The sequence below is a fragment of the Microchirus variegatus genome (genome assembly GCF_963457635.1).
Source record: "Microchirus variegatus genome assembly, chromosome: 8".
NCBI lineage: Eukaryota > Metazoa > Chordata > Actinopteri > Pleuronectiformes > Soleidae > Microchirus > Microchirus variegatus.
In genome coordinates, this window is record NC_139809.1 from 21538433 (window position 1) to 21610521 (window position 72089).

The 72089-nt window shown below is 39.1% G+C and overlaps 3 protein-coding genes across 5 annotated transcripts in view; all 3 read left to right on the plus strand.

The window, feature by feature from the left end:
• Positions 1–2207: 2207 nt before the first annotated feature.
• ppp6r2b (protein phosphatase 6, regulatory subunit 2b) lies at positions 2208–36008 on the plus strand. Of its 3 annotated transcripts, none has more exons than XM_083894149.1 (26): positions 2208–2427; positions 5894–6026; positions 6119–6277; positions 6394–6492; positions 8890–9076; positions 12888–13025; positions 14661–14726; positions 15219–15331; positions 15422–15535; positions 15733–15853; positions 16955–17116; positions 17201–17434; positions 17535–17599; positions 17690–17805; positions 18420–18505; positions 20791–20868; positions 20957–21054; positions 21144–21201; positions 21415–21536; positions 21625–21800; positions 24039–24195; positions 24964–25043; positions 26530–26740; positions 28046–28069; positions 29502–29645; positions 31274–36008. In XM_083894149.1, the coding sequence occupies exons 3-26, from the start codon at positions 6150–6152 to the stop codon at positions 31305–31307; spliced, it is 2811 nt and encodes a 936-aa protein (XP_083750275.1). In that variant the 5' UTR covers positions 2208–2427; positions 5894–6026; positions 6119–6149; the 3' UTR covers positions 31308–36008. The 3 variants fall into 3 exon arrangements, with proteins under 3 accessions (XP_083750275.1, XP_083750273.1, XP_083750274.1); XM_083894147.1 differs by lacking the exon at positions 2208–2427 and adding an exon at positions 2535–2722; XM_083894148.1 differs by lacking the exon at positions 2208–2427 and adding an exon at positions 2535–2722 and having other exon boundaries at positions 6122–6277.
• Positions 36009–37340: 1332 nt separating this feature from the next.
• Positions 37341–42843, plus strand: LOC310931063 (MOB kinase activator 2). The gene is made up of 5 exons (XM_083894150.1): positions 37341–37470; positions 39914–40053; positions 40132–40228; positions 41247–41371; positions 42229–42843. Exons 1-5 carry the CDS (start codon positions 37391–37393, stop codon positions 42465–42467), a joined length of 681 nt encoding a protein of 226 aa, XP_083750276.1. The 5' UTR covers positions 37341–37390; the 3' UTR covers positions 42468–42843.
• A 26266-nt stretch (positions 42844–69109) lies between these two features.
• Positions 69110–72089, plus strand: part of miox (myo-inositol oxygenase) — a gene marked incomplete at its 3' end in the record, with an annotated part of 7334 nt that continues 4354 nt past the window's right edge. The window contains exons 1-4 of the mRNA XM_083894030.1: positions 69110–69215; positions 69295–69375; positions 69578–69658; positions 71051–71213. Of these exons, the coding sequence (XP_083750156.1) occupies positions 69198–69215; positions 69295–69375; positions 69578–69658; positions 71051–71213 (343 nt within the window). The 5' untranslated portion in view covers positions 69110–69197. The remainder of the gene's footprint in view (positions 69216–69294; positions 69376–69577; positions 69659–71050; positions 71214–72089) is intronic.

The following is a 72089-nucleotide window of genomic DNA, read 5'->3' on the forward strand; positions in this document are numbered from 1 at the left end:
ACGAAACTAGCAGCCGTTTCAATAAATAAGTTCTAAAAGAAGATGTATGCAGAAATCATGCCGGTTGGTGGTCAAACAACCCTAATTCCAAAAATACAAAGTTTATGGTTTCAAGACCCACAATACTGTGATTTGAAGCATGTAGTGGCTTCTTGAAACTTCAACTTGCACAATTTTGAAAAAAAAAAAAAAATGAAAATCCCTCATTTTGAAAAAAAGTATAATTTTTATTTATTTACTTGTTTTGCGCTGGGAGAAGTTTTTTTAATTACGTGATTCTAGTGATGCAGCCCTAACTCTAACCCGGTGGAAATGCACCAAAAGATGTTTTAAAATATACATATATATATATATATATATATATATATATATATATATATATATATATATATATAATTATTTTTTAAATAAAAGATTATTCTGAAAAGTAAACCGGATGTTTCTTACTACTTCCTCCCCCGCTCGTGCGTCCCTGGCATGGAATTATTATTTGATAACAGGGCGTTTCCTTTTAAATTGAATCCAAAATCATATGTAATTTGTGTCATATTCGACAGTTTGACGGGCTTTTATTCTGAAACTATACATCAGAATGTCTTTAAACTTAATGGGTCACACTACGTTGTCATGTACTTTCACCCTGAAGTGGAATTAGTCTGTGATAACAGGGCGTTTCCTTTCAATTTGAATCCAAAATCATAATTCATTTGTTTCATATTCGACACTTTGACGGGTTTTATTCTGAAACTATACATCAGAATGTCTTTAAACTTGATGGGTCACACAACCAGGTCATGTACTATCACCCTGTAGTGGAATTATTCTTTGATAACAGGGCGTTTCCTTTTAAATAGAATCCAAAATCATATGTAATTTGTGTCATATTCGACAGTTTGACGGGCTTTTATTCTGAAACTGTACATCAGAATGTCTTTAAACTTAATGGGTCACACTACGGGGTCATGTACTATCACCCTGAAGTGGAATTAGTCTGTGATAACAGGGCGTTTCCTTTCAAATTGAATCCAAAATCATGTGTAATTTGTCATATTCGACAGTTTGACAGGCTTATATTCTGAAACTATACATCAGAATGTCTTTATACTTACTGGGTCACACTACCAGGTCATGTAATATCACCCTAAAGTGGAATTATTCTTTGATAACAGGGCGTTTCCTTTTAAATTGAATCCAAAATCATAATTAATTTGTGTCATATTCGACAATTTGACAGGATTTTATTCTGAAACTATACATCAGAATGTCTTTAAACTTAATGGGTCACACTACGGGGTCATGTACTATCACCCTGAAGTGGAATTAGTCTGTGATAACAGGGCGTTTCCTTTCAAATTGAATCCAAAATCATATGTAATTTGTGTCATATTCGACAGTTTGACGGGCTTTTATTCTGAAACTGTACATCAGAATGTCTTTAAACTTAATGGGTCACACTACGGGGTCATGTACTATCACCCTGAAGTGGAATTAGTCTGTGATAACAGGGCGTTTCCTTTCAAATTGAATCCAAAATCATATGTAATTTGTCATATTCGACAGTTTGACAGGCTTATATTCTGAAACTATACATCAGAATGTCTTTATACTTACTGGGTCACACTACCAGGTCATGTAATATCACCCTAAAGTGGAATTATTCTTTGATAACAGGGCGTTTCCTTTTAAATTGAATCCAAAATCATAATTAATTTGTGTCATATTCGACAATTTGACAGGATTTTATTCTGAAACTATACATCAGAATGTCTTTAAACTTAATGGGTCACACTACGGGGTCATGTACTATCACCCTGAAGTGGAATTAGTCTGTGATAACAGGGCGTTTCCTTTTAAATTGAATCCAAAACCATATGTAATTTGTGTCATATTCCACAGTTTGACGGGCTTTTATTCTGAAACTATACATCAGAATGTCTTTAAACTTAATGGGTCACACTACGGGGTCATGTACTATCACCCTGAAGTGGAATTAGTCTGTGATAACGGGGCGTATTCCAATAAAAAAAGTAATGGCTTAAGCTTACAATTGTCAATTATATGAGCTTTTATTTTGAAAGTAAATTTCTGTTGCTAGTATTTGCTTTAGATGACAGTCTTTCGCTACGTACCCGAGGGATGTTTTTTTTTTAAACCAGGTCTGAGACGTTGTTACCTTAAACCTGCTATAATCACCTACAGCAAAAAACTGGGTTGGTCTGGCTTGACTGTCGTTCACGATGTGTTGGCTGGTTTGACCGCAGTTGCCAATGGCTGTGTGTTGCGTTTAATGACACAGCACCGGTCAGAAAGGCTACTAACCACGCTAACGACGCAGTAATGAAGAGTAGCCAGCCGTGGGCCACCGCCGGGTGATCGAGTTCCCGTTCAGGCCTCCAGATGACAGCCGGTAAAAATGATGGAGGAGAGGTAAGAGCAGCTCGTGTCTGAAGCGGGAGGGGGGAAACAAACAAACAAACAAACGAACATGTGAGTGACGCACAGCGCGTGCGAGCTGTCAGGTTGACGGACGGAAGACTGGGTCAGTGAGGACATGGTCCTACCGAGCTACACAGCCTGATACGTGACGTGACTCACATTAACATCGTTTTCTCCCTCCTGTACCGGACTAAAACACGACGGTAGCATGAGTGAGACTTTGCTAGCGGGCCAGTTTACAGTGAACCTTCGAGGCTAAGGGAAAGACGCGCAGTGGCTGAGAGAGGTTAGTAACATCCGATAAGCTAACGTTAACATGAACGCTAATAATGATAATAATCTAATGAACTCCACATTAATATGATTATTAACCGGTTGAAAGTAGCTGATGGTATCCATCACCAGCTGATGCCAGGACGACAGAGGCCTGACCATTGTGTGCTGATACATTTAAGATCCATGTTTATCTGTGTGGAAATACTGATAATATAAATAAAAAGAGTAAACTGCAAGCACCTGTTTGTTTGTAGCCTTGGCCTGTTATTCTACTGAAGTGATGGCTAAGCATTCTCATAGAAATAGCAAATGTTATCAGATGAAACGTAATATAGAGAAATAAGTGTTTTGTTTTGTTTCCCCTCACACTGTAAAATGATACATGACCCACATGTTGTAGTGTGTCACTGCTGACTTTGCAGAATCCTAGATCATATCTATTTTTAATCAGGCCCTTATCCACAATCTAGACAAACATCATGGGTATCGTACTAATGGATAGTAGGTCCAGTTTTATCAAGTTTGGAGTCTGTCGTGTGTCTGTGATCTGGTATGGTTCAGGTGGATGTCCCTCAAAGGCTTTCTCTAGTGACAGCTCCTCTCTCCCTCAGGTGCTGCCTATAGGCAGTTGTTTATGCAGACAAAGATGACACGCATCATACACTTGATTTGTTTTGTTAATCATTCGTACTCTAAAATCATTAATTGTTGCTGATGCAACTGTATCTGAGAAAGCCCTTCTCAAACAAAGCTGCTGAGAAATGCACATGTGGAGAAGCTCAGCTCTAACTGAATTTTACACATGCACTGCAGTCACTTCTGCTGACTTAAACTCTTCTTCTGGCTCTAAGGAAGACAGATGTCCCTGGTAGCAAGAACAGGGCACTGTGGCCAAAAACATTACCACAGTTAAAAGGTCTAATATCAGTCGATAATGATTTTGCTCCTGAGTGAGAGTTAAAGAAAGTAGTCAATTGTGGTTTTAAATTTCTTGATTGACAAAAAACTGTGTGTGAAGTGGCTAAAAACAAGTACCAGTTCTCCCCTCTATGTCTTTCTGTGTTATTAAATCACTAAACACTAAATAATGAACATTTTACGCTAAATGAAATATGGCTGGGCAATTTGTCAATATTATTATATCTGTGACATGAGACAAGTTATGGTCTTAGGTTTTGGATATTGTCATATTGTGATTCTCCTGGTTTTAAAGGCTGTTGCATTGATTAACATCACAATTATTATATTGAATACTTTTGTGAAATAAATATTATAAATGAAGTAATATATATAGATTTAAAATATACATGGAATTGACAAAGTTATATTGAAACAGTAACTTAACATTTCTTTAATTTTAAGATGTGTTATTGCAGAATTTGACCATACTTATAGTCGATTGAATTGTTTCTAACACAAATACATATAAATATTGTATATATAAAATATCTTGGCATTTTTCATGTTTTGCTGCCTCACAACCTGGAATTAACATGGATTGTTTGAGGATGTGCATCATTTAATTTACAGAACATACCAACAACAAGATTTTTATTTATTTTTTATTGTGAAGCAAACAACAAATAGGACAAAATAGCATAACTATTCACCCCCCGAAAGTCAATACTTTGTAGAGCCACCTTTTGTGCCAAGTCGCTTTGGAGAAGTCTCTATGAGCTTCTTTCCACTGGGATTTTTGCCCAATCCTCCTTGCAGAACTGCCCCGGAAGTTGGATGATCTGCGCTTGTGAACAGCAATCTTTAAGTCTGTCCACAGATTGGGCTTCGACTAGGCCATTCCAACACATTTACATGTTTCCCCTTACACCACTAAAGTGTTGTTTTGGCAGTGTGTTTGGGGTCATTGTCCTGCTGGAAGGTGAACGTCTGTCCTAGCCTCAAATCACACACAGAGTTGTACAGGTTTTGCTCAAGAATAGCTCTGTATTTAGCACCATCCATCTTTACATCAACTCGGACCAGTTTCCCAGTCCGGCCTGCTGAGAAACATCCCCACAGCATGATGCTGCCACCACCATGTTTCACTGCGAGGCTGGTGTTCTTTGGGTGATGTGATGTGTTGGGTTTGCACCAGACATAGCATTTCATTTGATGGCTGAAAATGTAAGTTTTAGTCCCATCAGAACAGATGCATGTTGGGAGTCTCCCACATGCCTTTTAGCAAACTCAAAACATGCCATTTTGTTTTTTTCTGGCCACTCTGCCATAAAGTCCAACTCTATGGAGCGTACAGCTTATTGTCGTCCTATGTACAGATCCTCCAGTCTCTGCTGTGGAACTCTTGTACTTCTCAACTACATTGTCCCTCACTTGCTTGGAGAGTTCCTTGGTCTTCATGGCAGTGTTCAGTTAGTGATGCCTCTTGTTTCAGTGTTGCAGCCTCTGGGGCCTTTCAAAAAAGGTGACAGATCATGTGACACTTAGACTGCACGCAGGTGGACATCATTTCACTAATTATGTGACTTCTGAAGGTAATTGGTTGCACCAGAGCTTTTTATGGCTTCATAACAAAGGGGGTGAATACATTTACGCATGCCAATTTTCAGTTTTATGTATATTATTCTCATTTCACTTCACCGACGATCAGAAGACTGATCCGTCACATAAAATTCAGGTTAAAAAAACATTGAGCTAAATGCTGTAATATAACAAAATAGGTAAACATCCAGTGGGGGTGAATACTTATATATATATATATATATATATATATATATATATATACACGTGTATAAATAAATGTATTATATCTATATAGTATTTCATTTCTAATATTATCAATGTTTGTATTAATTATATAAATAATTTATTAATTTGAATTGATTTATTAACCAGGAAAAGTCATCACAGATATCTTATCATGATATGACGATGTCCAGAATCTAAGACCATATCTTGTCTCATGTCACGCTATAGATATAATATTGATATAGAACTGGACCACATAAAGCACTGAAAAAAAAAATGTGAACAAAATAATCCTATCAATCATGTTGTGTCTCTTGTTTGTCTGCACAGAGCATAAACATTATTTCACTATGCATTTAACCCATGTTGTATTGACACTGAAGACAATGATGTTGATATTATTGAATTATCATCCAGCCCTTCTGGAAACAACAGTCACATTTGTTGTCTCTGTTTTTTTTTGTCTCATTACCAGGTTGAAGACATTCTCCTCTGGTTTTGTTTGTCTGCTGTTACTATGAGTGAAGCCGGTGTTTGTGACTCTCTTATGTGACTTCATTGCTGTTGTGTATTCAGATCTGACTGAGATTACCACACCTTTTTCAAAAGTAAGAGCATACATTGTGTCACAAAACAAATCATTCTGCAGATAGTTGACAGAATTGTGTCATAAATTTAAGAAATGCCCATCTTTGGTCAGCAGCTGAGTTTTTGCACTGGTGACGTCCGCCATGTTTTGGAAGTTTGACTTGCACACGTCGTCTCACCTGGAGGCTTTACTGGACAAGGAGGATGTCACGCTCACAGAGCTCATGGATGAGGAGGATGTGCTCCAGGAGTGCAAGGCTCAGAACAGGAGGTGTGTTTACTGAGAGAAGCTGAAGAACCTGAGCAACACAAAATTACATTTGACTTTCTATTCAGTCCTGCGTCCTGTGTGCTTACTTGTCTTTTCTCCACATTATGAATTTGCAGACTTCTCCTGTTCCTGTGCCAGGAACAGTGCATGCAGGAACTGGTCTATATGATTACTACAGAGCCCCCTGCTGGTGTAGAGGAGACCAAGCGCTTCAAGTAAGTTGAGTAGGCTATAATAACATACGTCCCCTTTACACCTGGCATTAAAATGCATTTTCTGTGATCGGATTGCAATCGGATAGCTCCTGACCACTTTTAATTACAGGTGTAAATGGGTCAATGACATGACGAGCATATTTTTGTGTCCAAGTCCATTATTTAAAAAACAAAACATAATTTAATCTTTTCATGACATCATCACTTTATTCTATAAAACCTATTAATTTTTATAAATTTTTCAGTAAATTCAAATAATTATATTCTTTTATGTTTTGGCTTCTCAAACCCCTAAGGTGATGCAGCTGTCCGAGCAAGTGAGCAGACTAAGAAAACTATTAAAAAAAATGTTTTATTTTAATAATGATAAATTCAAAATAAAATACTCAGGGTATTTTATGTTTGAAGTCTTTCAAATAATGTTTTTTCCCCTAATATCAATAGTTTTAAAGCTGCTAAAATAACTACAAACTTTTGTCCAGCAATTTACATTTCCTAAATATCAGGGTGGTGCAACCATAAACATTGGACTTTATTTTGAAGTCAAGAGACAATAGCTGTTAATTGAATGACACCCAGAGACCCTTGGGACTAAGCTAAAAGGTTTGTAGATCTCTGTCAAATACTGATAAAAAGAACTACTTTCAAATACAGTGGTATGCAAAGGTTTGGGCACCCCTGTAAATTTTCATGATTTTCCTTTATAAATCATTGGTTGTTTGAATAAGAAATTTCAGTTAAATATATCATATAGGAGACAAACACAGTGATATTTGAGAAGTGAAATAAAGTTTATATGATTTACAGAAAGTCTGCAAGAATTATTTAAACAAAAACAAAATTAGGCATGTGCATACATTTTGGCACCACAAAAGAAACAGTTTGTGCATCCTCCTTTTGCAGAAATAACAGCCTCTAAACGCTTCCCATAGCTTCCAATTAGAGTCTGGATTCTGGCAGAAGGTATTTTGGACCATTCGTCTTTACAAAACATCTCCAGTTCAGTCAGGTTTGATGGTTTCTGAGCATGGACACTCCAGAATGTTGTATTTGTTCCTCTGCATGAATGCCTTAGTAGATTTTGAGCAGTGCTTAGGGTAGTTGTCTTGTTGAAAGATCCAGCCCCGACACAACTTCAACTTTGTCACTGATTCATGGACATTGTTCTCCAGAATCTGCTGATATTGAGTGGAATCCATGCGACCCTCAACTTTAACAAGCTTTCCAGAGTTGCACTGGCCACACAGCCCCACAGCATGATGGAACCACCACCAAATTTTACTGTAGGTAGCAAGTGTTTTTCTTGGAATGCTGTGTTCTTTTTCCACCATGCATAACGCCCCTTGTTTTGCCCAAATAACTCTATTTTAGTTTCATCAGTCCACAGCAGCTTATTCCAAATGTGCTTTAGCATACCTCAAGCGACTCTGTTTGTGTGGGTGCAGAGAAAAGGCTTTTTCTCCATTACTCTTCCATACAGCATCTCCTTGTGTAAAGTGTGCTGAATAGTTGAACAGTGACACCATCTGCAGCAAGATGATGTTGTAGGTCTTTGGAGCTGGTTTAGGGGAAGGATACAGAAAGCTATCTCAGATAGCGATATATAACGATATATCTCAGATATAACCTCTCAGTTTCAAATGTGCAGAACATTGTGAGGAATTGGAAAACCACACAGGCCAGTTCAATACTAGTTCTACAAAGTATTGACTGGTTAAGTGGCAGACCAAGAAAAATCTTAGATAATCAGAGGTGAAGGATGGTGAGAACAGTCACAGTCAACTCACAGACCAACTCCAAAGACCTACAACATCATCTTGCTGCAGATGGTGTCACTGTGCATCGTTCAACTATTCAGTGCACTTTACACAAGGAGATGCTGTAATGCAGAAAAGCCTTTTCTCTGCACCTGCCACAAACGGAGTCGCTTGAGATATGCTAAAGCACATTTGGACAAGCCAGCTTCATTTTGGAATAAGGTGCTGTGGACTGATGAAACAAATATATGATAAAAAATAGAGTTATTTGGGCAAAACAAGGGGCGTAATGCGTGGCGAAAAAAGAACACAGCCATTCCAAGAAAAACACTTGCTACCTACAGTAAAATTTGGTGGTGGTTCCATCATGCTGTGGGGCTGTGTGGCCAGTGCAGGGACTGGGAATCTTGGGTCGCATAGATTCCACTCAATATCAGCAGATTCTGGAGAACAATGTCCAGGAATCAGTGACATTCTTGCTCACTTTCTGTAAATCATATAAACTTTATTTCACTTCTCAATTAACTTTTGCATACCACTGTAATGAACCATACCAGTCATAAATAAATAGCAGAGTGACTTGATTGCCCTGTTGATAGTCACCATTTTACTACTAAGTGTGGGTCATTCACCTTTATAGGTATTCAAATATAGCATGTGAGCTGTTGACATGTGACGTGGGAGTGATCAATGATAAGCTGGGTAATGAGGAGCCTCTGCTGGAAACTCTGTATGCCTTCCTGGAGCAGCCGTCCCCACTTAACCCCCTCCTGGCATCATTCTTCAGCAAGACGATTGGGAACCTCATCACCCGGAAGACTGAGCAGGTTGCACACACACACACGCGCGCACACGCACACACACGCACACACACACACACACACACACACACACACACACACACACACACACACACACACACACACACACACTTTTCATTTGTGATATTCTAGGTGCAGTTTAGAGTGTCCCTCTTTAGCGCAAAAGTTTGAGTCTCCTTTAATTCTATGTGAAGTGTTTGCGTACAGAGAGAAATGGTGCAGAAATATACATTAGATGGAAGACCTGGGGCCAGGCTCTCACTCCTGCTCAAGGTGGTTGTAGTGCATAAGAAGCCCTTTCCTGTCACAGCAGGATTGGAAGCTTGGTGTAATCAGCCAGGTTTTCCAAAGTCTTTCTGGGTGTTTGTTTGAGGTCTTGGTATAGTTGGCAGGTTATTAGGAAGTGCAGCTTGATCTCCACCACATTGTGTGTGCAGTAGTGCTGTCAAACGATTACAATATTTAATCGCGATTAATCGCATTAATGTCATAGTTAACTTGCAATTAATCGCAATTAATCACCGGTTTTTTATCTATTCTAAATGTCCCTTGATTTCTTTTTGTACCATTATTTTTCCTAATTTTAATACTCTTATCAACATAGAAAAGTGCATCGGCTTGCTTTGTGTAAATGTTATTTACATATTTTGGCATATACTGTAGTTTAGGGCTGAACAATTAATCAAAATTTATCTAAATTGCAATACAGCTTACTGCCTTACTTATTTCAAGATGCAATATTTATAATATAATATTTGTTCAAGCCAAAATCTAATTTTAGATGAATTATTATTACACATTTCTACAGACTGAACCACCCTGGCAGACAAACTATCTTTCATATATGTATATATATATACATATATATATATATTTATACATATTTATATATATATATATGTATATATATATATATATATATATACACATACATACATACATATATATATATTAGTGCAGTAATGGGAAATGGTCTGTATTGATATTGCGCTTTTCCTGTCTGGATGACCATTCAAAGCTGCTTTACACTACAGTTTTTGCCATTCACTCACACTTTCATAAAGCATACACTACCGTTCAAAACTTTGGGGTCACCTATACAATTTTTACCATTAAAAGTCACACTTTTATTCATCATAAGAGTTGAAAAATGAATAAAAAACTGAATCGCCAATACATTGACAAGATTAGAAATATTAGAAATAATAATTTTGCCCTTCAAACTTTGCTTTTGTCAAAGAACCAGCAAAACTGTTTTCAGCTATGCTAACATTATTGCGCAAGGGTTTTCAAGGGTTTTCAAGGGTTTTCTAATCATCCAATAGCCTTCTAACACCATTAGCAAACACAATGTACCATTGGAACACTGGAAATGGGCCTCTATAAACCTATGTACATATTCCATAGTTGTTACCACATTAACAATGTATAGAGTGTATTTCTGATTCATTTAATGTTATATTCATTGAAAAAAGTGCTTTTTCCTTAAAAAATAAGGAAATTTCTAAGTGACCACAAACTTTTAAATGGTAGTTTATCTATGTGCAATGCGTTTTTCTATCACTCATCTTTCATACACCATTCATATGCTGCCGGCACAGCCATGAGGTTAACTGTCATGCCCAAGGACACATCAGCATGTAGACTCGTGGAGCCGAGAATCAAACCAACAACCTTCAAGTTGAAAGACGACTACTGTATGTCCTCTTTATTTCTGTGCAATAAGCCAGAATTAAAACTGCACTTTACATGTACTCTCCATAGGGAAATGTGTGTATTGTATATTTTCATACATATCTTAATAATAGTGTTTTAAATATGTGTATGTTATATATTAGAGACGAGCCGAGATTGGTCAAAATCTGTCAGATATCGGAAAGAGAAAAATGCAAAATCTGATACAAATACAAACATCCTGTAAAAATGTAAATAAAACAGCACAGCATTTTCCAGTGGAAATGCTCTCATTGATTAGAATGGAAGCTATTGACGTGCTGGGGCTGTAACGCGTCCAGTGGAAATCCAGGGTTAGCGTAATAATGTTTTGGTGCACTGTATCAAAAAGAAAAACATAATCACCAGAATCAGAAGTCAGTAGGGTGTCATTAAAGACCTTTAACAATGCTGATTCTGTGCTATGAATGGTTTTGAATCCAGACTGAAAAGGTTGTCATGTTCAGCTTTTGCTGAGCATAGACAATTTTCTCCAAGATTTTGGAGAGAAAAGGCAGCTTGGAAATTGACTTAAAATTACCCATCACAGAGTGATCAAGACCAGGGGCCTCAAGTACTACACAAAGAAATACTCAGATTTATAAAACCGTGTGTACGCTGAGTCCTGCGCACCTTTTCTTTATACATCCAATCAAATGAATATACAAGTGAATATATGTGGGTGGAACAGGGGCAGGGTGTATTTGTGTGTAATATCCAAATAACTCTAAAATGCTCTCTCTCTGAAGCCTTCGTCCTGAAAAACAATGGCAAATGCGCCAGGAAAAAAGATAAAGAAAAATAAGGAAAAGTGTGCAATAAACACATTAACCTATGATCATTTTTTTTTTTTTTTGGTCGTTTGTTGTTTTGGAATTGGTAATGAACACAAAGAAAATAAATGGCTATTGGCCAAGTACCTGAAAGTAAGTAGCAAGTCAGCTCTCAGAAGCGCAGCTCCCCCCTCTGGAACGGTGGATGCACTGCTACTCATTATCAAAACATTGTTTTAACAATGTTTAAAAATAGCTTCTTCACGACCCCCCCACCGTCCCTTTTATGACTTTGACCTGGAGTCAGACCCAGAGTCAGAAGACACTGTCGCTCGTGAAACACCTCCACAACGGACGTCCTTCTTCTTCTGCGGTTCAATGTACGCAACTGGATGTGCCCGGACTAGTGCCCGGAGCAGGAGGATCTGCTGTTCAGGGGACAGGATCCAATTACGTCACAATTCCAGGCTTTTTCAAACTGCTTGTAGAGCCCAAGAATACAATAAAACCCAGCGTTTTTATCAGTGGCTGTTTGTCTACGAAACTTTACGGCTTCATAAACGAGGTAATGCCGCAGATACACACCAAAAAACAGCTGGAACTTCCGGTCTGTGGGAGCTTCAATGATGATGCTTAAAAAAACTGGCTGTGCATTTATGGTTGATCCTGCATGCGTTTTTTTCTGACGTGATTTATCCGTGTGAGCTGAATTCACATATAATGCCAACAATCTATAAATGTGTCAGTGTCACACATCATCCAGTTGCACACGCATTACGCACAGAATAAGCAGACAGAGCTCACCGAGTTATTCAATGTAATGATTCATCACTGTCACTGATTGTGTGTCGAAGCTGGGGAGGGAGGAAGAGGGAGGATGAAGCTGCCAGCGTGCCGGTGTCTCCAATTGCCGACCTGCATCACCGGTCCACCACGCAGCGGTGGTGGAATAACTTTTTTGCAGTTATTCTGTTATCGTATGGATTAAAATGGGATATAGAAAACTCCCAAGTCCCACTTCCTGACAACATATTATTCCGTAACTTTATTTTGGAGCATTTAAAACATTGTAGACTGACGCGTGTTACATAAAGAAAATATTAATCTGTGGAAATTTAAAATCTGCAGATAATTTAATTTGGTCAAAGTAAGATTTAGAGAAAAGCGAGTCTCTCTTTCTCACACACAAACACTCTATAAACCTGTGTGTGCGTGTGCGTGTGTGTTTGAGCATGGGATCAGTTTCGTCTTCAATGTCCTCTCTGATGTTTAACACATGTACCACAGGGATATCATTGTCTGTGTGTGTGTGTTTCCTCTGTCTTGATTAGGTGATTAGTTTCCTGCGACAGAAAGATGGATTCCTTTCCTTGGTCCTGAAGCACATTGATACATCAGCCATGATGGATGTGCTCCTACGACTTATCAGCTGTGTGGAGCCACCACTGCTCCGGCTCGAGACTCTAACTGTATGAGACAAATGGACTCAGCTTTATACAGTTGTGCTCATAAGTTTACAGACCCTGGCAGAATTTACGAATTTCTTTGCCATTTTTCAGAGAATATGAATGATAACACAAACACTTTTCTTTCACTCATAGTTAGTGGTTGGCTGAAGCCATTTATTGTCAAACGACTGTTTACTCTTTTTAAATCATAATTACAACACAAACTATCCAAATGACCCTGCTCAAAAGTTTACATACCCTTGTGATTTGGCCTGATAACATGCACACACATTGACACAAGCGGGTTTGAATGGCTATTATTAGTTATGGCTATTATTATTATTATTATTATTATTATTAGTATTATTAATAAATTAGTGGGTGTGAATCAAAGGTCAATGAGTTTCTGGACTCCTGACAGACCCTTGCATCTTTCATTCAGTGCTGCACTGACGTTTTTTGGATTCTAAGTCATGGGGAAAGCAAAAGAATTGTCAAAGGCTCTGCAGGAAAAGTTAGTTGAACTATAAAACAGGAAAGGGATATAATAAATGATCAAAGGAATTGAGAATGCCAATCAGCAGTGTTCAAACTAATTAAGAAGTGGAAAATTAGGAGTTCTGTTGAAACCAAACCACGGTCAGGTAGACCAACTAAAAATTCAGCCACAACTGCCAGGAAAATTGTTTGGGATGCAAAGAAAAATCCATAAATAACTTCAGGTGAAATACAGGACTCTCTGATAAAATGTGGTGTGGCTGTTTCCAGATGAACAATAAGGAAGCACTTGCACAAAGATGGACTGCATGGTCGAGTTGCCAGAAGAAAGCCATTACTACACAAATGTCACAAAGTATTCCACTGACAATACACCAAACAGCTCAGAGACGAGCCTCAAACCTTCTGGCACAAAGTCATTTGGAGTGATGAGACCAAAATTGGACTTTTTGATCACAACCATAAACACGGTGGTGGATCGCTGATGTTTTTGGATGTGTGAGCCACAAAGGCACAGGACATTTGGTCAGAATTAATGGTAAGATGAATGCAGTAAGATCAAAAAACTCATCAGCACTCATCAGCCTGGAATCTGCGCATGGGATGTACTTGGACATTCCAACATAACAATGATCCAGAACACAAGGCCAAGTTGACCTGTCATTGACTACAGCAAAATAAAGTGAAGGTTCTGGAGTGACCATCTCAGTCTCCTGACCTCAGTATCATTGAGCCACTCTCGGGAGACTTCAAACAAGCAGTTCTTGCAAGACAGCAAGACAATTTACAGCAACCGGAGGCTTTTTGCCAGGAAGAATGGGGAACTTTACCATCTGAGAAGATAAAGAGCCTCATCCACAACTACCACAAAAGACTTCAAGCTGTCATTGATGTTAAAGGGGGAAATACAATATATATTAACAACTGGAGTATGTAAGCTTTTGATCAGGTTCATTTGGATAGTTTGTGTTGTAATTATGTTTTAAAAAGAGTAAACAGTTGTTTCAGCCAACCACTATGAGTGAAAGAAAAGATTTTGTGTTATCATTCATATTCTCTGAAAAATTCTGTCAGGGTATGCAAACTTATGAGCACAACTGTACTTTGACAGATACAATTATATTGTGTTATGGTTAATATATTTGTTTTCCATAACAGTGGCTGAATGATAAGAAGCTGGCCCAGAGACTCATAGAGCTCATTCACCCTGAAAGAGATGAAGAGGTATGGCATTTCAATATTTTACAAATGTAAAACAGAGGGTGGGCTGGGCTGAGAAGTTCATAGGCCAACCATGATGCAATGGTCGAATCTGAACAAATGCTTTATTTTTTCAATAAAGCCTGCGGTCTACTGTATATGCTTTTCCCATCAGTGTTGCATCACTTAAGCCATGTTTCCACTGAGTAGTAGTGACAGTTCAGTTTGGTATTGTACGGTTCATCTTTTTTGCGTTTTTTTTTTGAGTTGCTGGATGTCCTCCATTGAAACCCAAGCCTGACCCAGGGCTTTACCATTTCAAACCATACCATACTATACCAAACCGAAACATAACATGATGGAAACACAGCATTATATGAACTTGGCATAGAAGTATCAGTATGGACTGCCTTTTATCTCTTTCTTGAATTATCCATCTTGGGTAAAGAAACTGGATAACTGGATATAATATCCACATAATGAATGTCAATGTGTGTTTGCATATTTCTCTCACAGAGGCAGTCCAATGCATCTCAGACTTTGTGTGACATCATACGTCTGAGCAGAGACCAGGCCAATCAGCTCCAAGAGCTTTCACAGCCTGACCCTCTGCTGACTGTGTTGGAGTCGTAAGTCAGACATATCCCATCACACACACACATATTCACACTCTATCACAGGATGTAGCGATTACTATATATATTCCTTTGTTTCTCCAGACAGGAGTGTGTGCAGCAGTTGTTGCAGAATATGTTCTCAGGAGAGAGGACTGAGAGCTGTATTGTCAATGGGATTCAAGTACTTCTCACCTTGCTGGAGATCAGGAGGCCTGTGTGAGTGAGAAACTTGAAAGCCATTTTTTCACCGGCTTATAAATAACATTGCTACATAAGAGTCACCCACTGATGTCAGTTTTCAGTTGACCTCAGGCCTAGATAACTTTTGTGAAATTGTCTCCACTGATTAGGACTGTTTATTAAATGATCTGTCAGATCTGTATTAATATCCGTTTGGTGTGTTTTTATGACAGGGTGGACGGTGTAATGGATGCTCAGGGATTTGAGAGAAGTTACACAGTTAACAGCAGCATTCTGTTGGCCATTGAACCACATCTGGTACATTTCCACCAGCTACTTCTGGAGCCACCTAAGGTACAGAAAGACTTTTCATACATATACATATATTTAACAAGATATTTGTTTCATTTCATATAAAAATTGAGCACCAAAACCAGTGCTCAATATGGACAATCTTGCATTCAGTGGTGTCGTCAACGTGATCTGTGGCTGCGCTGTAGTTTTTCGCTATCTGCCATTTTAACAGACAGGATTGTAAAAATTCCATCATAGTCAAATTTTATCCGTCATCATCATCTGGTGATATTTGATTAAAAAAAATAACTTCTGGCCACAAGTAATAATGCGTGGCTATAATAATGATAATAATGTGCGATGATTGCTAATTCAAAATGCACACTCTGCTTGTTACACATGCAGAGATGGGCTTCAGCGATCCTCCCCCTCCTCAGTTGTATGCAGATTGAATGTCGATGCAATTCCTTATCCTGTGCAGTCTAAAGCTAGGTTTATGATCGCTGTAGTGTGCTGGGCACACATCCAAAATTACGTCATATCCTGTGTGGGTTAGGGTTAGGGTTAGGGTTACCTCTGAATTTCTGTAACTTTCTCAGCTGCGGCCAAACAAGCGAGGTTATTGGACTTGTATCTACTGCTGTACATTTGTCGATTCCTTCTCTCCATGAGTAAGCTAATTCAGCTGAGAATCACTGTGCGTTGTGTAAAACAACAATTATTTGTATCATGCCACCTCACCAGAGATAGATATACAATGTCTATCTAATAGTATTTCATTTTCAAAAACAACCCAACCACAGCGCTTAAAGTCTTCTGGCACGGATTTTATTCAATGCTTTATTTTTTTCTGACCAGAGGGAGGCCACTAAATCACCACAGCATGTCTGGGCAAATATGAATGATGTAAAGATACAGAATTAGAAGATCACAATTAGAATGTGAGCAAACTATTAACAATAAATTAACTGAACTCAACTGAACTGTACATTTTATTTAATATTATTTGACTGTCCAGTCACTGTGCTATTAAAACTGAAATATTAGAACTTTGTTCAAGCCTCTTTTATAGTAATTATGTATGTTTACAGCCAAGTAGATGTACAGTAATTAAAACCTTCTCCAGACTATTGTTTCCCAAATTCCTCTGTGTGTGTTCAGAGAAGTCCTATGCTGACTACCCTGGGTGTGCTGGCGGAACCACTGGGAAACACTCGTCTCCATGTATCCAGACTAGTTGCCTCTCTGCTATATACAAGCTCTGCTAGCCATGCAGTCGTAGCACAGGAACTCTGTAGACTCAATACGATGGACCTGCTCCTGGTATGATGAGCAAAAGAGCAATTTGTTGCTGTTCTTAAAAAAACTGTATTGTAAAAATTGATAAATGTCCCTATAATTTTTAAGGACTTATTCTTCAAGTACACATGGAACAACTTCCTGCACCTCCAAGTGGAGCTTTGCGTTGCAGCCATACTGCGGCCATGTGCCCATGAAATGAGACTTCAGACTTGCTTGGGGTCCCAGGATAAACTGGAGCCTCAACAGGATGCATCACAGGAGCAGACTTTAACAGAGACACCCACTTCTGAACCTTCAGACACCCCTGATAACTCTGCTCATACCTTAATGGTGACTCATGTAAGTGTCTCTGTGTTTTTAACCTTCTGGTTTAGCCATTTGTTGTGGCTCTTTCTAAATTAAATAAATCGTAGATGATCTTCTTGTTTTGTCTCTCAAGTTGTTTCAGCACTGCCACCTTGTCCAGAGGATTCTCGAGGCTTGGGAAGAGAATGATACAATACAGTAGGAAACCAAAATCATGTTCAATGTTTTTGTTTTGGGAATGAGCAACACTGTTTTTTACTCGACTGAGTGTTTGGCTTCTGGTTTCAGGTCAGAAGGTGGTATGAGAAGAGGGTACATGGGACATCTGACCAGAATTGCTAACACAGTTGTCCACAACCTGGAGAAAGGTCCAGTTCATATGCAGATTAGTAACCTCATCACAGGTGTGTGTTGCAAAACTCTGAAACATCTGAAACAAATTAATCATACATGTCAGGAAGAGGTAAAAAATGTGTAGTAATACGAATACGAATACAAAATTTTTATTGTCCACAAAGTGAAAATTTGTCTTTGGTTCCACCACAGCAAACATGTAGACAAAACATTAAAAACTAGACGTAAAAAGCACAATACACATAAAAACTGGACGAAAAAGGGGGACGACACATTTCATATGGCCTGCAAAGTTATGGGTACAATATTATAAATAAATTAAAAACATAAAAATAGATAAAATAAAAATTAGTACAGCTGTCGCAAAAACCTGCGTCCTAAAGTTTCATTATCTGTGTATTATACATGTATTATATGTATAATACATTATATACATTATACATTATACATTATATGTATGTATTATATTAATAGTAAGAAAGATTTATTATTATTATTATTATTATTATTATTATTTGGAACTGAACCAGAAAATCCCATATACTGTCTAACTTGCATTGATAAATGTAGTGCAATGATTCAGTGCTACAACTTCACAAGGCAGGATCGACCTTGTCTCTTGAGAAGACAAATGTATTTGTTTTGTTTATTTTGGGGGATTTAGATTTACCAGAAGACTACAGAGGACGCTGGGAAACCTTTGTGGACCAGACCTTGTCAGAGACGAATAGGAAGAACACCATAGAGCTGGTAAACATACAAACACACATTTATGCGGGATGTAATTAGAAACGCTTCTTAAAATGTGAATGTTTCATTGGGACTGGGTTCATGAAAAATATCCAATCTGATTTTAATATTGAATTTTAATTACAAAACACCGGTTTTGCTTTCAGTTAGAAAAAAATGTAATTAGTAAATTGAAAAGGGTGCAGATGTGTAGTTTCAATTTGTTCTATGCTCATAAAAAACATAATAAGTACATGTCAGAAACAATAGAGCTCTTGTAGCTGTCACACATTCCCATCATGCATCCTTCGGGACAAAACAACCCCATTTTGGCAGGAAGCTACAAGGTACACGTCCATATACATTTATAACTGGCAGCATAACAGGCAATATGACGGGCAACATGGCTCTTTGCCAGCTGTTTATAAAAAGTCAAGATGTGGACAGCAGATATACAAAAACAGTTGGTGGCAAACAAACAGGGAGAGCATATTACGAGATCACCAAAGATCCAGAGAGATGACAGAGTTGAGTGACTGCCATAAAACATGCTTAGAGTGAGCACTAAAGAAATGGGAACTCACAGATAATGGATTCCACTTATGAAGTGATCACTTTAAATCAGGTACTGGTATAATCCAAATTAACTTTAATACAGGGGTATGCAAAAGTTTGGGCACCCCTGTACATTTTCATAATTTTCCTTTATAAATCGTTGGTTGTTTGGATAAGAAATTTCAGTTAAATATATCATATAGGAGACAAACACAGTGATATTTGAGAAGTGAAATAACATTTATATAATTTACAGAAAGTGTGCAAGAATTGTTTAAACAAAATTAGGCATGTGCATAAGTTTAGACACCCTTGTCATTTTATTGATTTCAATACCTTTTAGCACTAATTATTGGAACTCAAAATTGTTTTGGTAACCTCAGTGACCCTTGACCTCCATACACAGGTGAATCCAATCATGAGAAAGGGTATTTAAGGAGGTCAATTGTAAGTGTTTCTCCTCTTTGCATCTTCTCTGAAGAGTGGCAACATGGGAGCCTAAAAACAACTCTCAAATGACCTGAAAACAATGATTGTTCAACATCATGGGTTAGAGGCTGTTGCACAAATGTTTTCTTTTGTGGTGCCTAATCTTATGCACACGCCTGATTTTGTTTAAATAATTCTTGCACACTTTCTGTAAATCATATAAACTTTATTTCACTTTTCAAATATCATTGTGTTTGTCTCCTATATGATATATTTAACTGAAATGTCTTTTTCAAACAATGATTTATAAAGGAAAATCATGAAAATGTACAGGTGTGCCCAAACTTTTGCATACCACTGTATCTTGTTTATTTTACATGCTTCAATTGCAATGTGTGTGCATTCTCCAGGGTAGAATGAGGGAAATAATATCAACCAAATGAAGATGTTGTAATACTGCAGGTCTGGAATAATGTTCTCCCCCATTTGTCCCCATGTTCTCCATACTTGATAAAAGCACCATGGTAACCATTATAAGTCAGTCTGTCAAGTTCAGAGATATATTCCCTGAGATCTCAGGATTTACGGCTTAAATTTGCACTGGTGTTACTTTTGCTGAAGCTTTTCCTGCCATCATGGAGGTGTAAACAAACTGAGTCATGTGATGTCCAGAGCTCGATTGAATATCTTTAAGCTCCTAAACGAGCATCAGAATAAAAAATTATTAAAGGTGCCGTGTGTACGATTTATGGGAATATATCACTCACTGGTACTTTGATGTTTCTATGGAGTATTGTGCTCTACCACACTGGTTCTTAAACTTTTTATATATATATAAGTACCACCTGAGAAGAGTTTGAGCCCTCAAAGTAACACCATTATCACCAACATTAAATACAGTTGTGTAAATAGGTCGCGCAAAGTCAGCTACAGACTTTTCACAGTAGGCAGATTTATTCCCAAAAAAGATCATTTGCTGTCTCATCGTCCTCCTCTTCCTCACTTCAGATACTGTTATAGTGAAATTAGGTTAAGACGGACCAAGAGATAAGGTGATTATTTGTTACATTTTCTGTGCACTGCAGTGAAAATTAATCACCTCCACTCCATTTACATACACTGGTATATGTAGTACAACAGTATTTTCTGTACCACCAGATAGGTTTTAGGTTTTTCCCCAGCTTTTCATGGTCTTAGTAATTTTTTAATCCCAAATAAAATGGTCATCTCCCTTTATGCTTGTTTGAGCCTAATTGATGATATCACAAATCTAGTTTTAAAACCCAGCCATCGTTCAGTTGTTGTGGTGTTTCCGTACTTAGGTCGGCACAGGAAACCCAGGTCCTTCCTCAGAGGATGACATGGAGAGCCCCTTCCCTAAAGAGCTGACACTACAGCAGGTACACATGCAAATACACACGCAACAGAACACAGAAGGCTGTTATTAAAGATACTAATGTCATTCAACAGTGTAATATTTATTTTTAGGCTTTTTCGGACTATCAGATTCAGCAGATGACAGCTAACTTTGTGGATCAGTTTGGCTTCAATGATGAGGAGTTCACTGATCATGACGACAGCATCGGGTAAATCAAATGTTGATTCTTCTGTGTGTTGTTGTAATATTGTCATTGTGTGTTGAAACAAAAAAATATTATTTCTGCCATTATTTCAGAGCGACATTTGACCGGATTGCAGAAATAAATATCAACATTGATTCAGGCCAGGACAGTGTGAGTTAAACATTATTCACACAAGCTGAATCACAGATTTTTTTTTTGTTAAAGTCTGGTCAATACACTTCAAATCCTTACTACTCATGACAGTTATACAATTCATTGATTTGAATGAATGTGAACAAATGTATTGTTGTTGTTATTTAGTTGAACAGCCTCACAGTTAAAACTGCTCACATGTAAGATTCCTACTTTCCTCCTTCCTTACAGGCTAACACAGCTGTATTTGAGGCCTGTTCCAAGGAGAGGATTCAGCCCTTTGATGATGATGAAGAGGACATTTGGGAGGAGAAAGTCACTAACTATGCAACACAAATAAAGTCCCGAAACAGGTAGGAAGACGAGCACAAATGCTGATACATGTGGAGGTGATTTATTTGAAATGTTTTGTTTTATATCTATCAAAATGTTTGTTTGAAGGTTTGGTGGGTCTCCGTCCTCTCAGAGCCCAGCAGCCAGTAAAGCATGTGATAGGACAGCAGCTGGTGGCACTGAAGCCTCTGACAGAACAGCAGGCTCAGACTCGGAGGAAGAAGAGGAGCCCCAAGATGAGCCAGATCCTTTCTCAAGCCAGAGTCAGACTGAAGCAACAAAGAGTGAGATATCCTGTACTGTAAAGCGTATTTGCTTTTGTTGACATATCAGAACTAGGGATGCACCGTTATCAGTATTGGATCCACTTTACTTCGTATATTCAAGTGAGCTAAGCAGGTGTGTGGTAATACGTGGATGTGTCAGCAGTTTGGAAATACTTTAAGAAAAGCGATGACAACTAAATTAGAGCAGACTATGACCTGAGCTCTGCTTTACTGTCAAGAGGAGGAGGAGAAAAGCAGGTGCTTCAACACAGGTTATTTAATTGAGATTTAATTAAGATTAAGATTTGACACTAAATATTAAGTGTTATACATTTCAATCTTATTCAAGTCTATCTGTTCCTGTACTTTTGAAAAATGTGGAGTTCCATTACGAATGAGGTTGTCTTCTAATTTTCTGAATATATTGCAATGTAAATACTTGGAAAGAAAAGCTGAAATGCTGATCTCTTATCTTAAATTCATATTTTGATGTCAAACCCAAATGTTTTACAGCAAAAAAAGGAATTGTCCTCACTCTTCCAATACGCTTGGAGAACTGTATATGTTTAAACAGCAGCAATAGTATCTGATGCTGTATTTTTCAAAATCTTTTTAAGCTGTAATGGTATCGTTAAGTAATCGTACCAGTATTCAGTCAGAAAACAGTGGTATCGTTGCATTCCTAATCAGAAGTGAAACAGGTTTTTAGTAAGAGCCTCATACATTATGGGCCTGATTTACTAAAGCTTTGCGCGTGCAAAAACGTGTGCAAACTCGATTGCACACGCAGATTAGCGTTGATGCTGATCTACTAACAGAGCGCAACGAGGAGCGCATCCCTCAGACGGGCAAAATAGCACGCGCAACCCATTTAGCGTTCTTGCCTTAATGCATATGCAATATGGGGCGTTTACACGCTATTTTGCGTGTGATGGGAGGAGAAAATGTAAATATGTTATTTTAGCACGCGCAAAGTGATTTATCAAACCTGAAACTGATTGCGGTGTTTATTTTTGCGTCTATATTTAGCACGTTTGAAAGGCAGGTCTTAACTGGCACAGCGGTGCCATTTATTACTATTTACTATTATTTATAGTTATATATATTTGTAAATCAGGAAGTTACGCTTTCCCCAACTACGCGTTCACAGATGACGCACATTCGTTTCTTATTTGGTATATCTGAATAAATTAAACATAGATATCCAGAGGAGAAATGAGTGTTTGTATTGGTATGGGCTTACCTTGGTCTGCAGTTTGTGGTTCAAGGAGGGGTCGTACCTATGTTCCCCGGTTAAGACCGGAGGAACGGGGAACCCCGCTTTACCTTAACGGGTCCAGCTTTAACCTGGTGTACACGGCGAAGCGCAGGCGGCACAGTGCGCACACGTCACCAAAACCTCACAGGCAGGTTACCCTAAACCTAACCCTTCCAGTTCCAGGCACATTTAAATGCAATAAATAATCACAACAATCACTATTTAATGTAACTATATGAATCAGCTATAGATATATCATCTATATCGATTGTCCCGTCGCCTCTGACGTCAGATCAAAGGCTGTTGGCACGCGTAATGGAAACTCAGCCTGACTGAATGAACACAGATGAAACCAGGGACGGACTGGGACTAAAAAGCCGTTGTGATGATCCGCTTTATTTATTTATTTACTTATTGATAAGAAAGTCACTCATCCATTAGATCCATAGAAACAGCAGAACTCGCTCCCTGGCAGCTGTCAGTGAGCTGCAGGTGAGTCAGGAGGAGAGCGCAGCACCTTCTTCTTCTTTTTTTTACGGCAACATCCATAGTCCATAGTTTTCTTTGTTTGATACGTCAGGTAATGATGGAGCTGTCCAAAATACCGACGCAGGATTATAATAATAATAATAATAATAATATAAAAAGGTCCTATGGACCCGGGGAACAATATGTCATATAGCCTCGATCTCAGTTATCTGCTCATAGCAGAACGTCACTTTCTGTTCAGTGGCTTCAAATTGAATTCAGCGCTTCCGTTGAGTCTGCTCTTTCTCCATGTGGACAACTCTTGACTCGCGCAAAATCCTCATTTAAATAGGGCGGTCTTAACCACTTCTGCGCCTGTAGTCAATTGCGGCCGCAATCTTAGTAGTTCACCCGCAAAACGTAATCCAGTAGCGGGCGCAGTCTTTCTGCTCGCGCAAGCAATTTAGCGCTCGCTATTTGGAATCTTAGTAAATCAGGCCCTATGTGTATGGTGTTGTGTTCATGTGCAGCCACTGGCTGGATAGCAGACTTTGGGGAGGTGAACTCAAAAGCCCCAGCAGCAGGAGCGACCTTTGCAGCGTGGGACACTCCAGTCTCCCAACCAACTGCCACCAATGCAGAGGAGAAAGGATGGGCCAAGTTCACAGACTTCCAGCCATTTTGTTGGTGAGTGCGAGCATGGAGTAAATACTGTGTACCACTTTATCTGAGCTGACATAGGGTGAAAGGCAGGGTCACACCCTGGATAAGTCACCATCTTATTTGTCACATTGAATACTTAGTAGTAATTTTAATTGAGAGTAGATTATAGATTAAAAAAACACATTATAGTTTTATAATACTGAAGTGATAATATTTTTGCCCATATCACACAGAGTAGGAAGACGAGCAAGTCTTACAAGTCCTAGTTGAATAATATTGTTTAAAATTAAAATGCTTTTTTGCCAATCACAAATTTTACCAACAAAAATATATTTTATTTATTTTATTAACTGTGGGAACAGGTGTAATTGGCAATTATCTGTCTGAAACTTTTGCATAGGCTAAATTAATCCAACCATCAAACCTTTTAGAATGAAACGAAGTGTGGATGTAAATAGTTTAAGTTAAATAACAAAGTTCAATAACTGCTCATTGTTAAAAATTAGGTTGTATTTCAATAGTGGGCTTCTCACTGGACTGTTAAACCAAAAATGATACTCCCAAATAGGAATTATTGCACAATGAATTAAGAAGGAAGGACATAGTTCTTTCATGTCATGTTTGCTGTTTATTTGGTCACATCACATTTATTAGTCCTGCAGTAAATTCCCCCACTGCAGGACTAATAAAGGACTATCTTATCTGATCTTACATCAAATAGAAGGAACATTTTTTTTTTCTTTCTGATGTGTATTGATAGTTTTTTTTTTCTCGTGTTTATTATATTCTCAGCTCTGAAACAGGTCCCAGATGCAGTTCTCCTGTGGACTCAGAGCTCAGCGGATCACGCAACAACAAACCAAACCCAAACCGTGAGTTACTGTTACATCTGGGCTCTGGGCTAAAACATATGTGGTTAGCCATGGCAAAACCGGCAACAAGTAGCCCTTAGGAACATTTTGAGTTATTTATAGAATTTGGAAGTGTGCTTTCCATGAGTAAGTAAGCTTTTCAACAATGCCTAACACATGTTAATCGGATAATAATAGACTTATTCTGTTTTTCTTGTCCTTACACTCGTGTAGTCATATTTGCATCATCTGTTTTTGTTGTTTCATTGTCCACGTGTACAATGTCTGTTCAACTTCGCATATTTTGTGGTTTTAAAATACTCAACATGGGTATTTATTTCAATGTCCAGTGTGTTAAATTGTATTTGGCAGAAATTGAAGTTAAAATAGTTATAAAGTAATTATACTTAACCTCTTCTTCCCTGACCCTCTTTTTGGAGTCCCTGCTCGAAAATGACATGCCCAAACTAAATAGAGTAAATCTCTGCAGTTACAAGCTCTATGTGGATTATATTGGTATCAAAATAAAGATAACACTTGTGAGATTCCACCAGAGGTGTAAGTTTCACTGTAGATGCCACTGTGTCAGAGTAAATGTACATGGAACACAGCATAACTGAAGGATTTTTTTCTCTCGCCTAAAAAGATATTGCACACATGGAGGTCATGTAACAACATGTGGACATGAGCTCACTATTGGTCTAAAAAGAACTTGTTTTGAAAAAAAAAAAAAAAGCTGTAAAACGATGCTCCCTGTGCAGTGTGTAATAACAACTCTGTGGCTCTGCAGCGGCTTCAGTTATGCAGCACCATAGCTCTGGCTTACCTTGGTCAATTAATGTGATTGACAGCTGGTTTTAAACTTCTAAACCGGTAGAATCAGACCCCGGTCTCCAAATGTGTGTGAATCACTTAATTTGTGAGTCAAAAGGACATAAATGCATATGACGCATTTGAGCGGACATTCGCCCTTCTCTAATCAGAACGATCTAATGTCGCTCTGTAATGATCAATCAGACCGGGATTTGTTCCCAAAGCATGCTGGAAAGTGTAGTTCTTCATTAGAAGTGGTTTTGTTCCGGTGGAAATAACTTGTTTTGCTAAACAGCAAAGGTAAGACAATATTTCTGGTTGTATTTCTTGAAAGTCAGTTGTTGTTTTGCTCTTATTTTGGGGCTGGATCCGTGAATCTTGGTGATAAAAATGGTACCGCTGGAATCTGTAGATTCTCCGCTGTCCAGCTGACACGTGTTTTTTTGTTTACATTATCACGCTGACGCTCCGGTGCCGCTTTTCAATGTGCGCTGTGACGGGATATTCAGCGGCAACATGAAACCTCACTTGCTAAGTTTTACACACTGGAGCTTTTAAATTGGGCATATATAGGATATATATTCAGAAATGCATGGCGAGTAAATACCTTTCTAAAATATCCTGTGACCTTTTAAGATGTAACCAAAGCATGACAGTCGAGATGGAAGTTGATTTCTTACTTCTCTGTCTGTAGCATGTGTGTGGAGTGTGTGTGTGGCAAGAAAAGCTCCACTGGTGGCATCTGACAGCTCCTCCTCCAGCAGCTCTGACAGCGATGAGGAAGAAGGAAAGACGGCGTCTACATCCAGTGAGACGGTCACAACAGAGACGATCACCACTGGCACAGGCAAGGAGACCATCCAGCTCACCATGGATGCTAAAAACGAGAAGGCAGTCTTCACCAGGTATGTATGCTCATAAACAAATGTAGAGCATCATCTCTTAGTGATTAGAGCAATATACACTTCTTTATAGAGACTTTCTTTTCCTTCCTCCTGCACACATTCTGCCCACACAGTTAAAGACCCTATTCAGACCTGGTATAAACATTACACCATTAACAATCTGAATGATCTGATCATGTTTCCTCTAAAATGTTGTCAAATATGTCCTTTGTTGTATTTACATTTCAGTACTAAAAGTGCTAGAACGCGATTAGAAAGTGTCGCTAGTTTGTTCAGAATTAGCCGTTTTATGTGATGTTCGTTTCCCCGTAGCAGCCTCCACATTACAACCACTCAAGGCTCAGCTTCAATGAGGGCAATTTGTGTGGATTCAGTAAATATTCTCTCATCAGCCTGTCTCTAACTCTTAATGCACAACATCTATCCACCATCTTCACATTAATGATGAACACAGATCCAGAGGGACAGTGGAGGTGAATCACTGCTATGAAACATGCTCACAGCGAGCAGGTACATCATGGACTCAATCTTACTGATATACAAGTCTGCACAACAATGTTAACACAGCAGTTATTTACATTACTCTGCCCATTGTCAATGCTAACGTGACACTTGCCTTCCAGTGACAACAGCACTATCTTTAGCCGGTAGACTCCTGGGTTGATTGTTTGTCACAAAGCCAGATTGCGTCCATTCGTTTCCCTCCAGGCTCCCGTAAAACTTCCATGAAGGGAAGTTAATTAGGAAGTTGAAGATGTCAGGATACTGCAGGTCTGGAATAATGTCCTCTCCGGCTGTTTCTAAACTCATAAAAGCACGCCGGGGCATTATAAGCATCAGATATATTCAGTCAGTTACATTTTGTGATATATCAGTCTACATGGATTTAAAATGTACAGCAAACTCTGACAGGTTGAAACCATCACCTGTTAATTTTTGCAGCATCTTAGGCTGCCAGCATGGCCGTACATATGTGACTTCCAGAGCTCTATAGAACCAAAATCCAAGGACTAAAAAAAGGCCCAAATTTATTTCTGATATTATTTGCCTGAAACACTGGTGTGGGTCTCTTTTTATGTACAATATTAACTGAGGATGGGAACACATGCTCTAAGCGCACATATTTAGTCAAAAACATAATTTTGCTCTTTCAAACAATTATGAAGCTAGATCCAATCATATCTGGTCACATGACAGAGCATTTCAATGCCAGGTGTGAACAGGGCCTTTCTTCCACATCATTTGTATTTCTGCTGATGCCGTCCTACTTTCTCCCCCTCCTTTCTCATCTCCCCTTGACACCAGAATATTCAGACCAGCAGTCAGATGGTATGTCTCTCCCTCTGGAGTGTGGAATGCTTTACAGAAATTGTATGAAGGATTTACATGGCCATAAGAAGCACAGATGTGCCATATGTGTTTGTTTGCTTGTGTTTAACAGGATGCAGTGTTAACAATACCTTGTGTATAATAAGACGAGCTTAATTCATCAAACATGTACTAACCTGTAATTGTTGACATGCTGGTCCCTATGCTACACTCATCCCATACACTCGTCTATACTCGCACGCATTTTACTGCAAAAGCATCTGATTTAGATGCACGGAGTGGTTACATTGGAACAGATAATTGTTTGCATTAAAGGTCCAGTGTGTAAGAAGTAGTAGTGTCAGAATGAGTGACATTTAATGGTGAGATTGCGGACCGATTGAGGATTGAGGACTCCTTCATTCATCCATCCCTTACCTGAGTCATTGAGTTAACTACAGTGGCCTTCTCATACCAGAGATGATGTCATTCATCTTTCTGGTACATTCATCTGGACATTTGGAGCCCTCACACATGACGTGCTAGTGGAGATGGCATTGAACCCTTGTGCCAGGCACCCTATGGTGACATTAAGCCAAGCTTCAACCCAACCGTGTGATTCCCAAATACCTCTGGTCTCAACACCAACACCAATGAAACGGTCCACTCAGCACTGTAGTCATAAAATCATTCTGTTGCCTTAGTTATCAATTTACACTAACAACAACAATCTCTATTATTTAATTAAATAAAAACAGTATATTTATTATAAAATGTATACATTTTTTATTTAAACTTGTAAAAAGTGTTACATATTGATAAACAAAGGCATTTAAAAATCATTTTGTGTTGGAATTTGTGTTGTGAAAGATTTGTATGTTTACTGTAAATACGTATCAACTCCAATTGTTAGTTATTGGCCTCGCTAACTAGCAATAATCTTTATCGATCTTGGCCCTGAAAAACCCACTAACACCGCTAACAGTAGGTCAAATGGCATGCTAATAACAAAGGTTGCTACCAATCCAAACATCCTAACAAATCCAGTACATGAGCAAGTACTAACAAACAGTGCCCCTACAGGCATGTCACATTTAGTTTTGAACCCTCTGCTGCATCCTTCTGGACCTCTGGACTAACCAAATACGTCATGGTGGGACGTGACGTTGCCATAAATAAATGTAAATGTAAAGTTTTTAATTGATCATATAATATTTACTCTGGCTATTTCATCATCCAAAATGTATGTTACCCGGGGAAAACCACTGAGCGCTAACTGCCTTTCAAAAGAAACCCTCCAGCTCTCATAGGTGTTGGCCAGTTACAGACCAGTGTGGACAGAAACAGACAACTGTGGTTTTTCAGCCAATAGTATCTGCATTTAGGGTCACTGATTTCAGATCAGGGCTATTGTTCTTGTTGGTTTATTGTGTTGTTTTTTTCTTCTCCTTAGTGAAGTGGGTAAGGTGCCTGTAGCAGGGCTCTCTGTAGAAGATACAGGGAAACACCATGAAAAGGACACTAAAGTCGGAAAGAAACATGGAGACTGTACCAACCCAACTGCTACCAGTTCATCCAACCAGGCCGCCTCAAGACGGTAACTATGTGTGTGTGTCTTGATGACCATTTAAAGCACTTTACATTACAGATTTTCCATTAATAACACCTCTTCACACAGCACACCTTTTTTTCCTTAATCTTTACCTTAAAGGGAACATAATATACCCTATTTCTACAAGTTAACCAATTCCCTGGTGTCCTGATTAACATGTCTGTGACATGCTTTGGTCAAAGTAGCCTAAGGATGAAGCACCATAGCAGTTCAATTACAGATCAATCAATCTTGTGAAAGCCTATTTTCAAGAGTCTTATCAGTGGCTTTAAGGGCTATAGCCGCAGCACGTTTCCTTGTTCCTCAGAGGAGTAAAAAGTTTGTACAGTGCTTTGGAGCCACACTAACATCTTATTTGCAGCTGATGATCAAAACATTCATGTTCTATTAAAGCCTTTGGCATAGCAACACCAGACTGCACACATGATTCCTGTGATCTGTTAAAGTTGTCCTGTCTGCTGCGTAAGCTACACAACTACTGACGGGAAATACCAAACTGGAAGTCTCAGACCAAAATAATGGTGGATGTTAGGGATTCAGGGAAAAATGTGAATTACAATTCAATTACAAAAAGTTTATTGCACTCATGAAGAAAAGATTATAAACATTAAATTAGGCATTCAAGTAATCTGCAAACTACAGTGTGATTTATTTAGGCCCTGCATAATGGGCTTATTGTGTTATTATTATTATTATTATTGTTGATATTATTGACCTCCGCCAGGACGTATATGTTTTCGGCGGAGTTTGTTTGTCTGTATGTCTGTTAGCAACATCACTCACAACATGGGAAAATGTCCGCAATGGGACCAGGAACAAGTGATTACATTTTGGGCGTGATCCGTAGATGCTATCACTATTTTTATCAATATTTTGTGGGGGGCTGAGCTGCCTTGGCGGGGTCTGCACTCTCTGAGTGCTTTTCTAGTTATTGTTGTGGCTTATGGTGTGTTTTCACAAGCTGGACTCGTGACGTCATAACCAGGGAAAATGCACGACGTCTACAGACTGCCGTCACAGAAAGAGGCACAAGGATCAAACCGAACAATGCCGAACTGTAGATCAGTTAATAAGACTTAACAATCGATAATCAATAGAAATTGTGCACCTTTCATCATAGGCCTTGTTGACTACTCTCTAAATGTAGTGTTCAGTTCAATTTGGTCTCATCACTGCAAATGACTTTGTGGTTTGAGGCTCATCTCTGGGCTGTTTAGCGTATTGTAAGCAGGATACTTTGTGGCATTTGCGTAGTAATGGTTTTCTTCTGGCAACTCGACCATGCAGCCCAATGTGCAATTGACTAGTGTATAATTCTGAGTTACTATCATAAAAGTTTATCTCGTGTGTCATGGCACAGTTCCTATGCAGACCAACAATTTAAACCTATGCCTGAAATAAAAAAGGTAGATCATTTCATTAAAACTAATTATACAATAAGTTTAATATCACCACAGAAAAGAGACTAGTGCTATATAAACGTGGTGGGTCATCATTTGTAAACTAGATTCCATTCTCGTAGTCATGGTGGCGCTAGTAGGTTTAGTGAAGATATGTGGAAAATTAAAAACAGACTAACCCTCTACCTCTCTCTTTCTCTTTAAACCTTACAGAGAGAAGGAGCCCTCTGCTAATGGACCGGCCTAACGATGCCATACAGGGACACACACAATTGTGTGCATCTCAAGTTCATTCAACACATAGCCATGGCCATGACTCCTTCGCTTCCTGTTAGCAGCTCATTTCCCTTTTCCGGTGTCCAAAGGAAGATCCTAAATGTCAAACAGCTCTGAACAGTATGTATGTTGAATTCCACAGACACACACGTGGGATGACTATGTCTCCACTGCACTTAAGGAATCAGGACATAATTAAATGTGGTGCACTTCAAAGGAGAATGTGCATCTTAATTAACATTTGCCAGACACCTGACAGCCAAATTGTGTTACAAACTATCTATCAAATAGTTTGTATGCTCCTATCAAACTGTACGTCAAGATGTTAATTTTCCCATTGAATTTTGGGAGGTAAGACACTGAGGGCCTGATTTACTAAGATTCCAAATAGAAAGCACTAAATTGCATGTGCGATCATAAACATTGTATCAACTGTATCAAAGAAAACTATGGACTATGGATGTTGCTGTAAAAAAAGAAAAAGTGCTGCGCTCTCCTCCTGACTCACCTGCAGCTCACTGAGAGCTGTCAGGGACATAGGTCTACTTTCAATAGGTGTGTGTCCTCAACACTTTTTGTCAATAAGTAAATAAATTAATAAAGCTGATCATCACAACAGCAGCCACGGCTGCTTTTTAGTCCCAGTCCGTCCCTGGTTTCATCTGTGTTCATTCAGTCAGGCTGAGTTTCCATTACGCGCCGACAGCCTTTGATCTGACATCAGATGCGACGGGACAATTGATATAGATATAAATCTATGTGCTGATTCAGATAGTTGCATTAAATAGTGATTGTTGTGATTATTTATTGCATTTAAATGTGCCTGGAACTGTGGAAACCTGCCTGGTTTTGGTGACGTTTGTGCATCGCTCAGCCAAACTACCATTGCGCCGCCTGCGCTTTCGAAGTGCATCGAGAGTTGACCAGGTTGGAGCTGGACCTGTTAAGGAAAAACAGGGAACATATGACCCTTTTGAACATAGGACCCGGGTAACATAGGTATTGCCCGGGTTACTGCATGGTCTGCAGTTTGTGGCTCCTTTTGCCCGTCTGAGAGACGCAATCCTTCTTGCGCCATGTTAGTAGATCAGCATCAGCGCAAATTTGCGTGTGCAATCCAGTTTGCGCGTGTTTTTGCATGCGCAAAGCTTTAGTAAATCAGGCCCTGAGTGTCCAAGTGCCGGCTATAGTACTTAAATCTCAAGAAAGTTTTGATCTTTTTATGAATACAGCTTCAGAATATCAGTTTGTTTGAGCATGTTTGTTCTAAATCACAGCCCAGTGGATTTTTTCTAGAAAAAGCATTTGATCGTTTACACTTTGATAAATTATCAGCCAAGATTACAAAAGCCAAGTTGCTTGCAAAACTACTTGCTGCCATAGATTAGTGCAACTGTGCAAATTATAATCATGTGGCTTCCCCCCCCCCCCCATACATGCTAACTGAACTCCAAATGTGAATCATTTGCTTTTGGAACAAAAATGCTCCCTATTTTTCTTCATCTGGGAGAATCATGTGTCATTTCCTCCTCTGTGTGTGTGTGTGTTTGTTTCAGCACTGTTAAAGGTACTAGAGTGCATTCTCAGGTCAAAGGTGAGGTGCAGTCGCAAAAAAACACGTGTAACACAGACCGTGACACACACACACACACGCACACACACACACACACACACACACACACACACATACAGTTCATACACCACAAACTTAAAAAATATCACCCTCAGAGCTGTTTAAATGTAATATTGTGGAATTTGAACCTGTATTAGGTTGTGGCTATTCTTGGTAATATGTAAACGTAATATAAATGTAAACAGTACATATATATAAATATATAAACATTATATCTATTTTTGGAATAAATATAATGTATGGAAAGATTGTTTTGCAGGTTGCTGTGTGTGCGTGCGTGCGTGTGCGTATGTGCTAGTTGAAGGCAATAATGATGTCTGTGTTTCAGTTAACAGCCCAGTATCAGTTGCTGATCCTCTGCTTTATGCCTTCTACACAGAGGTTTGGACATGTGATCATGAGTGTGCAGTAAGTCTTCCATGTTGTTTACCAAAAGGATAATTATGGTTAATTACAGCTTTGTATTAAACCACCGACAATGTTAGCACATCATTCTAGGAAGAGAAACTTCCTGTGAACGTGAAGAAACACTCAAAATCAACACAGCTCGAGGTAAACGTGCTGTACACATTAATTACACATGAATTAATGCTGTTGTTGACAGAAAACCTTTCTTTTTTTGTCATCATTTGTGTTCAGTGAGAGGAAGTGTGAATCAGGCTGGTCTATATGGCTTATAAATAATATCTGGATATTTAGATATAGAGACTTGGGGATATAAAGCTTCTTCTTCTTCTGAAATGTTTATGCTTCAAAAGAGAGTGACAATACACTGTAAATCTACTGTTTTTGATGGCTTTTTAATGGTAAATGAAGGATATTTGTCTTTGAAGTTGGCTATAAATATGGTCAAATTTTGCACAAATAATTAGGTTTAAAATGAAATAAGTATTATTAACATACTTTTTTAAATCAATATACACAATATTTAGTGTATTGCACAAATTATTCAATATAATAAACGTCACGATAATCAATGCAACAGCCTTTACACCCAGGAAAAGTCATCTAAACATATCCAAAGTCTTGTCTAATGTCACCATATAGATATAATGTGGATATGTTGCCCAGGCCTGACAAAGTGGACGCTGCATCTACACTTCCTGCGATCTGCAGAAAGACCAACCTTTCTGTGGATTGTACCATTACCATTTTCTATATTGAAATATTGAGTTGTAATATGTAACTTGGCCATTAGATGTCACTCACTCCTAACACAGCTTACAGTGAATGTCATGCTGTAGGTTTTGTTGATGAGAGACAAATATTTATATTATAAACAATAATCCTAAAAACACATGTAAGAATTTTGAAGGCAACTTTTAGTCGTTTCCATTGAGCAGCACCCAACAAACGCAATGTGTATTGAACTCTAAAAAAATATGTATCCATTTCCTAGCTATACAAAAAAAAACACTCAAGTTTTCACCTCATCAGGCTTCATGAGAGAAGCAGAATGATTTGCCAAAACAAACAAAGTTGTATTGAACCGGAAATATCCTTCAAGTTTGTGCATGTGAGACAGTCATGCTTTACTTTCCCCTTACCCTCGTCTCTCTTTCTCTCAGGGCAGGAGTTGACTTTAACTGAATCTGCTGTATGAAGAACAATATACATACAGTAGAGTGTTGAATTTATTTAAAAAGCACTTTTTTCTAGAAACTAGAAGATGGGAATGTTTGACGTGAATGGGTGACTCGTGTAGATAATTAAGAAAAACTTTTTTTTTTTCTTCAATGCTTTCTGCCAAAGTGTCTTCCCACCAGTGAATTAGCCTCCTTTTCTTTTTTTGTAGTGGTCTTACAGATTTATGTAAAGTCGTCTGTGTTTGATCCCTTCCACGCTGTAGGGTGTGTGTGTGTGTGTGTGTGTGTGTGTGTGTGTGTGTGTGTGTGTGTGTGTGTGTGTGTGTTTGTGTGTGTGTGTGTGTGTGTGTGTGTGTGTTTGTGTGTGTGTGTGTGTGTGTGTGTGTGTGTGTGTGTGTGTGTGTGTGTGTGTGTGTGTGTGTGTGTTTGTGTGTGTGTGTGTGTGTGTGTGTGTGTGTGTGTGTGTGTGTGTGTGTGTGTGTGTGTGTTTGTGTGTGTGTGTGTGTGTGTGTGTGTGTGTTTGTGTGTGTGTGTGTGTGTGTGTGTGTGTGTGTGTGTGTGTGTGTGTGTGTGTGTGTGTGTGTGTGTTTGTGTGTGTGTGTGTGTGTGTGTGTGTGTGTGTGTGTGTGTGTGTGTGTGTGTGTGTGTGTTTGTGTGTGTGTGTGTGTGTGTGTGTGTGTGTGTGTGTGTGTGTGTGTGTGTGTGTGTTCAGTTCAGCTACGGGTACAGTGACATGTTAACCACAGTGGAATGAGGTACGGTTCAGTCATTTTTAAGAGCACTGCAGTATGTGAAGTGTCAGTACTCCCCTTGTTTCTAAATCATTATATACAAAAGTAGGAAAATCTTCAGTAAATAAAAGATACCAGAAGATTTATTTCAATATTAATCCATGTTAAAATAACTAAAAACTGGACTCATGTTACACATTTTGCCAACTTGTATATTTAGATAATCCCTAACATTTCCAATGATTTAAACTATAAGCACACAGTCAATTTTTAATTGGTGTCCTGTTATTATGCACAAAAGTGTCAAGAACATTATTGAAATAAAGACACCAGAAGCGAGCACTAGACTCTCAGGAGAACGGGTGAATGTCATGTAGTGCACCCTGGGAAATGATTATTTTGCTGATAATCATTTAGACGGATAACCTAAACTTATTTTGAGTAACATCTCGTAAGAAGTGCTGGCCCACTTCAAGCATCGTAGACTTTGAGTCCAGAATTTATAACTGAGAGAAAATGCTAGATGTTAAATTATTCATTCATTCTCAGTCACTTATATATAGTTTTTGTTTTCCCTCCGTCCTACAGCATATTACATCAGTGTCTGTGCAGTGGTGTGAAATGCCCTTGTTTTTTTATTGTTTGTAAAGTGGGCTGATTTCTTTTTCACTTAAAAAGTAATGTGTCTGTTAACTGTTGTCAACTTAGCCGCTACATTCAGATATGAAGCCAATAAATGTTTGACGAAAAAAAAAAAAACAAGCCTGTGTCTGTGATTCTCTCGCTGCAGGTGCAAACACGAAGCGGCCGGACTTGCTCTTTAAAATATGTTTACCTTAGGGGCAGGTGAGCTGGAGGATTATATTACTGGCTGTATTGTCTCTGCACACACACACACACACACACACACGAAACACAAACCTACCTGTCACATACTGTAGATCTTACTGTGTATTTATGTGACAGAGAAGAGGGGAGGAGCTGAAACCCCCTCCTCTTTTGTGTTCAATCACTTTTCATCTTTTCACTAACTATGCAGCCTGGATTCCTGTCTATATATCACTGCACTGCTGTGCTGGGTCTGTGTTTTCATTCCTCGGACTAAGATGCAGCATGTCTGTCGTCACATTCCTCTGTAGGTTACCGAGAATAATACTGACACTGAACACACCTGCTGCTGCTCTGCCTTCCTTTTTCCTGACTTATTCTGCTTTTCCTTATTTCTATCACTTCCTAAATCCCATAGTGGTAAACTAGCTTTTAGTGTGTTTTGTGTGTGTGTTCTTATACTTGCGATATACTGAGGACCAGTGAGGTTTTTTAACCAACAAAGTGAGGTCATTTTTACGAAGTGAGGACATTTTGGCCGTTCCTCACTTTGTTTTCACTGAAATCACTTCCTTGAGTTGTAAACATGCTATACCTGAGGTCCTTAATTTGGTACAAAAACCAGTTTTCCAGCCCTGGTGTTTCACACACTTTTTGCTCTGGGGCTCCACCTGCAGACATTTTATGGTACTGCACCCAGTAGTTCTTTATGTCATTCGTGAAGTAGATATTTGTAATTGTGTTGATGGGAAAAAAAAAAATGTAAATGCTGGTCCTCACTTTGTCAGCAATTTTACACAGTCCTCAGTCTGCAGCAAGTACAAGAATACGTGTGTGCATGTGTGTGGAGAAGGGGAAGAAGGAGGAGCTGTGTTTTCTACTAAAATGGGTTGTGGAGGAACCTGCCTGTCCGCTCAGAGCTGGGAGAGGAGGAGCCATTGGGTGTGGGACTCCAGACAAAGGAGACACATATACACACTGACACTGGATCACTGGAACTAAAAAGGGAAGTTAGACAGCTGGAGGACTTCACTTTCAGCACACGATCTTCAACTTCTGCACTTCGTCTCTCTCTGTGTGTGTAGATGTTGTGTTTTTGAGCTTGTGTGGATCCATATGTGAGCTGAGAGAAGTTTGTGTTGGCACTGTTGTGACCGTGTGCAGCCTGCAGAGTGTAGACCTGTGTGTGTGTGTGTGTGTGGGTGTGGGTGAGAGAATGTTTGGGATGGAAAAGTGGGACTGGCACGACCTACAGCTGTGGTCTTAGCTTTACGCCATGGGGGGTTGCCATAGTTACCCCTCAGCTACAGAGGCAGACAGCAAGAGTCATCCGTCTGACATCAGCAAGGGAAAACTGTAAGTTCTGTCTTCATTCTCTCTTTCCATGTTTCAGTTTCCTCTCTGAAAAACAAAGTGTTTTTTTTCCATCTTTCTGTGTCTGAAAGGACAAAAATTAACTTCAAAAAGGAAGCTGCAGTCACATCTGTGCTGAAACATGACCAGAAAACTGGCCGCACATGGTTTACCCAGGAATGTTCTGTGTGTGTGTGTGTGTGTTACATATTTGATGGCATCAGTGAAGGTGGATTCCTCCAACACACACACACATTCACTGAGAAGTATTTTGAACAGAGACAAGTGTGTCAACACGCTTGATCTGAGTTGCTATGCAAATGTTTGCTGTGGGATGAATCTTAAGGAGTCAGCTGGAGCTGAGTGTTTGCCTCGCCCTCACAGCAGAGGTAAAGTGTAAACACATGGCTGAGAGTGGGAGAGCAGGGTCACAGAGGAGCGTGTTTACACACCAACACAACACATCACCAGGAGCTTCAGGCTTTAATGTGTGTGTGTGTGTGTGTGTTTGTTTGCATGCTGACAACTAGAAGCCAGTAGGTGGTAACTCTGAGTTACTACCACTGAGGTGGAGCGGAACAGGATGTTAACAAAAGAAGTTCCTGTGGACACTGGAGAAGTTCATCATGGTCTGGGTTTGGACGACTGTACCTTTGCACAGTTAATGTTTACATTCTGCTCTCTCTGCTCTTCGTCCCTCTCTTCTTCCTCTGACCTTTTAGTTTGGACAAAGACCTGCTGTTGTTGAGACAATTTAACTAGTTCTCCATGTCCTGTCATGTCATCACACAAACACACACACACATAACACACCAAAGGGTGAGTGGGACCTCACAGAGCACTACAGTGTTTCCCCCTTATCACAGCAGGCAAGGTCACACTGAGTAAACGCTAAACAGCTGCTTTGTGTGTGTGTGTGTGTGTGTGTGTGTGTGTGTGTGTGTACACATCTAAAAACAGCTGCCCTATTTTAATACGCTTAAATATTCTCTTCAACCCCAAATAAAATATCTCAGGAACATTTAAAAAAAAAAAAAAAAAACTGTCAAACATGGCTGCTGTGTTTTTGCATAAAGTCAAATTGCACTGCCATGTTTGACTTTCCAGACGGCACTGGCTTTGCAAACATGAGTCATTAAGTAGAACCACTTTATTTTGAGTCAGTGATTACATAGCACCAGTAGCTGGCAAAAGTACTCACGGTACACATTCTTGTGTTTAAAAACTTTAATAATACTTTATCTGCTTTAATAATTCAGTGAAAATTAAAATAGAGTTCTAGGCACACAAAAGAGGAGATTTTAGGAGATAGGAATAGCACAGCGGAGAAAAGGTGTTATGGCCGTGTAAAAGAACCACTAACCGGAAAGTAAACAACCTGAATCATCTATTTTGAACTTTTTGAGAGGTTAGTCATGTGTTTTCTGAATCTATGATTATATTTATAATCATGTTAAAAGCTGTGTTTACAGTGTGGAAGGTCGGCTGTAAACTTTCAAAAGCATGTCCGTACTACGGTGGCCCTGAGGTGCAAAACACAAACGCAAATCAAAAAACACAAACGCTAACCACAAAACTCAAAAACGGAAACGCAAACACAAAAGCAGAAAACACGATAGGTGATAGGTGTTCCACACAGTTCTGTGTGTCTTAAATTGAATGTATAATATTAACCATTTAAATGGTTAAAAAAAATGGTGCCTAAAATGTTTATGGTAGCCCTCCATATTATTCTGTACCCTTAAGGTAGCTCCTGGTCTCAAAAAGGTTGGTGAACCCTGGAATATAATGATAATACAACAATATTTCATAAGCAATTTCCAGCTGGTTATAACAGTGTTATATGCTATAACATGATCACTGTAGAAATAATACCATTGTATTGCTGGCCTATTATAAAAAGACAAACCTACTATTACCATATTGTTACCGTACTGCAATATGAAGTGTTAACTAAGTAAAGTAGTGCCACTGTTTTCAGAATGTCAGGAATATAAAGTACAGATGTTTGTGAACATAGAGATTCAAAGTAAAAAGTCATGAAAAGAAGAAGCAGAGAAGTGGACTTTGGTCCAGTGTACAGTGTACAGTGTACTCCGTTACTTCCACCTCTGGGAAGCACTTCCTGCAGTGCACCTGCAGGTCCAAAAAGTGAGCGCTTGGCTTTGATGTCACATAAGGTTGTTTGTGATGACCACTGCAGCAGTGAGTTCATTAATGACTCTGAATCAACTGCTGCTTTATTGGCCGTCCAGGCAGAGCTGCATTCTCAGCAGCGTCTGTGTGTGTGTTGTAACCTCAGAGGGACAGAAGGACAGATGAGATGGTTGTAAAAGGTGTTATCTACCAGCTGCAGCAGGAGAAATTCATCCACTGACCTATTGATTGTTTTACACAGTCGTATATTTCAGTCCCCAATTCATTAACTCTGCACTCTCCTCCCAAGGGGAATTAATAACAACAATCTGGAGGAGCGTCCATATCTGCAGGAGCAGTATGTGTGCCAAAGAATCACACACACACACATGTCCACCTTCACTGCGCTGCCTCCAGGTGTCGACAGCACTGAGTGGCTGGCCAGCAACAGTGAGTAGATCCTTAATCCACTCTTTCCTCTGAAGACAGACATGTTCAAATATGTCCTTTTACTTCCTTTCTTTTCAGCGGTGGCATTTTTTAAGCATGTAAACCTGTTCTCGAGTGCGCTGTCAGAATTCTGCACTCCGACCACCTGTCCAACTGCATGTGGACCAGGCAACATGTGAGTGAGTTCATTTATTGTCTTTGTGCTGCTGAGTGTCAAAGACGCCAGTCCATCACACAGACTGTCACACTCACACCTAAGGTCAATGTGGTGTCCAAATAATCTCTGCATGTTTTTGGACTATGGGAGGGAACCAGCGAACCCAGAGAAAAACCTATGTGCACATGCAAACTTTCACACAGAGAGACCCAGGTGGGACCAGGTTACAAAGCCAGGTCTTTTTGCTGCAAGGCGACAGTGCTAGCCACAACTGAGGAGTATGACAACAAAAGGAGAAACTAGAAAGTGCACATACTTCCACCAACACTAAAATCAGGATCTGCATCAAGTGTCACCTGTTATAGATATTTGTCGGACTCTGGGTGAAACATGTCTTCCACAAGTCAAAAAGTATAAGTTTACATTACATTAGAAAAGATTGATCTCACACTGGGGGGTTCTAGAATAGGCAATAAAGCAAAACTATAACTTATTAGAAATGATTAAAGTGCAGTGGCACAGATATATTGCACACCGATCATATATTTACATACATCATTAATCATGACCATGTCCTGTCTGGTGAGCTCCTCTAACTCATTCATCCCTTCTGTCATTAAGCTGCTGAATGCAAAGGTTGTGTTTTTGTGCCAAACACACAGACACATAAATGATAAAAAAGTGTTATTTTTTAACTGGTTTTATTTGAAATAATGTTTCTTCTTTCTGCTTGGTGCATGTGTGTAGTTACCATATTCTTTGTATGTACATATATTATTTCCTCTGACACTTCAGATGTTCTTGTGTGACCTTAATATCATACAATAATTTACCATGCACAAGGTATTCTGTCTTCAAATGCATCTGTCCACCACATCCTCATGTTTAGTTGATCCAGTCATAACACAGTCTTTGTTTGCATGTCACCATATTTTACTAAAAGCTTAAACTTCCACTGTTTTTTTTGTTTTGTTTTTTAAAGTGAATGAATGACTGAATGACTGAATGACCCTGTGTGTGTTGTTTCCATTGTAAGGATTTACATGTGGACTGACGACCACGGCAGGAAGCTAAAGTGCTCTGCTCCACTTTACTTCGACTATGCCATGTCTTACGTTCAGGACCTCCTCACTGATGAAGATGTGTTCCCCACTAAAACAGGTACGTGCATGTATGACCTCACTGAGGCCACCCTGAGATCTCAGATCATGCCAAGTTCAGCTCTTAATTCTTGAGGACTCGTGTTGCTGGTAGCCAGATCCTAAATCTAAATACAATAATAATAATAATAATAAGAAGAATATAAAGCGTCAGTCAACACAGTGAACATGTTTTTTGTTATTTTAGGTAGTTATTATCAAGATAACGTATGTTCAAGTGTTTATTTTCCCGGCTAAAGTGCTTTTAATTCGTTATTTGATTCTATAAACACAGCCTGACCTCCTCCAGCTTTTATTTTGGTACTTTCGGTTACCGGCAGTGTGAATTTGCATGTTAGATAAATATTTTTGTTTCACCCAAAAGATTTAGCATTTATATTTATCTCACATTTATATTTAGCATTTAGATTTAGATTTAACATTTAGATTTAACATTAGATTTAACATTATATTTAACATTTAGATTTAACATTAGATTTAACATTAGATTTAACATTTATATTTTTTTTTATATTTAATATTTAGATATAATATTTAAGAAATATTTAATATTTATAAAAATAGAATATAATAACCAGTGTATGCACTAAGTAACCACAATAAATGCAGTAGACCAGTATTGCATTCATGTGAATGTACACTGTATCTATATCTTTATCTATAATCATAAAGTTAATGTCAGACGTCCGCATTAGACTTGTTAAAAACCATAATTTTCTACCTTATATTTGCATAAATGTCAGGTGTGAAAACTCTTAATATACTTCTCACTTGAGAGATTCGCTCACTGAGGACAGATGATAAATTGATAAATATGATAGCTCATCATCAGCTGATCATCTCCTCCCTCTTTCCCAGGTTCAGTGTTTCCAACAGGCTTCTTCTTCCTGGCCCAGAAGGTGTTCTTGCTGTTGTTCAGGACCCTGGCTCACATTTACTGGTCTCACTACAGAGAGACAGTGGCTCTGGGGCTGCAGGGCCATCTCAACACACTCTTCACACACCTCACATTCTTCTGCCGGCAGCACTCGCTGCTGGAGCCTGAGGACATTGAGCCGATGCGGGACCTCATCACCGCTCTGGGACAGCAAGACTGAGCCTGGACATGCGTTTTAATCACATACACATTCAGTTTGTCTGTTTTTAAATCACATTTATAAAACTGTAACGTTTCTTCACTTGGGGCCAAACTTGTGTGTAATTCAGAGCAGAAAAGGCCTGTGAGGCTGTTGTTGTAAATAGTTTTCAATCAGTCATTGTGATACTGTGTGAAACATAACTATTATATATGTATGTGTATTTTAAGAATATTGGTGCATTATTATATTTTGATAAGGTCAAGATCTTCAAGGTCATTTATATATCTGTCTCACAGAAAACACTAAAACAAAACAAACCGAAAACATACTGAAAGATCTGCTGTCTTTTCACAGACATGAATGAACAAAGTGTGTCACAGTTGCTTTTGAAATATTCCCACATGCCTGAAATGGTGGTGGAAGAACACAAGAGACGGCAACATTGACATTGTTGTAACTGAATCTGTATCTTTTCATATATGATGCTGTAATAAACATATACGACAGACTGATTCTCTGAATATGGTCAACTCAACTCTGATTCACAAATCAGAACACACAGAGGTAACGACCGATGCTTCACTCTCAATCTACTCGGAGACGGTACTAAAATGTTCTATTCAAGTAAAAGTACAGATAATTTCATTACATTTAAAGTAAAGTTATCACACAGTTTTCTGTCCTATCAGACTTGATAGACCGCTAACACCGATAGGGTGTCACTGACTTGTGACCGTCTTGTCTAAACTGATAACTTGATATAAGTGTTATATAGAAGAGAGAGACCAGGAACACATATATATCTCTCTCTTCTGTCTCTTTTCCCCTTTCACCCCAACCAGGCGAGGCAGATGCTTTAACTCCGGTTCTCTCTTTATAATATTGTAAATGTTATTCATGTCTTACTCCATACAGTACCTTGAGCAGTGCTGGGAGTTCGCGTTACCTTTTGCTGTAACGCTGTAATGTAAGGCATTACTAAAAGAAAATGTTAATATTGTACTCGGTACAAATCTCAGTTAAGTGCATTACAATGCATTTTAAACCCAAAATGAAGTAGTGTGTTGTTTTGATACAAATCCGCCAACACGACAAGATTAACAAAGAACAAAAATCAGTGCAAATCAGACAAAGGATTTTGTGTGAAACCAAAAGATCTGTCTACCTGGCGAAATAGCACATGCAATTTAACAAAACATCTGGCGTGGCACCACGCTAACATTAAGCTAGTAACCAAAAGAAAGCAAACCGAGGATGAAAAAAAACTAAGCAGGGAAAACTAACATTCTCCCATCCTGCGATGCTTGAACCTCAAAAAATGAGGAGACTCATGGCAGAGCATGTTGTCCAATACTTCTGCCACTTTCAACAGTGGATTCTCCATCTTTTTGAAAAATTGTGAGCAAGATCCCTGTCCAGGCTAGCAACAACAAAGTATGCAATCATTAATAGCTTACCTTGATAGCCTAGCATTGCCTCAACAGGTTATTGACTATAATATAAATAGCCACCAGAACAGCAATATAACATCAATCTGAATCACGTCAGTCTGTATCCAGTTAAAACATTTAAAAAAACATCCAACAAGCCTCTGGCGCCCTCTGTTTGTCATATTGACAAGTGCAAGTGTGGAAACACAAACAAACAAACAGAGACACAGAGCCACCAAAAACAATACTTCAGTGACAATATACAGTACACTATACAATATACAGTGGTTGGTTTCAATGTGAATACACCTAAAGTTACAGTATCTCTATCATAATACATATTGCGCTATGAGCCATAACGGCCATTATATTGTACTGTTGTCATTGTGTCAGACCACATCACCTCCTACTGGATGTGTAATGAACTGCACTGAATACATTGAACACCAAATCCATATGTCCAGTTATTTTGATGAAAGTAATGGAAAAGTAAAGTAAAAGTAGTGTAATGCCTGACAATTCAAAGACAGTAATATTATAATCTAACAAATGACTTTGAAATGACAGTAACAAGTAATAAATAATGCACAAAAACTTAACTCTAGGTTGACCAACTCTGAGCTGCCAAACTCGATCGAACTAAATCGATGGAACACAGATAACATGATTCACTATGGCAAAAAGTGATAAGAAGACTCCATCCTCCTACATCTCCCCAGAGGAGTTGATATATATATTATATATATATCTATATATATATAGATATATATAGATATATTAATGAATGCATATGCAGAAAGTGAGCATATATATATGTATATATATATATTTATTTTTTAAGAAAAAGAGCAGGAGCTGGCGTGACAGGAACTTGCTGTGAGTATTAATTGGAGGAAAAATGTATGTATTGTCTTGATTATTCCACTTATTCAACAATTCTATTCCATATATACATATGGAATACATACATATATGAAATATACACTACATACTACAAAAACATTTAAACATAATACTCTCTCCAAGATCAAGTCCTCCTTTGTCAAAATGGTAAAGGAAAAGTGTTCACTTGCTTGTAAAAATGTAAACAAAATAGTTTCTCCAACTTGAAAACGAAGGTGTGAACAAAAGGTCAAAGAAAAGTGCCAATTTTGGAAGCAAAAATAAATAACTCAAATGAAACAAAAATGCTACTTTTATGTACTTGGATCAAGATATACTAAGTATTAGTACGTTGTGGCAGAAATAAGTAAAAAGTATACAGAAGTAAAAGTATAAGCTTTACTATTAAAGTATAAGTGTAAGTCTTAGTATTAATGTATTTGTCTTAGACTTTTGTTTATACTATTCAGTACAAGCCAAGTATACTTAACTATACTATTCTTCAGTATATAAAATACAGTGTATAAAAAGTAAACTTCAAGTATACTGCCTCAGTTTTAGTATACAATAAGTATCCCAATAGTCCACTTTAATAAACTACTTTTTGCTCTTGAAGTAAAGAACAGACCATAATGTCTGCCACTGCCTTCAGTCTGCAGACTTCCACTGAAGAGCAGGAGAAACTCAGGGTTTGTTGAAGAAAAGCTGCCAGCAGCAGGTTAGGTTCACGGAGCACGTTGTCATGGTAACTGACTCAGAGTTAAGATGAACCAGAGTTTCCCTCATCTCAGGGTTAACTAACTAAACCTGCTTTGTGAAACAGGGCCCTGGAGGTAATGCATGTTGTGATTTGGTGCTATACAAATAAAATAAAAATGAATTGAATGTGTCAATCAAAAGGTGACAAGAGCAAATGTGTGCATACGAGAAATTTACAGACATGTCTGTAAAACCTAATATCATTTTGAATTGGTAAATGGGGAACTGGTGGAGGCAGTTGGTAATAAGAACAGACGCACACCGGTGACACATGAAGGAAGGACAAGTGCTCTGAAACGAGAGGAGAGTCAGTCTTTCAAAATAAAACAGGAAATGACAGGACAGAAAATCCCCAAACGAGACAACCCTCGTCACCACTGTGTGACGTTCACGACTGCAGTGAAAACAAGAACCTCCAATAATTCATTCAGCACATAAATGATGCCAAAAACTCTGGACTCTGGATGTTGCTCATATCACTAGTTAACTAGTTAACTGGTTACCAAGTTCCTAGATGATGGGTAGTGCATCTGTGAAACATCAGGATTTAATCAGTCACATAATCAAGGATGCAATTCACTCAATTTCAGTACTACAAGATACTCCATTTGTTGTATATATATATACGGTGTATGTGGATATGAACGCAGGGGGAAAGTCGAGAGCTGGGAGTTGATAGCAAAAAAAAAATAATCTAAATGTGATTTACATACAAACAGATGAAAAGCTCAAAATTGGAAACAATTTGAACTAAAACCCAATTATAATATAAATAAAACAGAAACATGGAAATGAAGAAAAGAGCGCAATGATGAGAATATTATTAAAATCTAAATATTCACATTTGGTGCTGATTTCAGTTCGACTGGTCTGAACTCTCGATATCCATCCATCATCTACTGCTTTATTCTCCACCAGAGGGTGGTGGGGGGTGCTGTGCCTATCTCAGCAGACATAGGGCGATAGGCGGGTCACACCTGGACAGTTCATCAGTCTATCACAGGGACACAGAGACAAACAACCATTCACTCTCACTCTCACACCTACAGTCAATTTAGAGTAATACCTAAATCTGCGTGTTTTTGGACTGTGGGAGAAAACTCACGCACACACGAGGAGAACATGCAAAACTTTACAAAAAAACATCAACACATGCACTTCATAGTTTATTTGGAGTCAATAACTGAGTACAAATAGGACAAAAGAAATGTTCTTAGTGGCTAAAATATTCCTCCACTGGGCGTAGATGTAAGTTTCCAGCTAATCCAGCAGGCTGTGCTGTTGTATAATATATAATATATCATATATCACATATAGCAAAGTGATACTGAGTAAATGAAGTCTGAGCTCTTTCAGTCTCTCTGAGTATGAGAAACACACCGTTCAAACACTGCACCAATAAAACCTCTGAATATGAAAAAATAGACAGATTTGATTCTGATTCATTTAAATAAACGTTAATTTTTGTCTTTACTGAGGGCATGTGGCACCATATCTCACCACACAGAGGCATCAGTAGTCCACTACCCTTTTTACACTACACAATTTAAAACATTTACAAAACAAAAACACAACTCTAGACAGCAATTCATTTAAATTGTAAAAAAAAAAAAAAATAGTTTTCAGAAAATGAAGACCAATTGCTATAACGTTTTATGTAATAGGTAGCAATTGAAAATGCGGCATACGGTGAATGAATGAATTTCAACTTTATATAATGATAATCATCAATTTGACTGTCAAACATTTTCATCTGAAGGTAATACACGCAAGTATTTCTGATTACCAAGCTATTTCCTGATATAACTTTGAAAATAACTGTAATATTTCCCTTTATAACAACATTACAACATTATTACATTGTTATTACCAAAAAGTAGAATTAACATCACCATAATATTATCTTTTTAATGACCATACTATTATAATGTTGTTACTGTGCTAAAATGTGTGGTTCTACTGCCATGTAAAGTCAGATTAGATTGAATTAGATTAGATTAGATTAGATTAGATTAAATTAGATAAGATTAGATTAGATTAGATTAGATTAGATTCAGCCCTGCGATGGACTGGTATATTGTCCAGGGTGTACCCTGCCTATCACCCTATGTCAGCTAGGAATGGCACAGCTCCCTTATGTGGAGGATAAACTGGTAGAAGATGGATAGATTAGATTGGATTAGATTAGATTAGATTAGATTAGATTAGATAACATTAGATTAGATTAGATTAGATTAGGTTTTATTGGTCCCACACTGGGGAAATTCACATTGTTACAGCAGCAAAGTATATAGAATATAGAATTATTATTTTACTTAGATTGCTGTCATCTGGGGTCATACTCCAATAATATAATAATATAGAAGATAAAACAGTGGCCAGTTTTAAACAATGTTTTCCATTTTCCAAAACAGTGTTGTATTGATGACTCTGTGTGGTGAAATATGGTATTACATGCCCTCAGTGACATCTAAAAGACAGTAAAGACAAAAAGATTTTACAGAACGAGTGCACTGCCCACACACTTTGGAAGCCCATGGCTGAGTGGAAGGGAATTGGGCTTGTTGCTGGTTCAAATCCCGGGACAGGGACAGGTCAAGCAGCAAGGTACCCTACCCCCAGAAGTGCTGCCCACTGCTCCTGCAACTGGTTAGTGTGTGGTCACTGCTGGTGTGTAAAAAGAATGGCTTGAATGCAGACCTCAAGTCCACAATCAATAATTGGTGTATGTGCAAATAAAATAGAAGAAGTGGTTTAATGAAGAACGTAAAGAGTAAGAATAAAAAACAGACAGTGTCTCTCATTCTTAACTCTCCAGCTGGACTCACTGTAACCACATGAAAGAAAAATCCAGTTTTTCACACACTTTCACTTGTGCAACATATGTTTCTGATCCACCTTCACAGTCTCACAGGGTTTTTCATCATCACCAGCTGTGATTCTTTTATTCCCACCCTTCCTGTGCTGCTGATTTATGAGCAAGAGATTGAGATGAATGTTTAAAATACGTGAAAAAGTGCATTTACATGCTCGTGGGTGGAGCTGGAACCAATCCCTGCTGACACAGGGTTTCAGGCGTGTTCCATCATACAGAGACGAACAAGTGTTCACTCGAGGTTCTCGTTTTGTTGTAATGCAACAACGTTAACCACACTCTGCCGTAAAGATTACAAAATTATACTCACTGATAATGTGAAAGTGGTCATACATCTGATTTCCTCTCTGGTTTCAGGTATAAATTACATTTTCCCTATATGACAGCTCAACTCCACTTACTGTACATCCATCCATCCATCTTCTAGTAGCTTGAGCAGAGAAGCCCAGACTTCCCTCTCCCCGGCCACTTCGTCCAGCTCTTCCGAGGAGCATCGCCTTTTGGCTCAGCTCCTTCTTCACCAAGACAGACCGATGCAGAGCTTGCATTACTGCAGACGCCGCACCGATCCGTCTGTCGATCTCTCGCTCCATTTTTCCATCACTCGTGAACAAGACCCTGAGATATTTAAACTCCTCCACTTGGGGCAGGATCTCATCCCCGACCTGAAGAGAGCACTCCACCCTTTTCCAGTTGAGGACCATGGTCTCGGATTTGGAGATGATGATTCTCATCCCAGCCGATTCACGACCGGCTGTGAACAGCTCCAGAGAGAGCTGGAGATCACGGCCCGATGAGGCAAACAGGACTACATAATCCCCAAAGAGCAGAGACCCAATCCTGAGCTCACCAAACCAGACTCCCTCAACACCCTGGCTGCGTCTAGAAATTCCGTCCATAAAGGTTATGAACAGAATCGGTGACAAAGGGAAACCTTGGCGGAATCCAACTCCCACTGGAAACGGATCCGACTTACTGCTGGCAATGTGGACCAAGCTCTGGCACCGGTCGCACAGGGACCGAATGGACCTTACCAAGGGTTCCAGAACCCCGGAGGGTGTGTGCCAACTACAGGGGTGTCACACTCCTCAGCCTCCCAGGTAAGATCTTTTCGGAGAGTAGAGTCTGTCGGATAGTCGAACCTCGGATCCAGGAAAAAGGCTGGTTTTCGTCCTAGTCGTGGAACGGTGGATCAGCTCTATACTCTTGGCAGGGTCCTGGAGGGTGCATCGGAGTTCACCCAACCTGTCTACATGTGCTTTGTGGATTTGGGGAAGGCGTTGGATCGTGTCCCTCTGGGACTCCTGTGGGGAGTGCTCTGGTGGAGTACTGTGCATTCATATGGAAATATAAATATAACAGCAATCTCTCCTCTGGGAAGAATTTATCCATATTTTTTCACATTTTTGGAACGTGTCTGAGGGATTCTTGGCCCATTCATACATTAGAGGATGATGTGTGAGGTCAGACTCTGATGTTCTCATTCATCCCAGTGGTGTTTGGTAGGGTTGAGATCAGGGCATTGAACAGTTCAGTCATGTTCACCAAACTTACACAACTGTGCTGGGGAAAAAGGCCATTCCTTTAAACGTAGACACATTGAATTATTCAAAAAGTATAGGTAAGCTGAAGAATTAAAGGTGATTTATGTAAAACAGTGACCTAACACCTAAACATCACTCTTTTGCTTCATTTAACCATAAAAGAGATAGAAAATGTCCAGTGAGTAAGTGCTGTTTACCTTTAGATCATACACAGACATAACTGTATCATGTCCTGTGCACATACATGTGTTTACATTTACATGGTGGAGTTTATTTGCATTGATACCACTTACGATTGATTATGTAATATGTAGGAAGGAAGAAATGCGACACAGTTTGAGGCCATGAGCACAAAAATTAGCCTTTAAAAAAAGGTAGTGGTTTATGTTGGGGCTTTAAGAGAGGCAGTCACTACTGTGTGCACTGTTTTGCTGAAAATAATCACGTTTGAGTTTTGCTGTGTTTCATTTTGGAAGAGATGTGTGGAGTTAAGACAAAGCAGTTACATTCTTTTCAGTTTGAGTTAAGAGTTTTGAGAAACTGAGACACAGTTTGTGGGGGGGGGGGCATCAAGGGCTAAAAACTGTGATGTGTGATACTGAAACTCAGTCTGTCTAGAGAGAGAGCCAAAGCATCTTTACCTGTGCGAGGACACACGCACACACACACACACACACACACACACACACACACACACACACACACACACACACACACACACACACACGCACACACACAGCTATTATTCTTAGGACACCTCACAGATCCAGATTCATTTGGACAGCTCAATCAAAATGTTATCTCTGACCTTGACCATATCTAGGTAAGGCCTAAGTATAACCTCAGCCTTACTCTAACCCTAACATAAACCTAATTCTAACCCTAAACCAAGTCTTAACACATAAACAACTCTTATAAGTAAGTGCCAGAACATAAGGACCAACATATAATGTCCTTCCTGTGGTTCATAAGATCTGTGGTTCTCATATAGATGTACAACACACCTGTTTGTGCAGCATCCTCACTGAGGACCCTCAGATACATAATGCAGGCCCGAGCCTCTTAACCATAAACACTAAATGCCAGGTCCCCCAAAAAGTACTTTAAAGTTGTGAAGAGCACATTCCAAGTTTCTTTGGTCCTCACAAAGCGACACATACGAGAAGAAACACACACAGACAGGGTAGAGGCTCACAGTGTTGGAAACTGAGCTTAGAAGGTAATACTGAAAAGTGCTGAGCCAGACACAAGTCTCTAACTTTAATTAAGACCTGAAGTGACCCCACCTCCACAGACAGAACATTCTTTAATGGAGTTGACACTCTGAGCCTCTCATCTGTGTCCTCAGTCACACAAAGAGAAAAGAAAAGACAAGTTGTTATAGGAGGAAAGGGAGAGAACAAGATCACTGCACCACACTGACTGACTTTCTTTCTTTTATTTCACACTCGCTCCAAACGGGTTTTTTGTGGACTATGTCTGTAATAGTTAAATTAAAACCATGCTCCATTTTGAAAATAGCAACTCACAGCCCATTGTTTGTCTGTGAGCAGTGAATCAGCAGACTCTCTTTAGCCTCTCCACTGTTTACTGTGCCTGTGCACAGACAGGAAGTGCTAACTTTAGGCTGCTTTCTCATTCATCATCATGTCATAACTTCTCAGATTAAACCAGCGACTACTTTAAGGTTGGGAACCGTGTGGGTCACAGTACGGTGAGGTCACATAAAACAACATGAGCAGATGTAGCAGCCCTGTCTCCACGTGGAGGGTGAAGCAACGGGGAAGCCACCGAGGATCCAGGCTTTTTTATTTTATTGTTGTTATTTTAAACATCTTCATGTCTTTGTATCTTTTATTTACTGTTTTGTTCAAAAATGTAGTGTTTAATGTGGATGTGTGAAGTTTTGAAGGTCGAGCACTAGTTGGGGGCCCCCCAGATCCATTTTTCCAGAGGTCCTAAACTCCTTTGATACGCTTCTGTTGCCACCATGACTGCTGCTATAGTTCTCTCTTGCAAAAAAAACAAAACATTGTAGACCGTACAAGAAACAATATGTGTACAGATCCAAGAGTCTATAATAAAAGTTATAAAGTTTACCCTAACCCACCAGCTCAGATAAAAATTCACAATTCAACTTTTTTAGAATTCAATTCTTAAGTGAAATGCACTCCAAAGTAGTTTTAATTCAACTAACACAGAATTTGTGAAATTCAACACAGAATGTATTTGATCCTGTTCAGAATTTGGTTTTAAATTTGGTTTTAAACAATGTTCTTGATATTTTAACTGTGAGTTGTCTCCGTGTACAGTCCAGTATTTCTGCTTTTGACTGAGATTGAATGTCTTTCTCAGTTGTAAGATAAAGGTCAGTTCTTTACAGTTGCATTCGTAAATTCATCTGGGGAAGATGTTTTTAAAAGGGCATGAGCACATTCATGTGTCCTGACACAGCTTTTACAGGACGGACAGCTCGGGGATTCATGTGCTGGACGAGAGATCCAAGAGCTTTGCAGTAAACAGACAGACAGATAGATAACTAATAGATAACAGATAACTGTAAGATCATTAGTGATGGATGTTTATCAGCTTCTGGTTGATTTCACATGACTTTTGTCTTCATCCTAAATGAGAAAATGGCTGCTGTAACAGCAGGTTTTTACTGTTTATTTTGGTGCATATGTCTCATTTTGTCATGAACATTTTGTCACGAACACACAATAAGAAGAAAGAACAACAGGAGTTCACAGTGAAAGAAGAAAGGACATGCAATAATAAACATTTAGTTAGGTCACCACCATGACCTGACATTTAATAAAAGCAGTGACACATGGACTTCACGCCTGTCACAGAGATTACATATGGAAGAAAGAAGAAACAGCAGGGGTAATTAGGTTGTAGGATTCATTAGAGGTTACCTTGTGGAGTAGGACACACAATAAGCTTCCCTCTCCCCCTCCTTCCTCCTCCTCCTCCTCTTCCTCCTCCTTCAGTCAGGTTTTATAAATGAGAACGCTCCAGTTGCTCTCAATGTGAGTGAGCCCCATTCAGTTTCTGACTTTTTCCGTCAAGTACAGGCGAGAAGACAGAGGGGAGGATGCATCATCATCATCATCAGCAGCAGCAGCAGCAGCAGCAGCAGGACTGAGGATGCTGACACTGCCTCTCATCCTTACTGGACAGTTTACTGTTTAGAGAGGAAACTGAGAGCCGACTGGCTGGATTTGTATACATTGTTCCTATCATTTCAGGATTTTCTCTGCACATCTTGTTGTTTTTTGAGTGGATTGAGTTCTGTCTCTCTCGACCGTAATGTGTGCGCTCCTGCCTGCGTGGCTGTGGCTTCTGCTTGGCCTCCTGCCTGTGGAGGTCCAGACCCGAGCTTTGACTCTGCAGAGCCTCTCTCACAGACACAGGTACCATCACATTCACTCATCATTCACTCATCATTCACTCACTGAAGCAAACATATGTGGAAACTAAAAGAAGTGACATCTGGAACAAGCATTTTATTACTTATTACACTATGACTATGATTTAGATTGACCCTTCTCCACTTTATTCCACTTTATTTTTATACTTAATGAGGCTAATAAATAAGTCAGTGGACACAAGGTAAACTACACATTTTTCACTTTAATTTATCAATCAGTTAATCAAGGATTGCGCTTTATTATGTCTGTATTTTGCTGTCTGGCCGTTATTAATGTGAGAAAAAAGGTCCAGCAGCAGCAGCAGAATGAGGTAATTCCTCGAGCAGCAGGAGGTGAGACGGTGGAGGCTGATTTAGTGGGATTTGGGACAAGGATACATGAGCATACTGAGAGGCCAGGCAGCAAATAACACACACACACACACACACACACACACACACACACACACACACACACACACACACACACACACACACACAGCACTATTTGCTTAAAAATGCACGTTTTATCAGTTTATTTTGTATTTTATAATGTGTGTGTGTGGGGGGGTTAAATATAGCACTGGGTTAAGTTGTATATTCAGAGTAAAGCTAAAGGAGCTAAAGGAGTATGACGAGTTGCTGTATTCTGCTATTTTATTATGTAAAGCTTATAGCAGCCATTGATTGATGGATCAGTTGATGACAGTGATATTCTACAGAGTAATATGTCTGTGCACTATATGACTTATTTGTTTAAAGTGGAGGAGAAGTCTCAGGTGATAGGAAAGGGGAGAATAATAACCAGTGTGTGTGTGTGTGTGTGTAAGCCTAAGATTTGAATTGTGGTCAGGTTAAGATAAGTTATGGTACAACACGTCTGTGTGTATGTTCCAGGTATTCCTCACGTTGTGGGGACCTAAAGCTGTTTACACAGTCATATTATGGGGACTGCTTTTCCTTGTGGGGACAAAAACAAGCTCTCATGAAGTAAATGATTACATTTTAAGATGAAGACATGGTTAGGCCAGTAGTAGTTATGGTTATGGTTAAGGTTAGAGTCAGTCTCCAGGAAATGCATTCAAGTCACTGTAATGTCCTCTCAAGTACAGTGCGCGCACGCGCATTAGTGTGTGTGTGCGTGTGTGTGTGCGTGCGTGCGTGTGTGTGTGCACGTGTGCATGCTTGTGTGTGTGTGTGTTCAATTCAGTGAAGAACCCATGCTGTGCTCTAAGTTAGGAGGAATGTTGTCGAATCTCCTTTTGCTCTCAGGCGCTTCACAAGTTCACAACACACACACACACACACACTTGGTCTCCATGAGGACCACTGGTCAGCGTTAATGCCAGAACACTTCCTAAAAACTTTATAAATGCTGCTAAGTTAATAAACGTTTATTTGAAAAAGGGATGACCTCTGTCATGTATTCAATATTTGGTTTGTTCACTATATTTATTTAAGATATCAGCACGCTGCAGTGCATACACAAACTGAGAGAGAGAGTCCATTCCAGTTCACTACATGCTTTTTTTTAAAGTTAAGTTAAGCAATTTTGTGCATCATTTGATCAGATAAAGTAAAAAAGAAAGAAAGAAAATCATCCAAACATACTGCCCCCCAAAAAACTGTCTTCATAGTCAGCCACTGCACTGACTTTGATCCACCCTAGAAAAACCCAGATCAGTGGAGCTGTATACTAAAGGCAAGGCAAGGCAAGTTTATTTGTATAGCACCATTCTTACACAAGGCAATTCATAGTGCTTTACAGGCAGGAAATACATTTGAAATTAAAACACAATCAATTAAAAAATCAAGTAAAGAAATTAAAACCATTTAAAACATCAAACAATTTAAAATCAAGCAGAAATTAGTGTAATATAAAATCACTTGAAATTTAAGCAGAAAAAATTCAAAAATCAATTATGAAATTAAAACAATTTAAAACATTAAACAATTTAAGATTAACAATTTAAAACATTTAACAACTTAAAATCATGCAAAAAAAATGCAATTTAAAATCATTATTTTAAAATGATTAAAATCATTAAAAAGGAAAGTTAAAGTGGTTAAAATTGGTAATATTAGAAAGCTGCAGTAAACAATAATGTTTTTAACCCTGATTTAAACAAGCTGACAGTTTGTGCACGCCTTAGGTGTTCAGGGAGCTTGTTCCACAGGTGAGGACCATAGAAGCTAAATGCAGCTTCGCCCTGCTTGGTTCTGACCCTGGGGACGCTGAGTAAACCTGTCCCTGATGACCTGAGGGGTCTGGACGCTTCATAATCAATGAGAAGCTCTGACATGTATTTAGGCCCAAGACCATTCAGCGACTTGAAGACTAGTAGCAAGATTTTAAACTCGATCCTTTGACTCACAGGGAGCCAGTGCAATGATTTAAGGACAGGTGTGATATGGTCCATTTTCTTACTGTTGGTCAGGACTCTGGCAGCAGCATTCTGGATGAGCTGCAGCTGCTTGATTGATTTTTTACTAAGACCTGTGAAGACACCATTACAATAATCTAACCTACTAAGAATAAATGCATGAACAAGTTTTTCCATGTCTTGTTGAGAGAGAAATCCTTTGATTCGTGCAATGTTTTTGAGATGATAATAGGCTGATTTAGTGATGGTCTTTATGTGGCTGTTAAAGTTCAGGTCTGAGTCCATAACTAAACCAAGATTTCTGGCTTTGTCAGTGGTTTTTAGTGTCATTGAGTCAAGTTGGTCACTGACCTCAAGCCTCGCACTTTTGGGACCAAAAACAATAACTTCTGTCTTTTCTGCATTGAGCTGGAGAAAATTCTGGCCCATCCACTGATTGACTTGTTGGATACACTCACTCAGCAACTGTAATGGACCGTAATCATGTGGTGACACTGTAATATAGAGTTGTGTGTCATCAGCATATGAGTGGTATGAGATGTTATGATATTCCATGATCTGGGCCAGTGGGAGCATGTAGATGTTGAACAAGAGTGGCCCAAGAATGGAGCCTTGAGAGACCCCACATGTCATCTTTGTTCGCTCAGATTCACAATTGCCCAGTGAGACAAAGAAGTCACGATCTTCTAAGTAAGATTTGAGCCAATTTAGCGCCGTACCAGAAATTCCGACCCACTTCTCCAGTCTTTGGAGCAGCATGTTGTGATCAACAGTGTCGAATGCAGCACTGAGATCCAGTAACACCAACACTGAAGTTTTTGATGCATCATTATTAAGACGTATGTCATTTAAGACCTTAATAAGTGCAGTTTCAGTGCTGTGGTGTGGTCGAAAACCTGACTGGAAAGCATTGAACAGATTGTTTTGGGTCATGAAAGAGTGAATTTGTTGATAAACAACTCGCTCAATGATCTTGGACAAAAATGCAAGGTTTGATATGGGTCTGTAGTTACTTATTAAAGAGGCATCAAGATTGGGCTTTTTCAAAAGAGGTTTGATCACTGCAGTTTTCAGGGCCTTGGGAAATTGTCCTGATAGAAGAGAAGTGTTAACTATCTTTAATAGATCTGGAGCAACACAATTAAAGACATCTTTCAGCAAGCTTGTAGGCAGCACATCAAGACAGCAGGTCGTGGATTTTAGATTCTGAACCGTTTCTGTCAGAGATGTGTGGTCTACGAGTTGAAATGTTTCTAGGATTCTAGAAGGCTGAGGAGGAACCGGTGATATAACCAAGTTGCCTGCGAAAGAGCCACATGCTGTTTGTCTTATCCCCTGAATTTTATCTGTAAAAAAAGCTGCAAAGTCATTGCATGACTTGTTGGACAGCAGTTCTGGAGGGACAGATACTGTAGGGGTTGTCAGTGTGTCGACAACAGTGAATAAAGTGCGGGCGTTGTTGGTGTTATTTCTGATAATCTCAGAGAAAAAAGACTGCCTTGCCCTTTTCAATTCTTGGTTATAGATGTGAAGGCTATCTTTATAAATGTCATAATGAACCTGGAGTTTGGTTTTCCGCCATCTGCGTTCAGCCTGCCTACACTCTCTTTTTTGAGCTTTCACCTGAGTGGCGTTTCTCCATGGTGACTTTTTTCTTCCAGAGATAGCTTTGGTCTTAATCGGTGCAATGGCATCCATAACAGTTACAACACTGGAGCTGAAACTATTCACAAGGTCATCAACAGAGGCTGAGGGCAGAGCTGGTGATGATATAAAAGCCTGAGTGAATAATGTACAGGTGTTATTGTTAATAGACCGCTTTCTTATCACCTCTGCTTCTCCTTTGCTAATACTAGCAGGGATGGTCATTTTACAATGAACACTGTAATGATCAGAAAGAGCAATATCAGTCACCACAACAGAAATGTTTAGACCCTTGGAAATAATTAGATCCAATGTATGGCCCTTGTTTTGTGTTGGATATGTTACATGCTGTGAGAGTCCAAAGGTATCAAGAATATTTAAGAGTTCTTTTGCACATCCATCATTCACATTATCAACATGAATGTTAAAATCACCCACTAGAACCACACGGTCTCAAAACTCATCAAAAAACATTGCATTATATTTTGGAGGCCTGTAAATGGTTAGAAATATTACACGACATGAGTATCTCGACTGAACAGCAACATATTCAAAGGAGTTGAAATCTCCATACAGCATTTTCTTGCATTGGAAAGTTTCATTAAACAAAATGGCAACTCCACCTCCCTTCTTATCCACCCTAGCTTCACTAATGAAACTGAAGTTAGGAGGTGTTGATTCGATAAGGACTGCTGCACTATTTTCTTGGCCTAACCAAGTTTCAGTTAGGAACATAAAATCTAGGTGGTGCTGTATAATGTAATCATTAATTAAAAACGATGGTAACGCTTTCTTTTACAGTCCCCTAATTACCTGGTATTTAGCTGGTAAATTCATGGTAACACTAAAGTGTTGCTAGGTAATTACCAAGGGTAATAAGATAAGTAAATACAGTGAAACCGTTGCCAAAATACTGGGTAATGCACGGTAATGTACTCGGTAAGTAAAGTAAAACTGTACTGTAAAAGAAAGCCAAGCTTGTTTCCATGTAATTACACACATTTTTAGGGTTAGGTTTGTTAGATTACCCCTTGGGTAAATAGCTAGTAATAAGGGGACTGTAGGTACCTGCTTATTACCAGTTTATAACCCAATAATACACTTACTTTTACCATAGTTTTGCCATAGTTTAGCTGTACATACCTTCTTATTAACAGCAGTAATAACACGCTATAATTAACTATATAGTTACCAGGTAAATGCCCAGTATTTTGGCAACAGTTTCACTGTATTTACTTTCTTATTACCATTGGTAATTACCTAGTAACACTTTGGTGTTACCATGAATTTACCAGGTAAATACCTGGTAATTAGGGGACTGTAAAAGAAAGCGTTACCAAAACGATTTGCCTGCTAATGACCTGACATTTAATAGTGCTAGATTTAAAGGAGTATCTATAGTATCTATAATGAAGTATATGTGACTGCATTAACATCAGTGTGTGAAGGTCGTGTTGAAAGAGAAGAGATAAACAGACCTACTGAGCAAATAGAGCTGACCTCACTCTGAGTCAGATCAAACCTGGTTATCTCAGAAAAACACTCAGTTCATAGAAGTTACTGAGGACATCAGTGACATCACAAAGTCCAGTCGGCAGCCGTTGACCTCTTTCCTGAGTTAACGGTCAAATGTCTTATTAAAGCAGAATTATGCAGGAGGTTAACCCTAATTTAGGGCCCACGGTTGGTGTAGTGGTTAGCACTCTTGCCTTTGCAGCAAGAAGACCCGGGTTCGAGCCCCGTTTGGAACAACTTCGGAACAAGGGCCTTTCTGCAAGGAGTTTGCATGTTCTCCCCGTGTGTGCGTGGGTTTTCTCCAGGTTCTCCGGCTTCCTCCCACAGTCCAAAAACATGTGATATGGGGATTAGGTGAATTGGTCACTCTAAATTGACCGTAGGTGTGAGTGTGTGAGTGAATGGTTGTTTGTCTCTATATGTGGCCCTGTGATGGACTGGCGAACTGTCCAGGGTGTACCCCGCCTATCGCCCAATGTCTGCTGAGCACCCCCCGTGACCCTCTGGTGGAGGATGAAGCGGTAGATAATGGATGGATGGAGGGTTAACCCTAATTTAACAGCTTCAGAGTCATTGTGATGTTATATGTTGTGGGGAGATGGTCTGTCTGTCAGCGGAGAACTGGCCTGGCAAGATCAGCCTCCACAGAATCAGGAGGAAACATGAATATTACACTAGAAACATCGATAGTACACACACACACACACACAAATACACAAACACACACACACACACTGGAACTATGATGGGATGATGGGAGGAGGAGAAGAGACACTTTTAAACTCAGGCACAGTTCACAAACTAAGAGATAAATGTGTAAAGTTATTGTATTTCATACATTATGTAAAAAGTGCAAAACAAATACATAAATAAAGGCAAACGCTGAACTGTGATTATTTAATGCAAAAGTACTGCATTCAGATCTGTCATAGTTTCTGCTGCATGTTGAAACCTATAATAGGAAAAAGAAATGGACTGAGACCGGTCCAGTCCTCTCACTGCGAGGAAATGGCATGTGGACTGATACTCAACTGAACTGATATTCAGCAGCTTAAACTGTCAGGATGAGCCTCAGCAAATACATGAGCTATGTCGAACTGCAGATCACTTTAAAACACTTCTAACTCCTGAGAACACGTGTTCATCTCCAACACTGAGCAAGGACATTTCTAAAATCTTCATATTTAATGGAGGAGTCTGGTCTATTTAGCAACAGCACTGCCCAAAGTTCTGTTCAGCCATATTATCATTGTATATCAGTTCAGTGTCTGTGTCAGACAGAGTCCTTCAGACAGAAGTAGACGATTTGGTGAACAATCATCAATGAATCTTTTTAGTGAGCAGATTCTGAAGATTCAACATGACCAGGAAAGGGGAAGGGAGGGAGTTTTTACCACAGTGAGGATAAAGCGGTAACAATGGTGTCGTAGACAAAAAGGTGAAAAAAGTGACCAGACTTCCATAGTTCCACTTCATATTTCTGGGATTGGTCAGACAGTTAACTCTGCAGCTCCTCTTAAATGAAAAACTAGTTGCATGCATTAATTATTAGTGATGCATCATGGTATTAAATCATTGATATAAATCATTGATATGATAATTGAAATATTAGAACAGAGACGATCATGGAGTCACCTCATGTTTGATTTGGCAGAGGTTTTTATGCTGGATTCTCTTCCTGATGCAACCCTTCCATGTACCTGGGTTTGGGACTGGCACTTGGAGGACACTGGTGCTGGATGTGCCAATGTGAAAAACAAGTTTTCTTGTGCAGCCCAAACCAAACTTCACCTTCACAAGATGATCCATGTTCCATGTTAACCTTCAGAAATATGAATGGACCAAGAAGGAAAGTACAATACCTGAGTAAATGAGAGGAGGCTATTTTGAACAGCCCACAGTCAGGTACCTGGACTGAATAAAGGTCTTTCCTGGTCCTTGTGGGCTGGGCTTTTCTTATGATTTTGTGAACCCATCACTTTTATAACACAGATCTACACTGAGTCAAAGCTGGACATCATCCAGGTTCCTCTGCCCCCTGCTGCCTCACATTATCTACTAAGTATTGCAAAATGTCTAACAGGTCACATGGCCAAACAGACCAAACTCTCTAGTGGTTAAACTCTTGAATAAGAGGCCCATCTGCTCAGCAGGGAGCTGTGAAAGAAAGAAAGTACTTTCTGCACAAGTCAAGAGAAGAGAAGTGGTTTACGTTAGGCTCTGTGGAAAACCCAGCAACAGCCAAATATAATGACTTCTGGAATTCTGATTCAATTTATTGCCACCAATTCATCATAACATAAGAATCACCATGTTGTTTGGTGTAACCTTAACCTAAAACTAACCCCAACCTCATGGTGAAGATACAACATATCTTCACCATATCCTGTAATAATATTACATTACAGGGACTTGCTTTTTGTCCACATAAGGAAGACAAGTCCCCAGGATGTGACTGTGTAAACAGATTTAGTTTCCACAAAATCAAACAGACAAATGTTAAGTTAAAATAACAGACACATTCAAAGTTAGTTTCCCTCCTGTCCTGTACTGTGTGTCAGCTCACACACTGTCGTTGATTAACACATTTAGTTGTGCTGATGAGTGAGTGACTGTGTCGGTTGTCGGTTGACTCAGTCAGTTTGAACCACTTTGGTCTGGATAAGTACAAGAGTACAGGAGGCACAACAAGGTCCCTAATTGGCATTTTAGTCTGTTTCAACACTAAAATGTTAGTTATTAACTAACAAGAACACAGCTCATTACTCTTTAACTGTCTTTTGCAGGTCCATGAAACCATGGAACTGACCTAAGGCCTGTTTCACCAAAAACAAACAAACAGGACATGGAGTAACAGCTCACACACATAGAGAGCAGGACTGCCAATGTGAAGCCGTTCTCACCACACTGTCCATCTGTCCTTTATGCTTTTTGAGAATGGAGATTGAGTTAAGTCAATATACCTTTCGGACAAGCCTGACTTCCTGTTCGGCATTTCATCTTACATCTGGATCCAGTTTCACTGAGAAACCTAAGCAGGAGTCATGTATGTGGCTATAGGGGGGCTATGAGGTGTCCTCACTAAGATAATGTGTGTGTTCTCTCCCTCTATGTGTATTACAGGCTGAGTTTACCCAGAACTTCCAAACCCCTAAAATCTTCACCTCACGTCACCGTCACGCCTCCAGTGTCTGACCTCTCCGTTACCATCGACAACCACATCACCCCAGGACACAACAGACATTTCATCTGGAAAGCCCTGCTGAACAAAGAGTGGTCTGATCCGTTGTTGCTGAACCAACACAGCCGTGTGCTGCAGGAAGCACCGGTTCACCTGCGCGGTTCAAGAGGGCGTCGTCATGCCAGTGGCGGTAGTGGGAGGAGCCACAGCCACCTGATGAGGGTGGGGTGCGTCTTAGGCACCTGTCAGGTTCAGAACCTCAGCCACCGTCTCTACCAGCTGATTGGACAGAGTGGGAGGGAAGACTCCTCCCCCATCAACCCTCGCAGTCCTCATAGCTACGGCTAAGACGAAACTCTAGCAGCACACCTTTACTGACGAATGTCCTGAAGAATCCCAGATGTTATCGCAACAGTAAAGTGACACGACCTGAGAATAAGGCATCTGATGTTTGTCCATAGAAGGATTATTGTGTTTCTTTGCAATTTAGGTCTCATTCTTGTAGTTTTGACTGTTGTTCAGTAAAAAGAACAAAGGATGAGGTAAAAAAAAAAAAAAAGAAGTAATGCAACATAAGAAATGCAGGCATAACAAAAGGGAATAAGAGAAGTATCACTGAACTATAAATGGTAAATATATAAACTGTACATCAAGTTTTACTCAATATTATTGGCTCAAAATTAGTATCGGCCAATAATGGCTTTTTATTGAATATTGGCAAAAACCACCTGATATGACTAATCACTAAAACAGTAGGCTGAATAGGCTGCTACCTCCTTGACTTCTATGTTGCAACTACAACCATTGTTTTTTTATCTTAATTTATTTATCTGCTGTGACATGAGTATAAAAACATGTTTGTTCATTTCATTCCAGAAGATACTAAATGACCTCTGCAATTGGGTGCAGGGAAAAAAGTATGTTAATACATACATGTACATACAACATAAATATATATATATACTCACACACACACACATATACATATATATATATATATATATATATATATATATATATATATATATATATATATATGCACAACATTTTGGAGAAAACATTTCTGCAGCAAAGGGAATCTTGTTAAAGTGTTAAGCAGTGCCTTATCTCTGACATTATAATATGGTCAGTGCAAAATACAACACATTTGTTATGTCATAAAAAGACAAAGTAAATACATTTAGCCTATTCTCACAAGTGACTTACACACTTAAGTGATCATGTTTAGTGCATAATAATCTTTTTTCTTTTACTTTTACAGCCTTTTCTGTAACACCTCATGTTATTATGATAAATTGGTAAATTGTCCATTTCCAGGTTGTTAAATGAATCATAGAGTCAAAGGCTGTGAAACAACTCTGCACCGACCACCTGCTTTCCATCCTACAGAAGCAGTTAGTGAACGTATACATTTTGGTTGGGTTCAAAAATAAATTCAGTTGTGAAAACATTTGCTAGGAATCCAAAAATTGCAGTTCACATGATTGATAATGGAAGTGCTCTGTATTTATATTGTTCTTTTCTAGTCTGGCAAGGCTGCTTAACACTGTTCACCTTTTGCCGTTCACCATTCACTCACACAGTGAAAATATGTGCAGTGCATTACATTTTGCATACCCATCACAATTATCAGGAGCAACACGGGGCTCTTGTTTTATTACCTGGCCACTGTAGCTTCAATCACCCCTTCGTTTGACTATAAGGTCACTTCCTGGTTTCTGGTAAGCTGTCATCCAAAGATGCAGAGATGTTTGACTGTCGGTGTCTGCAGACATCACCAAAAGTATTTAAAGACAAGTTATGGAATTATAGAGGTTTTTTTTTTTACATGAAATAGCCCAAGTTTTCACTTTGTGACAATGGACCACAAGTTAACTGGCTTCACACTCCAGGTGTATAGTCCATAACCTTTGTTTTCTGTAAGTGCTTATAACATAGTGCTAGCAGTTCTGTGTCAACTCTTCAGATCCCACCAATGATTCAAATGGGTAGAATCACAGTATGACTTTATAATGGTGCTTTTTAATTATACAGGTCTAGCACTACTCGGCTCTACTCGTTTTTCTTTGCTTTTCCATTAGTGATTGTACCTACTGCTTTTTTGGTACCTGTTCTGACGAGGTTCCAAGCAAGCTGATTGGTCAGAGAGTGTCATCACTGGAAGAGTCATGAGTGCAGAAAGAATAAAACCAGTCGTGTTAATCTCCAACATTTAGCAAGGACATTTCTAAAATCTCAATATTGAACATGGGAGTCTGGTGTATTTAGCGACAGCACTGCAGAAACAAACCCTTCAGATGTATTTCACTTATGTTCAGTGACTGTGTTCCACATGTATAATGGAAAAAGTGTCATAAGCAAGTGATAATGAAGTGGATTTTTTACGTTTGCACATAAGGACATTTTGAATCACGTCAGTGTTGATTCATTTAAGCCGTCACCACACACTGCAGTGACACTGTGGTCCAAGGCATGTACACAACATCTTTAGACACTAAGTGTGTCAGAGGAAAAGTGTTCAACTAATGTCTGCTGTCGTCATCAGTTCTGATCCTTCTGATCTGAGCTAATCCATTTGCTCCCTCTGCAAACAAGTAGCTTTGCTTCAGTGTGAATGGAAACCAGGAATAAACTAGCAGTCAAACCCAGTTAACCCTTCACAGTGCACAGTTAGCCAAAATAAACCACTAACACTAATCCATGATCTGTCTGTACACGTCTTAACACAACCAGCTTAAAATGTGAACCAGAGAGCGCACAACTCCACAAACCCGACCAGAGAGTGCTTTTTGGATTAACATCTGTTTTTGAGCCTTAAAGGCACCATATGTAAGAATGTGGCCAAAAACGGTTACTACATTCAAATTCAAAATACCAAGGTCTTTTAGGTTTCGATTTATGATGTAACTGGCAACCCGTGGTTGCTCGGCAGCTGAGACTCTACTGACTGCAGTGATTGGTAGACGGCGGTAGGTGGCGCCACATGACACCAAAACATGATTTCAAAACATAAACATGATTTGCAGTCTGCAAAATGTTTTTTTTAATGCAAATATTTTGTCTGTGCTGTTGTTGTTGATGAGTTCAGTTTGTTATATGAACATTATTCCTGAGTCTCTGTGACATATTAGGAGGATTTTATGGCCAGTTGCTTTAGATTTATTACATAATGCACCTTTTTTTTACTGATTCATTATTTTAGGCTCCTGCTTGTTTCAGAATATCTACTAATAACAAGACGTGGCACACACACATCTTACATCTTTATAATCATCATTATGCCTTGAATTTGTGAAAATGTGTTATCTAACCTAAAATGAATGTGCTGTAAATATTCCTCTTCACCACATCTTCATGTGTCAAGTGTCCTTCTCTAAAGTGCCTGAAACTGATCCTGGTCTAACTCTGTTTTTACAGTGGAATCATTGTGTAATAAAACACCAGTCAAACGTCACAGTCTGAGGTCTGACTTTTTAATGTTGACGCTCACATGGTTTATGAGTGAGACATTCTTATACCGTGTTAGTGATAATGATGGCTCTCTCACACACACACACACACACACACACACACACACACACACACACACACACACACACACACACTCACACACACACACACACACACACACACACACACACACACACACACACACACACACACACAGGACACGTCGTCGAACTTAACCTAAAGCCAATTCTAAACCTAACCCTAAAACCAGTATATGTGACTTGTACCCCAGGTAGATTTGTTTTGCGCCTAGAAAGCTACTAGCTTTCATATTGACAAAAAAATTCAAACCTCAAATCAGAACAGAACCCTGTCAAAGGACAGATAGGACAGATATAGGGAGGACATAACAGGTATAACTCTAATGAAAAACAAAAACATCAGCATGAAAATCCTGGCAATATAAATGAAATAATGCTGCAATCACACAACATGCTGAGAGTCATTTGGTCCTGTTTCACACAGAGTCTGCTGCTGCTGGGACAAAAGCTATACACTAATACTGTAATAGTACCTGTATTATGTGTTTTAATCCTCCACCAAAGGCTGGGGTTTGTCTAACAGAGGAGACAGGAAACTGTAAACCATGCTGCATTTGTCAAGTTCACCATGACATGAGTGTGTGTGTGCGCGCGTGCGTGTGTGCGTATGCGTGCATGTGACCTCTTTAGGATTTTTGTCAAAACTGACCATGTCACAAAGTGAAAGTAATCTATATATCTTTATATCTATATGCAGATCCTGTGGTAACATTACAAACCTGTACAAGGACTTAAAAACTGTAAATTCTGCGCAGCAAAGCAAAGGGAGAGAGGAGGAGGGAGCTCCTCAAACCCAAACCAGACCCCTGGCACAGAGACAGACGTCACTGACAGAGGACTTTCAAAAACCTCAACAATATCCAGGTAGCAATTTCTAGAAGTGGAAGATCTTTCCAGCATTAATTAACGTTATTATTATTATTATTATTATTCATTACATTTCTAGAGTGCTTTTCTAGACACCCAAAGCGCTTTACAAATTGGCCATTATTAATAAACACATTCTCACTGGTGGTGGTAAGCTACGTGTAGCCACAGCTGCTCTGGAGCAGACTGACGGAAGCGTGGCTGCCAATGTGCCCCAAACGGCTCCTCCGACCACCACTATCATTCATACATACATTCATTGCATGTTTTTTTGAACTGTGGGAGGAAGCCGGAGAACCCGGAGAAAACCCACGCACACATGGGGAGAAATGCAAACTCCTTGCAGAAAGGCTCTTGTTGCCTTCTTGCTGCAAAGGCGAGAGTGCTAACCACTACACCAACCGTGGGCCCCAATGTTGTTGTTTTTTTTGGTGGTCAGAGATGTAATTTAGCAGAGAGATTAAACTATCATCATATATTCAGTCAGTTGAAATACATCTTAATTGTTTTACTGGAACTCAAAAATATACACTAATCCCTCAAATCTGTAGTATGAATATGTTGTCCTGTGTTATATTATTATCATAATAATGACCAATTAATTAAAGGCAAAAGTAAAAAATAAGTACTGGCCCTGTAATCACTTGGTATTGGATCAATACCAACATTTGCAGTATCGCCTATTAAAGGGTCACTTGATAAGAAAGATACTTCAATAAAATCTGGATCAGTTGATTTAAATGTCTCTGATGACAAAATTATGTAATTATAAACTAAGAAATTATGAACTGGTATAAAAAAAACAATGGTCCAGGAAGAGCAGCAGCAGATTCAGGACTTTACAGTAAATTACTCCTGACCCCTGTGGGTTGATAAGGGTTGGGTAATGTGTTCCATGTATTACTCCTGTTGTGAGGACCATTATGGGGACTTGTCTTCACTTTCTACTGCACCCCATTAGGGTCCATCTCAGCAGACATAGGGCACAAGCAGGGCTGCAACAACGAATCGATAAAATCGATAAAAATCGATTACTCGTTGAGTCACTGTAAAAGCACTTACAGCTTAGGCTGTCAGACAGGGTCAAAATCAACATATTAAATATACTTAAAATGTATGTATATCATACATTGTATGTTTTTTTGTGTTATTCTAGTAAGTTTTGATTTTTTTTTAATCATTTAATATTACTTTTGATAGCTCAGAGACGTTGGAGCAATAACCAGTTGTTTTTACACTTTTGTTTGCACTGTGAATTTGAAATGTTCCGTTTTTGAATAAAGATGTGGCAATTACAAATGTTTCTTTTTTTTAACCGATTCATCGATTAATCGAAAAAATAATCGACCAATTAATCGATTATTAAAATAATCGTTAGTTGCAGCCCTAGGCACAAGGCCAGGTTCACCCTGGACAGGTCGCTGAGAGTGCTAACCCTACACCAACGGTGTGGCCCCAAAAACCTCCCACAATGTAAATGATTTTGAGGTGAAGACATATTGTACGGTTAGGGTTAGGTTAAAGTCTGGGTTAGGCCAGTAGTATTTAAGGTTAGAGCAAGTCTCCAGGAAATAATTGACTTACATATAATATATGTATCACATTGACTTATAATATTATTAAAAGTCAATATAATGTCCTCAGAAGTCTTTGAAACTTGACTGTGCATGGATGTGTGTGTGTGTGTGCATGCGTGTGTGTGTGCATGTGTGTGTGTGTCTTGCAATCCCCTAAATCCATCAGCACAGCCATGATAATACTCACAGTTCAATAAAGTGACTGCAGTGACCACAGTACACTGTCCAGTCAAGTCAGTTTTATTTATATAGCCCAACATCACAAACACAAGTTGCCTCAAAGGTCAGTGACCTCAGGTGACCTCAGCTCCACCTGACCTAATACACGATAGAACAACAGAGAAAAGGACGTTTAAGCCAAACCAATAGTGTGTGTGTGTGTGTGTGTGTGTGTGTGTGTGTGTGTGTGTGTGTGTGTGTGTGTGTGTGTGTGTGTGTGTGTGTGTGTGTGTGTGTGTGTGTGTGCGTGCGTGTGTGTGTGCGTGTGTGTGTGCGTGTGTGTGTGTGTGTGTGTGTGTATCCGAGCCCTGACCTCAGGTCAGCACAGTTGTACGTCAAAACGTACTTTTTAATGCACCAGTCCAGCAACTTGATGTTGGTTTGAAAAGCTCAAATGTTGTGTTTACTGTGCAGAGACAGATTGTCCTCTCTTTCTCAGGAGGACCCCTGGTGGCCGTCTGAGATGTGAGCGTTTGGTCGGACTCAGGTTACTAAGAAAAAACTGAACTCCCTGAAAGCAGAACTTCACTTTTTATTTACAGGTTTTAATTACCTGTATTTTTCTTTTCATGTGATGGATGAATAACGGATAGTTATGTTTATTTAATATACGGATTGAATTAACAATTACACAGTGAAACAAAAATCGCTGAGTCATTCTGCATCAGGATTGAGAAAGTCACACACACGCACACACACACACACACACACACGTGTGTTTGTAGTCATGCCAAAGGTTGTACCCAATTAGGTGTGGTTTGGTTGGTTAAAAAGTGACTGGACATGAGCGAGTACTACAGAACAAGTTTATATGAAGAGAGAGCGACAGACACTGAGCTCAGGAGGACAAACACATCAATAACAACATTATCATCATCAGCACACAGCAAACATCTCAGCTGACAAACATGAGGGTCGTTCACGTTGTACGTAGATGCTTTGCTTTCTTTTCCATCTAATTTTGATTGCATTGCAATATCGATGACACTGTTCCTTCAAATGCAGGATCCAGATCCCTCTCTGACATATCGTCCCAACTTAGAGAAGGAGGAAGCCAAGAAGAAAGAAGACTACAGAAACTTTGAGGTAAGAATTCTTCAGCACATTTAACACTTCATTAACCCAAACCCTGCTGTTTATTAAGTCTTTTATTTGTGCACAGTCAGCTGATCCTGGCACTGGTGGTTCGCTTTAGTCAAAAGTGACACAAAACAGTGTGTTGTGACTTTGTTTTCTGACATAAGTGACATAAAGAGCCATAAAGAGTTGTTGATCTTCTCTCTCTCAGAGTGGAAGCCTGTTTGAACGTGTCTTCAACACATATAAGCTGATGCACACCAACCAAACTGTGGACTTTGTGAAGCAAAAGGTGAGAAAATCACACAAACTCAAACATACATAAAATAAACAAAATAAAATAAAGTGAACTTCTACATAAACAAATAAATATATAAAATAAAGTCCAGGACCTTCAGAAAATGTACCACAACACTCATTTTGTGAATTTCAAATTTTCACTGGACATAGATTCGACCAAACCATGTCATCATTTCAATAATTATAATCATAATAACAGTCATAAGGGTTTATAAAATGACAGGAGTAATAATAAAGGAATGAGCTTTATTTAACTATAATTAAGCATTAAGTGACCATTGTTCACCTTATTATTGTTCCCTTTGACCTGTAAACAACCACACAGATATAAGATTTATGGAACATGTTTTACACTTATAATAGTAAATATATATATATATACATATATATATATATATATACATATATATACATACATATGTATGTATATACTGCTATAATGGTCACAATGGACATTAATAAAGGAAGATTTTTCTTAAATAATGCTGAGCAGAGTTAAGTAATTTTAATAGTGCTATTATACCCCATACACACACACTTAAAGATTCCACAAGACATTGTTCATTTAAAATCACCTGACCCAGGATAAAGTGAGATCAGCTGATCGATCACTTTAGTGTCTATTTTCATTTCAAAGTCTAACAAAGTGTAAGAAGGACACCTGGTGGCTGACAGAGGCACCTGCAGCCACACAGAGCAACAGGCTAAAGTGTCACTGAGTGAGTTTGGTGTAGGTTTCATGCTGCAAAAACACCCCTAACACAAATAACACAAACATTCTTAAACTGATTGAAATTTAAATTGTTTTAAGAAAAATAATCTTGTCCAGAACAACAGATAAATAAAAGAAAAACAGACCGAAAAACTAGACTCATTTAAGAGTTCAATTTAAATTAAGGTTAAGTCCGTCTTGTAATTTAGCTCAAATGGGTCTTCCTTTATTTGATTAAGCCAACTTTAACTATTTATACCTTATATACACATCAGTAACAGTGCATTTTAACACATTACAACAAATCAGTAGTGACTCGTGAACACACAAACCAGGAGCAGTTGGAATCAAAGTTAGATTTTATTTAGGGCAAAAAAACAAGAATGATTTCCCAGAAGCAAGGCTTATTTTACTTTGTTGAAATTTATTTCTTGTAGTGGATGAACTGAAATATGGATTAAAGATTCTAAAATCAGCTAAATTCACAGCCGAACACGTTCTAAGATATAAAACCATTACAAAGAAAGCGTCATCACACACATCCAGTGAGAATAAAGCCCAGAACCAGCTCCTCTGTCGTTAAAGCTCCTTCATTTCCTGGTTCATACTCACTGAAGAAAGTGAAGTCACTGAGCTTCACTTTCATGGTTAATTTCCTCTTGCCTCCTTTAGCTTTCTCAGTGGACAGCCTGCAACCACACCCAGATGAGGGTGATGGACGCCATCTTGGCTCTGAACCAGCTGGTGGATGAATCTGACCCTGATGTGGACTTTCCTAACTCTTACCACGCCTTCCAGACGGCTGAGGGCATCCGCCAAGCTCACCCAGACAAAGGTCACATTAAAGAGAGAGAGAGACAAACTTCTTCTTCTTTTCTTTTCACATTGTTAGTGGTCTTCACTCTGTCGTCTTACCGCTGTTTTTAATTTGTTTGGTGAAACTTTTAGTATTGCCAGTTTTATTCATGCAAAAAAGGTCATCAAAAATGTATTTGAACATAAAAATGTGCTCTTGCTCTTTTCCTCCTGCTCAGCAGCTCCATCTTCAACATCCTTTGTCCAATATAATCACTTTGCCTCCTCTGCTCATGACCAAACCATCTCAACCCTGACTCTCTGACTTTATTACCTTCAGCTGTCCCTCAATGTAGTCATTCCTAATCCTGTCCATCCTGGTCTCTAAGCCACACATCATAGCAGGTCTCACTGCCGTCTTTTGTAGAGCTTGAACTTTCACTTTTGCTGCTACCCTTCTGTCACACATCAGCCCTGATACTCATCTCCATCCACTCCTCCCTGCGCGCTCTTCTCCACCTCTCTGTCAATCAATCAATCAATCAATCTTTATTTGTATAGCCCACAGTTTACAAAACATAGTTTGTCTCACGGGACTTCACAGGGTTGGTAACATCCTCTGTCCTTGTGACCTTCGACCAGGGTAAGGAAAAACTACCAGGGAAAAAACCCTTGTAACAGGGAAAAAAGGTAGAAACCTTAGGGAGAACCACAGGTGAGGGATCCACTCTCTGGACGGACTGATGTGCAGTAGATGTTACTCAAAACATACAATACATAATGACAAAGAATCAAAAGTGAAAAGGCTTTAAATGCTAGGATCCATCTGGATCACTGGGTTTGTCACAGCCTGTAGCGAAGGCTGTTGTGGTCAGAGACTTGGGGATGACAGAGTCTCATGGGGGTACATCGGGTA

Excerpts from the sequence above, each read along its gene's own strand:
- LOC310931063 (XM_083894150.1), top strand. The coding sequence starts at position 37,391 with ATGGGGGGTTGCCATAGTTACCCCTCAGCTACAGAGGCAGACAGCAAG. Across the intron at positions 40,054-40,131 it reads TGAGTGGCTGGCCAGCAACA|CGGTGGCATTTTTTAAGCAT; the intron begins GTGAGTAGATCC and ends CTTTCTTTTCAG. Across the intron at positions 40,229-41,246 it reads GCATGTGGACCAGGCAACAT|GATTTACATGTGGACTGACG; the intron begins GTGAGTGAGTTC and ends TTCCATTGTAAG.
- ppp6r2b (XM_083894149.1), top strand. The coding sequence starts at position 6,150 with ATGTTTTGGAAGTTTGACTTGCACACGTCGTCTCACCTGGAGGCTTTA. Across the intron at positions 24,196-24,963 it reads GACTTCCAGCCATTTTGTTG|CTCTGAAACAGGTCCCAGAT; the intron begins GTGAGTGCGAGC and ends TTATATTCTCAG. Across the intron at positions 29,646-31,273 it reads AACCAGGCCGCCTCAAGACG|AGAGAAGGAGCCCTCTGCTA; the intron begins GTAACTATGTGT and ends TAAACCTTACAG.